The sequence below is a fragment of the Silene latifolia genome, chromosome 5 (genome assembly GCF_048544455.1).
Source record: "Silene latifolia isolate original U9 population chromosome 5, ASM4854445v1, whole genome shotgun sequence".
NCBI lineage: Eukaryota > Viridiplantae > Streptophyta > Magnoliopsida > Caryophyllales > Caryophyllaceae > Silene > Silene latifolia.
In genome coordinates this window covers 25855141-25924446 of record NC_133530.1, presented here as the reverse complement: position 1 = coordinate 25924446, position 69306 = coordinate 25855141, and the positions used below count along the sequence as shown (strand labels likewise).

The 69306-nt window shown below is 39.9% G+C and overlaps 1 protein-coding gene and 1 pseudogene across 1 annotated transcript in view; one reads left to right on the top strand and one right to left on the bottom strand.

Moving 5' to 3' along the window:
• Positions 1–18435: 18435 nt before the first annotated feature.
• Positions 18436–60695, bottom strand: LOC141655098 (uncharacterized; annotated as a pseudogene).
• Positions 60696–67763: 7068 nt separating this feature from the next.
• The window catches only part of LOC141655097 (protein ANTAGONIST OF LIKE HETEROCHROMATIN PROTEIN 1-like), a 3201-nt gene continuing 1658 nt past the window's right edge, over positions 67764–69306 (top strand). The window contains exon 1 of the mRNA XM_074462196.1: positions 67764–68187. Within this exon, the coding sequence (XP_074318297.1) occupies positions 67764–68187 (424 nt within the window). The remainder of the gene's footprint in view (positions 68188–69306) is intronic.

Sequence of the window (69306 nt, the reverse complement as noted above, 5' to 3'; positions counted from 1 at the left end):
AAATTCCAACCATTTCCGCCAAAATTTGATCCAAAAGCTCGCATTTTCCATGACTAATCGAGGTATGTGTATTATTCTTGCATTAATCTTCTATAATGGACGAATTTGGACCAACAAAATTAGGGTTTCCAACCCTAAAATGTCGAAAATTTGGGGCTTTTCCCCCAAATGATTTTGCCTTACAAAATTGACCTTATAAATGGCTAATTGGTAGTATAAGTATCATAACCATGTATTTGTTTCGAATTTTCGTTGAGTTTTGAGCATTTGAGTGAAATTGTGACGGTCTCACAGCTAAACCGTATATTGCTTCGAAAATAGCCTTAGGATTGCCCATTTGTGACGAAACTTGATATTTGGAATCCTTATATGATGGGTACACTTCCTACCATCTCAGAATTATGATTTGTGACGGCTTTTTCAGGACACTTTTCTAGGGCATAATCGTCGTTATAACGAAATGCTGTCGAAATTCGGACTTGAACCCATGACTAGGCTTCAACTTAGGCTTGACTTGACCCAAATTACCACATGAGTAATCGGGTTTGTGGGAAAATTGCCAAAGATGGCAAGAAAAGAGCGATTTCGGGGCTCATAAAACTCGAAAATCCCCTAATCAAGGCTCGTCGTCGTTTGACGCGGCCTAAATTTACTTTAATGTTGCAGGTGACGAGGCTTCTACTTCTGGGAGAGCTCCCATGGACATAGACACCGCTCTTGACCCTTCTCGGAGGCTCGAGGAGGCGTTAGAGGAGGCTTTCACTGCCGCGATGACGGCTGCTGAGGATGAAGTCCTTGTGGAGGAGGTTCCCGAGGAGGAGGAGAAGGCCCCGAGACGGGCCAACGTCGGGCGAGGTGGTCGCCAGCTGAGGGGAGCACCTGCGTGGGCTAAGACCTGGGATAGTAGACACCTTCTTTGGGTTGCAGAGGGTCACCTGTCCTATAAGACGGTGAAGAGCTTGGTAACTTGAATTCATCACCTTTCACTCATCTTCTTTCATTTTCATTTGTTCATTCCTTCTCCAGTTTCATTCAAACTAAAGATAGCTTTTGTTTCAAATCAAAATAGGAGGCCGGGAACATCAGATCGTTCTCGGGCTACACGACGGCGATGGGGTGCTACGAGAGGCTGTTGGCTGAGGAGCGAGCCATGATCGAGCGGGGAGCGTTCGACGCCCTGGTGCAGGCTTGGAGGGATATCACGAAGAGGAAGCTGCGGGCTAACCTTAGCCTGGTCCGAGCTTTCTTGGACCAATTCTGGGACACGACCTCCACCTTTCATATGCCTTTTGGTGAAGTGGGAGCCACGTTGGAGGATTACGGCATGATTTATGGTCTGCCGTGTGGGACTGAGGTAGTGGAGTGGCCGGAGACTGCCATGAGGGTTGACTCAGCCGAGGCTAGGATGTTGATCGGCTGGAACTTGGCGTCGAAGGCTACTGCGGTGCCTGGTTTGGTGCCTGGTTCTTACGTCCGAGACTACTTTGCGGGGAAGACCCCGACGTCGGTGGTGATCGAGGGGAGGGAGATGGCTCCTCCTCCCTGTACTGCTGAGCAGAGAGTCCGTTTGTGGCTCTGGTGGTTCTTGTCTTCGATCTACCTTGGAGACAAGGGAGAAAGGCTGTCGACGAAGCTTCTTCCCTTCCTTTCTGACCTGAGTGCCCTAAGACGTTGGGACTGGGTCACTGCTAGTTTCGCGGTCCTCATCCGCTTCATGAGGGCCATGGTTCATCCGGAGTTGATGGAGAAGGGGACTTCTCCTCGTGCTGTCGGCCCTGGACTACTGTTGGAGGTATGAACCTTCATTTAGACTAAAATCATTTCCTTTTCTTATCGAATCTCGAAATATCATTATTGATTATCTTGCTTCACAAGCGTGGGTGTACTCCTACTTTCCGAGCCTCGCGCCCAAGAGGACGAAGCAGGTGAAGAAGGCCTATCCTGTCGTGAGGGATTGGGTGATGTGCCGCACGAGGAGCCGACGTTCCTTCCACGACGTTTGTCGATGGGAGGTGAATGCTCTTCAGTTGGACGGCGTGAGTACTTCACTTTTATGTTTGTTTCTTCATTTAATACTTATCTTTTAGAACCGGTCATGAGAATGACCCCTTGCTTGCTTTTCTCAGTGGGTGCCCAGGCCTTGGGTGGAGTACGCTGGTGCTCCTCCTTTCGTGGCTGAGGTCTTTCGACCTAGGAGCTCGAGCCTACTGCTGCTGAGGACGTCGATAGGTCCTGTGTGGTACTTGGGCGAGCGCTTGGCTCGTCAATGCTCTCGGGACGTCTTGACGGTTCTCATCGATCCTTCTAGGACGATGTTCAGGTAGCCTTCTGAGGCTGAGAGGGAGGCTGACTTGGCACGTGTTGGTGGTGATGCCCTCCTTCTTCCGGACGAGGACTACTCGGCGTTCCTCTAAGAGAGGTTGGCATACTGGCCGGTTGTGGTGAGCATTTACTCTCCTTTTGATTATTTTTGAAAAAAGAATGAATGATCATCGGTTAAATAGGAATCATTTGACTTTGTACGAGGTCGAGGCGGCGGGCATCGAGCCCCCAGAGTACCCCGAGACCCTCGAGTACACTGACGCGACTGGGAGGATGACGATCTCCAGGCTGCGTGACTTTGACGTGGCGGTGACGGATGCTGGCTTGGACGATTGGCAGCATCTAGTTCGAAGGGTAAACTTCTAACTTGTATAATTTTGTGTAAGAACACATTTGCTTGAGTTTATCCAATTATTTAGAATCTTTTATTTGAAATGCAGGTTGCGCCATCCCGGTTTGTGGCTTTATGGAGGGTAGCCAACCGGCTGCGAGCTACTGCCGTCGAGGCGCTCGTCGGCGGTCGAGGACGTCAGGTATGAACCTTCCGTTTACTTCATTTTGATTTTTCTAACTTTCCTTATCATCCGACTTGCTTGAAATGATTGACATGAGCCAATTGTTGCATTTGCAGGGAGAGGGTGACCTGGAGCGAGAGCTAGCCCGGTCTCGGGAGGAGTCAGCTCGTATGCTGAGGGAGCTCGAGGTTCGTGACGCCGATATTGCCGCTCTTGAGGCGAGAGTTGCGGAGCTAGGCGGCGACCAGTAGTAGCTTTTTCTTGTTTGTTTTTTTTTTTTTTGTCGGCTGTATGTATTTGGCACATTTGTACATTTTGGGACCCACATTTTGGACATTTGGATTTTGTTTGGGGCTCGAGCCCCCAGTTTGGTGTACATATCCCTCTTCTGGTTGTATATATGACGGCCTGAGTGCCTTTGCTGCTGGGTTGTGTTGTTTGTACCTGCAGGTTAGCTTTGAACAGGTTTGGTAGGTGACGGTTTACGCCGTCATGCTTCCGAAATTTACACAGGAATTCACATAGGATATACATTTGTACACAAGGCCTAAATTAGCGCAAAACAAATGACTTCGAAAATGCAAAAAATGCAAAAATTTTGTCGGGAAATGACCGGACGGTAGGGAGGGTTACCCCCTAAAAAAAGAAAAAATAGAAACATATAAGTTTGAAATGGAAAGTGGGACGGGAGTGAAATGATTCCCCAAAAAAGAAAATTAAAAAAGGAAACATATAAGTTTGAAAAATGAATAAATTAAATTAACTTGGTGGAATGATTCCCCCAAAAGAAAAATAAAAAAGAAATGTGTAAGCGTGTTAAAATGACGAAAATGTCTATATTGCTTCGAAATACGTGCCCGTGAAATTAGGAAACACGAAATATGGTAATTTGACGTATTTACCAAAATAATATCCCGTATGAATAAGAAATTATTCATGGAGGAATTTAGGAAAGATCCAACGCAGAAAATCACAGAAACACAACTGAGGAAGAGGCGCAACAAGAGCTGCGTCCCCAGTGTATCCGTCCTGACAGATTTTAGGAAACAACTTTTAGTATAAATAGAGACGTCGAGGGAGGTTTTATTCACACAATTCTTCCTTTTTTTCTTCGTCTTATTACATAAAGCTTTCAAAATAAGTATACATCATGAATACTCTCGAAATTCGTCTAAAGGAGTGGACAAATGAGTTCTCCAATGTGGAGAAACACGACATGGGTGCTTATAATCTTGGATCGTTATTGAGTTTGAAGTTTATCAAGGTAGTCAAACCATTCCTAGATGCTTGTCTTGATTATTGGGACCGAATTACCATGTATTTGCCTTCCCAGGAGGTGACGTTTGCCCATTTCCCGAAGAAATTGCTGCGATCGGTGGGTGGGACCCGGAACACTTGCCTGCTATTCCTTCTACTTCCCAAGGGTACAAGAATAAGTTCAGAGATTTACTTGGGTTGACAAGAGCTGAGGTTGATCGTCTAGTGACCTCAAAAGGAGTGCGAATGTTGGACTTTATCGACCGATTCATTAACAAAGCCGACCCTACCATTTCTTATTTTGCCAGGCGAAGGGCATTTGGGTTTTGATTGCTACATGTATATATCCTTCAAGGGCATGTTGATGAGGATTTGAGAGGCGATCCTCGTTACCTGAGCCTAATTGAGCAAATGGAGCTGCGCAGGAGCCCAGCTTGTCTATGTTTAGGAGAGATCCTATTGGGTTTCGATAACAGGAAAGTCAATCGTGACCTACCTTATTTGGGAAGTCCCATAATCTTGCAGGTAAGAGAAAACATCTTCTTTTTCTTTTTTTTTTCTTTTTTTTTTCGTTCTTCTTTTTTTGATTTTTTTTTATACTAATACCCGCTTTTTGGTAGGTCTGGCTTATGGAGCGTCTTTGATTGATCGAGCCCCCAGTTAATGTTCCTTATTATCATGCTCGCTCAATTGCTATGAGGACTAGGCTATACATGGTGGATTTCACTCGAGTCTGCAATTATTGGGAAAGCAAACTGATGAGTGATGATGGCCTCTTGATTAGATGGATCGTACCATGGTGGCATCTCAAATCTGTCACTAGAGTATCATCCTTGGATCCTACCCGATCTGTGCGCATTCCTGGCTTGGAGTTCATGATATGTATCTTCCCGGAGAGGTTGATGAGGCAGGTTGGACTGAAGCAGACGATCCCGAAGCTTGACACTGTCCCGTAGACTGCCGTGGCGCTTACTACCGAGAGTCGAAGAGAATGGGCCATTAAATGGGCTCAAAGAAATGTGTGGTTCTTGAACTCTTCAGTTAGTGCCTTATGGGTGTCGGATTCCTATATGCGGTAGAGGAAAGCTACTACTCCGGAGGAGCGTGAGAGATTGAGGAAGCGCGAGCCTGTTGACTATAAGGTTCGCGAGGTGGAAAAGGAGAAAGAGAAGCATCTGACCGAAGGAGAGGAAGAAGCCGGGTTTCGAGTTGTTCATCCTTCGAAGAAACCGAAGACCTCTCCTGCCGTGGACAAGGTGATTGACAAGAATGGCAAGGCTAGACCACGAGAGAGACCGTTGGTGATTAGTTCTGAAGTGGCGCAAGAGCGTCCGGCTCGAGGTCGGGACAAGAAATATGACAAAAATGACAAGGGCAAAGGGAAAATGGAGGAATAGCCCAAGTCTTTATTATTATTTATTATTATTAGTATTGTGATAAGAAGGTGGGGTTTTTAGAATCCTAGCCTATATTTTTTTTTGCATTATTTTATTATGTAATGTACTATTATTATTATGAAATAAAAAGGTTAATTGGTTATGAAACCGTTGTGATTTTCTATTTATTATTCTTGTCGAATTTCAAATGCAATTGCAAATGTCCTTCTATTTACATTTAAAATTAAGGGGTTGTATCCTGTGAAGGATTTCCTACGTATTCATTTAAAAAATGAAATTAAACCCTTGCGCGTAGTTCAAGTAAAGGTAAAATAATAATTGTTCTAAGCAAGAGCTTGTAATGAACTTAGAGAATAAGCATGAGCTTGTACTTACTCTTAAAATGCAATTTAGTTTATTTGATGATATGAGGATGACAAATTGTCAAAATGCAAGAGCAAAGTGACATCAGCTTTATTGTAGCTTGGCCAGGAGCCGTTTACTTCGTGCCACAAGAGCGACACGTGGGGTTACGCGAGTCGCGTTTTTGTTCCTATTCTAAGCATAGTAACGTTTCAGTTGGTCAAGGTTTGTCGGGTTGGTAAATTCATTCCCATCTAGGTCAGTGATTCTAACCGCACCCCCTGGAAGTATGGACTTGATTAGAAATGGCCCGGCCCAATTAGGTTTGAATTTTCCTTGTGGATCGACAGGTAAAAGAGCTCTAATCGACTTGAGTACTAAGTCTCCTTCTTTGATGTTTCTTGGCCTAACCCTTTTGTTGAAGGCTCGTTTGATGCGTGCTTGATATGTTAGTACATTATGTAATGCATGTAGCCTACGTTCATCCAGGAGGATGAGTTCTTCATACCTATCCCTCTTCCAATCGGCTTCTGGGATTTGACTTTCGAGTAAAATACGCAAGGATGGTATTTCTAACTCGACTGGTTGTACAGCTTCTATGCCGTAGGTCAAATAGAAAGGAGTGGCCCAAGTGGGCGTCCTAACAGATGTACGGTATCCCCATAAAGCAAAGGGTATTTTGCTTGGCCAATCTCGATAGTTGTCGATCATTTTCTTGAGAATTGTGACAACGTTCTTGTTTGACGCCTCTACCGCGCCATTAGTTTGTGGTCTATAGGGTGAGGAGTGGTGATGCTTGATGTTGTACTTGGCTAGCAATTTCTCAGTTTCAGCTTGGAAATGTGACCCATTGTCACTGATGATCTCATGTGGGCAACCGTATCGACAGATGATGTTGTTCTGTATGAATTTTGCTACATTCTTGGCTGTGAGACTAGTGTAGGAAGCCGCTTCTACCCATTTGGTGAAATAATCAATTGCCACTAAGATGAAACAGTGACCTCCTGTTCCGGCTGGAGTGATCTTTCTGATGATGTCAATTCCCCAGGCAGAAAATGACCAAGGAGATGTCATTGTATAGAGTAGTGAAGGTGGGACATGTTGCACATTCCCGAAGATTTGACAATTGTGGCAATGTCTTACATATTTGATGCAATCGGATTCCATTGTGGTCCAATAATACCCCAAACGTGTGATTTTCTTTGCCATCTTGGGTCCACTCATGTGGGGACCGCATTCTCCATCATGGACTTCTTCCGTCACTTTTCGCGCCTGTGAATGATCAAGGCAACGTAAGATTACACCAAGAGGTGTTCTTTTGTATAATTCCCCTTGCATGAGAACATACTGGGAAGCTAGTAGGCGTATAGTGCGTTGTCCCCTTTTGTCCATATCCGGTGGGTAGGTACCGTTGAGCTTGAAGTTTAGGATTGCTTCGAACCAAGGTTCCTCTGTGATTTCCTCTTCATCGGTGATTTGGTGTACATAAGTTGGCTCTGATCGTCGTTCGATGCATAAAGGCATTTCTACCATGCTATCTGGCATGTTAATCAAAGATGCAAGTTTTGCAAGAGCATCTGCAAATTGATTTTTCTCTCGAGGTAGGTGTCTGTAGGTTACGTGATCAAAGAATTGGGCAACTTGGTCTATTCTGGCTTGATAAGGTGCTAAGCTTTCGCTTCAGATTTTCCAAGATCCCGTAATTTGGTTGATGATCAGAGATGAGTCCCCATGCACTCGAAGATTCTTGATTCCTAAACCTACTGCCGTTTGTAATCCAATGAGACAAGCTTCGTATTCTGCAGCATTATTTGTCACCTCGAAGTCGAGTTTGATAGAGATTGGTGTATGCTCGCCTTCAGGATAAATGAGCAACACTACTATTTCAAATCCTCTTAAGTTCGATGCTCCACAAAATAGAGGTCCCAGGAGTCTACATCGGTTTGGAGTATATCCTCGTCTAGAAATGACCAAGTATCTATTGTTTGTGCGTCATTGATGGGATTTTCTGCAAAGAACTCGGCAACGGCGCGACCTTTTATAACCTTCAGAGGCACATATTTGAGATCGAACTCTGAGAGCATCAAAGTCCATCTTGCTAGGCGTCCGTTGAGAACGGGTTTCTCAAAGAGGTATTTGACAGGATCCATTTTGGAGTATATTTTAACGGAGTAGCTAAGCATATTATGGCGTAGCTTCTTCGTTGCCCACACAAGAGCGAGGCATGTCTTCTCGAGTTTTGAATATTTGCATTCGTACTCCAAGAACTTCTTACTAAGGTAGTAGATAGCTCTTTCTTCCTTTCCTATGGTTTGAGCTAGCATGGGGCTCATGGCTGTTTCAGTTACCATGAGATATAAACCAAGAGGTTGATCTCGCTTAGGTGGCATGAGCACTGGTGGTTTGGCTAGTATTTCATTGATTCAGTCAACTGCCTTCTGACAGTCATCATCGCACATGGTATGATCCGTTTTCTTGAGCTTCTTGAAGATGGGTTCGCCAATCATGGTGAGTTTCGATATGAATCGACTTATGTATTGCACCTTTCCTAGGAATCCTCTGACTTCTTTCTCCGTTTGAGGTTGTGGCATTTCAATTAGAGCTTTGATCTTGGAAGGGTCTATTTCTATACCTTGTTGGCTAACGACGTATCCCGGGAGTTTGCCAGATGTTACTCCGAATGCGCATTTCTGAGGATTAAGCCTCATGTTGTACTTTCGTAGCCTTGAGAATTTGCGAAGGTTCGCAATGTGCCCCTATCTATCCTTGGACTTGACAATCATGTCGTCTACGTATACCTCAACTTCTTTATGCATCATGTCATGTAGGAGTGTAGTCGCGGTGCGTTGGTATGTAGCTCCGGCATTGATTAACCCAAACGGCATGAAAGTGTAGCAATAGGTTCCCTATTGAGTGACGAAGGCCGTCTTATGCATATCTGCTATGGCCATCTTGATTTGGTTATAACCTGCATACCCATCCATGAAGGATAGTAACGCGTGATCTGCGGTATTGTCCACCAATATGTCGATATGTGGTAGAGGAAAGTCATCTTTAGGACTTGCTTTGTTTAAGTCTCTAAAATCAACTCAAACACGGATTCTCCCATCCTTTTTGGGTATGGGTACTATGTTAGCTACCCAGTCTGAGTACTCGGAAACTTTGATGAACCCAGCTTTGAATTGCTTATCGACTTCTTCTTTAATCTTAAGAGCCCATTCTGTCCTCAATCGACGAAGCTTCTGTTTCACGGGTTTGAAACCTGGCTTAATTGGGATTCTATGTTCGGCGATATCCCTGTCGATCCCTGGCATATCTTTGTAGGACAAAGCGAAAACGTCTTTGAACTCGTGTAGGAGGTCTATGATGGCCCTTTCGGTAGAGCTCAAGTTAGTCCCTATCCTAAGTTCTTGGGGTTCTAGTTCGGTTCCTACATTGATGGGTTCAGTGTTCTCTATTACTGGTCCCCCTTCCCCTTCTTGTAGTATTTCCTTGCCTATGTAGGCAGGTATCTCAATTGAGTCTGGGTCTTGGTCATCCTCAGTATCATCGTAAACAGAATTGCATTCAAGATAACACAAAGAGTAAGCAGAACCTGATTTATTCATATTAAAGTTTGAGAAAATTTGAAACAAAGAAGCCATATGATCTGTGGTCAGTGGCGGTAAAGGGACAGTTGTTGGGACATTTCCCGAACTACTGTTACTACTTGATGCTAAGCTAGGAGAAACAAAGGGAATGGGGATGACGATAAGAGGAGACTCCCTAGGAACTTCTATAGACTCCGACTCTAACTCCGACTCTGACTCGAATTCATCGTCTTCTGGTTCTCCTTTGAACATCTTTCCTTCTCCAGTGGTGAGCTTGAAAAGTCTTCCTTGATTGTTTGTCCATTTGATTGATTTTCTCCATCCTTTCTGCTAGTTCGCGTTGGTTTATGTGATTAACGCGGTAGGGTTAAAGTGATCGTCTTGAAGTATCATGGTAACGATCTCATCCTGCGCGGCTCTAACAAATCGATCTTCTCCTAATAGTAGACTAACAGCTTGTTCGTCTAAGCAAGGTGCTTGACGAGTCTTGACGGTAAGAACTGTCTCTGGAGGAATGAAGTAGCAATCGTGAAAGATCTCGATTCCCGCTAACTTCCTTTCGTGATAGTGCCACGGTTCGGGAAATCCGTGAAAGAGTTCTTGACTTCCTTCCCTAACGAAGTATTCATTTAGGGTAGGGAGATAGGGTCGCATTTGGATTCCTACATTCTTACGGCTTTGATGCGTGTCATAAATATGTTGTTTTACACTCCATTTTACACGCATTTAAGAGCTCAATCAAGTGGTTTATGCTACAACTTTCCCTATTTCCGTCTACTTTCGTGTTTTTGTATTATATTGCAGAAATATGAAGAATCCAGCGAAAAGCGAGCCGAATCCGTCCCTAAGTACCTTGCATTGCATTTGACGTGAAGTATTTACTCAAGAAACGAACTTGGTGCGCATTTCGAGGCCTGAAAGACAACTGTATGAAGAATTTAGAAGCGACTACCAGCTACAGTGGTCGATCGACTGATGCCTATGGTCGATCGACCAGAGCACGACTTACAGAAGCTACTATTCAGCGCATTTCAGTCGATCGACCGGTCTCAGTGGTCGGTCGACCAAACCGTTAATTCTGACGTGAATTAATAGAAAGAGAATTCCGAAGCCCATTGTAATTAGGTTTTAGGAATAAGTGTTACGTTATATTCCTATATAACGTAACCTGATGTTTTCAGATTATCATCAAGTCTTTTATCATAAAATTAATTAGGGTTCTTTAGTTGAATTTTCCGTCAATAAGTTTCTTTTTGCATTCGGTTTTGATCCTTTCTCTGCAATTCCTCTTTACGGTATTCTCTGTTCCAATATTCAATTTTATTGCTTTCATCCGTAGTTTAGAATTGCTAGGTTAGATTTCCCAAAGCCGAATTATCGTTTCATGTTAATTGTTTATTGAATTAATTTAAGTATGAATTCGATTACTTTATTAGTTAAGTTTATTGCTGATATTATCAATATCATGAGTATCTAAACCGCATGTGCTAAGATGTAAGGGAGTTGTAGTGTAGGCAGCGTAAAATTAGTAGACCTGAAATCGCGCCATGGTCGATCGACTGGCCTACTTGGTCGATCGACCGACTCACGTGGGATTACCTACGTTTTAATTAATTTAATTGCTATATTTGACGAATCGAGTGCACGCGACTAGTTGAATGCTTAGGAATTGACCGACCTAATTAAGACGACTAAATTAATAAGATCGAGAGATAAGTTAATTTAGACCTTTAAATCACTTTTCAGGACGAAAGTTAGTATTAGTAATATTAGGGACCCGTAGCTTAGGCCGAAAGGTTGTTACCTGTTAAGAATGGACCGAGAGGACTTCTTATTTTCCCGTCTCACGTGATTGACTCAGACCTACCTAGGATACCGCCGCCGAAACTACAGTGAACCGACCATCTTAGCATTCTTTTAATATTTGATTTTATACACTTCCATTCATTGCTCATTTATTTGCTTAGTTTATGACACGGCTATCGCAACCCTATCAAAGATAAAACCTAACGGTCTCAACTAAAATGTAGTAGAGGAAGTCGAGTATCGAATCCACAGGGAGGTAATGTAATTATCAGCTGTCTAATTCTAGTCCTAAAGTAACGATTGGGGTGGTTTATTGAATTGATTTCTAAACTACGAGATTTAGAGGAAAGAGAATTAAAAGTAAGAGCAATAAGAGTAGGAAAAACGGTTTAAACTATCAAGAAGAGAGGGACATGTCGAGATTTCGGTTCACTACGGTAGTCCAGTGACTCAGCTGTAAATGATTCAGACGAACTAATGTGAGACGGATGTTGAAAGGTCCTTTCGATCCACTTTCTATCCTAAAATACCACTAACTTAACTTTCATCCTCATTAGGGCAGTCTACTGTTCATAACAGGCCTATTTAGTCCAATCTTTCGATCCAGGATTAATTTTAGCCAGATTAAAGGGTGACATAAAAGCGTGCACTCAACTAAGTCGAATAAATACAATTAAATTGCTATGGTGACAGGGTCTCACAATTAATTCATCTAATTCATTCACTAAATCGTCACATTTCTACCGCAGATCCCCTAATCCCAACATGAAAGGGGTTTAGCTACTCATATCGCTAATTAAACTAACAGCAATTAAATTCCCAGCGGAAAACATAATGAAATAACAATTAAAAAGCATTAAAGAGAAATTAGGGCAAGGAAATAATGAGACAAACAAGAAATTAAAGCAACAAAAGGTTAATTATTATTAAAGAGAGAGAATAAATTACAATCAATGCGAATCCGGCGTAAAGAACAATCGAATCCGAGCAATAATAATCCCAAAGCAAGGTTAAAGTAGAGAAGAATAAAAGTACGCAGTAAAAGGTTTGTGTAAACTGATTAAGATAAAAGCTAGCTAATAAAAGAATCAATATCTAATACCTAGTTAACGTAGGTTTTAAATAGGAAAATAAACAAGTTTTGCGAAACAAAACAAAACACAGGCTAAATAAAGCCCATAGCCATCAAAACCACTCGATCGAGTGGTTTGAGACCACTCGATCGACCAAATCCTCAGCAAAACTGCTCGATCGACCAGAAATTTCACTCGATCGAGCAGTTGGTCTTTCTACAAGTTAAGGATCGAGTACAAAAGTACTCGATCGACCATCTTGGGATGTAGAAACCACTCGATCGAGTGGAAAAACTGCTCGATCGAGTGCCTCATCTTCATTTCAGCTCAAGTCCGCCACCGAATGCCTCGTAATGCGTGCCACGACGCTTCTAAACGCAGTATCTCACTCTGGGCCAATCCCGTCTCCTCTAAATGCACGCAAAAAGGACGAAAAAGGGTACGATTCCACTACTTTCGCGTTCATTTCTACAAAATAGACAAAACGAACCAAAGTAGCCAATTCGGGGCAAAATACCATAAAAACAGTATAAATATGCAAAGAAATACGTGCTGAAATAGGCTAAAAAGACTATACATTAGGCACGTATCAGTTTACTTTTAAATTTCTTTGCCATTAGTTATAGAACAATTCAATTCAAACCCCCTTACAACTGTTACCTTGGACTAAAATTAGACAACTAATAATTGCATCGCCTCTCTGTGGTTCGACCCTTACTGCCGTTATCTATAGTAGTAGTTTGGATTATAAATTTATCTTTGGTACTCTACGACGGTATCAGCTTGAACTTGAGCGAGCATCTCGAGAACTTCCTCTTTAGTGGGTTTGTATCCTAGTCCAAGTGGTATTCTTTGTGAGTTGCCTTCTTTGTAAGGTGCGAAGGTGTTTCTTCGGATAGGATTCAAAGGCATTCCCGGGAAGTATCCCTGGGATTTGAGTATGTGGTTGACCACCAAGTTGGAGTAGGGATTGAAGTATAAGGGTGCCAACTCACTTTCTATGACACTTATGCTTTGAAAGCCCCCAAGTTCATATACTGGATCCGCAAGGGCTTGGTTATTTGACTTCTTTTCGATTATCGCCTTAATGGGTGACGAAGTGATCGTCACCACTTTGCCATTTAGTGGGATTTTGATCTTTTGGTGAAGGGTGGATGTTACCTCTTTGGAAGCGTGAATCCAAGGTCTTCACAGAAGTATGTTGAAGGATGCCTCGATGTCCACTATTTGGAAGTTAACCTTTCGTTCAATTGGCCCTGTGGCTATGGTTAGCTTAACGAGTCCTACTACCTTTCGTCGTGTACCATCATATGCGTGAACACCTTGATTGGTAGGGGTCCAGTCCGACTCTTTCATGCCTAATTTGTATGCCGTTTTCAAGGGTATGACGTTGACCGCGGAGCCATTATCTACCAAGGTCATTGGCACATTCTTCTTTAAGCAAATGATAGTGATATAAAGAGCCAAGTTATGACTAGCACCAAATGGTGGCAAATCTTCATCTGAGAAAGTAATAGGATTGCTTAGCTTCGGTGATTCTTGGAAGACCAAGTTGACTACATTGTCGGGTGTAGAGTTATGTGCCACATTTAGCTTGGCCAAGGCTTGCAGTAAAGCTTTGCGATGTGGGAATGAGCTTGCTACTAGTTGCCAGACTGAAAGATCAGCCTTTGTCTTCTGTAATTGCATTAGTAAATGGTCAGTAGAGTCGTCTTCATTATAATTTGGTGCAATAACGTTGGTAGGACCATTTTGAGTAGTACTTTGATATGGACGTCCCGAACGAGTTAAGTGGTCTATATCTTGGTCTTCCCCATGTTGGACTATTTCCTTGACTAGAGAGTGTTCAATGAGATACTCGTCCTCATCATCATCGGCCCATACTCCATTGACAGCAGCAAGTTCCCTCATTCTTGTGATCTCATCCCCTAATTGTGTAATTTGGTCGACTAGTTTATCAACCACGGCGACTACTTCTTGCATAGTAGCATTTTGGGTGAAAATTTGTGGCGCACGTTCTCTTGGTGTTCCATTGGGATCATGTAGAGTTGTCACCACACTCTCTAACTCCGAGACTTGCCTATCCACACTCCTGGTCCATGCGATGAAATCGGCAATGGTAGGGGAAATGGTAGAGTAGAACCCTTCATTCTCGATCGCGTGGATCTCATCTTCGACTGGAGAAATGAGGTGTGAATAATATAAGGTAGATTCCTCACTTGTAATCACTAGAATTCCAAGAGGATTATGAGTGTTGTTGGGTTTACCTCCCGGCGGTATTGGTCGGCGACCATCCTCAATCATGTCTTGAAGCACATTTTTCAATTTGTAGCCTTTTTCTGTGTCATGTCCCTTACCCCTATGATATTCGCAGTATGAATACTCGTCCCAGAACTTGAATTTCTTTTCTGGTTCGGGTGCAGGGCCTATGGGTTGAAGCTTGCCTTGTTTCATCAATCTTTTTAGAGCATTGGAATATGTGTCCCCAAGATTTGTGAATTTCCTTGGTGGGGTATTCTTCTTGGATGGCTCGAGAAGGTTAACTTCATCGGTATTGCTAGTAGAGCCGTAAGAATGGCTTATTGAGCCTTGATATCCTCGACCTATCGTTTTGGACAAGAGCCCTTTACGGATGTCATCTTCGATCCTTGTTGCTAGTACGGTCAAGTCCTTGAAAGTTTTGATGTTTTGGTACCTCAAATGACTTGCATAGATGGGCTTTAGATTATCCACGAATTTCTCCACAAGGGTAGCTTCATCTGGAGATTCAACAAGTTGGGTACGAGTCTTCCTCCACCTACTTAGGAAGTCGGTGAAACCTTCTTTGTCATTTTGGGTAAGAACCTCTAAGGTGCGCATGTTAACTTGGATTTCAGCATTATCCGCATATTGTTTGGCAAACTCGATTGTGGCATCATCCCAGGTAGCGATCTTCTTATGTTCTAGAGAATAGAACAATTGTCTTAGGATGGTGTCAAGAGATGAAGGAAAGATCCTTAGGAACATCTCGGGTTTAATGCCTTTGATAGACATGTAGTCCTTGAAAGCACGGATATGGTTCAAAGGGTTTTCATGTCCCTTGAATTTAGGGATATCCGTCATGTTGAAGTTGGTTGGCAACTTGGAACTCACGGCCTCATATTTACGGTTGTTCTCCCTATAAATATCATCCCCTTTCAGGTACATCAATTGTTCCTCCAAATATTGAAGTCGTTTCTCAGCCGCAGTCATACCTATGGGCGTGTTTTTTCCCCGAAGTTGTTCACAAATTCATCAGCCACTTCACTTTCTCGAGGAGGCAACCTCTTTTCCACGACATAAATTCGGCCCTCGATTGTGTCGAGTCGGTCATACACTTGATTTTTGAGTGACTTGGAGACAAGCTAGCGCGGTTAGGATTTGATCATTACCATTCCGGGGTTGGTCGGTGCTCACGTCGCTTGTTTCAGGCATCTTGGAAACTGGATAAGAGATTGACGACGAATCAAAACACGATCGACCATTCTAGCACACTTACTGAAAAAAAAACGTTTTTGACTTGTGAAGTGGATGTGTGCCACTTGTGTCGAGTGAGATTTGAAGAAATGACAAGATTTGAAAATGTGGGCCCTAGTCAACTGTAGTGTAGTTGTAGGAGTGGACTCGAAGTGAGGTTTTGAAATGGGCTTGGGCCCGAAATTTAACTCGACAATTGGACAGAGTTTTGACTCGGTTTTGCGCTAACATTGGCCCATTTTCGAAAATTTACATCTTAAAAGAGGATTTAGATTTCACAAAAATCGTCATGGTTTCGTTTTGAAGTGGTGATCACATAAGGTATAAGCATTATAACGGGATGCTGAGTGCATTTAAAAGGGTTTTGGTTTAAAGGGTGGGTTGCCATACCGAACAATCAAACCCGAAGTCTATGGAGAGGCTCGTACCAAACAAGAGTAAGGCCGATTCCTAGTCCATTTCCTCAAGTAGTGAAAGTCCTTGATACAAACAAGAGTAAGTACCATGGTATGGATGACGTCAATCGCTATCCATCCTTAGGCCCAAATAAGAATTAGGACTGTTTAAACGGGACGATTGGTCAAATGGGTTGGATTGGGCCTAGGAAGGCCGAATAAACGATCTAGGAAGACCGAGTTATAAAAAACCGACAATTGTCTTGTACAAACTATTCCCTAACCTTGTTCAAGTTTCACCTTTGGCTACACGTAAGTGTATTATCCTCAGCGGAGTCGCCAAACTGTGGACGCGGGCCACGGGGGGCGCTTGGGAACAAGCGTTTGCATTTGTGGAGTCGCCACCAATTTATTGTGGAAAATTGGAAACCGTTCGAATACCTCGTGTCATGTCATGACACAAAGTAGTGACATGAACTCCTAGAATTCGTTACCCTTAGCATTCTATGTCTAGAATGACTCTCGTGGATGCCAATGAACACAGATGTTCACAGAGATCTGGAGTAAGGGGTGAGGGTACGTATTAGGAAGCTCTTTTGATCGAACACCTAATCCCGCCCGCCTCGATAGCGGCCTCTACTAATGATTAGGGAAATTATCTATACTCGATATATTGTCGATTTATATGCATGCAATGCAACACCCAACGTTTTAATCCTAGCATGTGAATTAAGACTAAGTCGGTGAACAATTAATTTAGCATACAATTAATGTCGAAGTAGGAATTTAAGTTGATTACATGTGAAGGCATACAAATGATACAATAAAAGAAATACAATAATAATAATGAAAATTACAATTAATAGATTTATGTCGAAAATACTTTTTAAACGGATGATTTTAAGAAAAAAATGAATAAACAAATAAACGAACAGATTATTAGTGATAATACGATTATTATTTAATTAATACGTAACTAATAAACTAGGTCAAGGCAAAACAAGAGTTCAGAGACAGAAATCAACCAGGAAGAGGCGCAGCAGAGCTGCGCCCTCTGGAAGAGGCGCAGCAGTTGCTGCGTCTGTTCCTTGGCTCAGTTCTGGCTGTGGAGCCGGAATAGAAAATCGTTAATGTTAATTGGTGAATTTAATGATTGATTATGAACAATTGTCTCGGATGAAAGTGATTAACATATTATTTACATATAATTAAAGGTCATAAAAGCGATAAACACGGATGAAACTAATTAGAACGAATTAATTACAAGATACAAGATTGATTAATGATATGAATAAACTAATTAGTTTAAACAAGTTAAATTAATGATGAATATGATAATAAACAGGTGGAAATATATCAAAGATCGAATTCCAGAAACTCGACGTGAATGAATCGAATCTCTACAACCCGGATTGACTTTAATGACGAAAACCCGCAAATATTGGTTACAAGGGATTTAAGTCGGGATTTCACTACTACAAAACTTGTGATGGACATCGGATTTTTCTCTATATGGACATCGGATACACAACCGATGTAGAGTTTGGTCATGTCCATTGTGGATTAATGGACATTGGATTTTAAACCGATGTCCATTAAAATTTGCACATTGGATTTTTAGAAAAACCGATGTCTATTTGATCAATGGACATCGGAATTTTAGGAAAGCCGATGTCTATTTGATCAATGGACATCGAATTTTTAGGAAAATCGATGTCTATTTGATCAATGGACATCAGTTTTTTGCAAAAATCCGATGTCTATAATTATTATTTTTTATAAAACAAATATTTTGCTGTTGCCCATATTAGTCGTACACATGATAACAACGCAAAATGATTCCATAATCAACAAAAAGTATTTGTATAAAATCAATCGGTTATCAAAAGTCAATTACAACAAAAATTCATCTACTGTGTCAAATTTACTTAGACGACTAACCTATACAAAAATATCTTTTTTACCCATGGAAGATCTTCGACTATCCTGCCATTTCCCTCGAAGCTCGAAAGTAATTGCTGCAATACATCATACACAATATAGATGAAAGACTACAAGGCTGAAATGCAACAAACCAGTGTTGGTGACGATAAGAATATTATTGATAACAAGCGAGTTCGAATTTGAATCACATACACTCATCAGGTCCAACACTTTCTCATACATCTCTTCCGATGATAGAAGCTTCTGGCTACACAAGAACGTCTCCTCAAAAAAGGTTTTCAAATCTTCAGTATACGAATTCAACATTAGTCACACCAACTGAAGATCAAGTTACAAAATTGTGAATCAATGATTCACAAAACTGCATAATAGGTAGGTACACATAAACATCAATTGCATTGTTCAATCCTACCGTGAAAACACTTGATTCTTCTTATTAGCTTCTACAAAGTATCCTATTGTTCATCCAAGTCATCATCGTTTTTGTAAGACACAAGAGTGTCAACCTTGTGAATCTGCAACATAAAGCAGCAACAAATGCAGCGTTATCAGTCAGAACTAAAGCAAGTAATATTGGCATAAAAAGCTTCGAAACTACTGTAGTACTACTAGTCTATCCTTTACCTTGGTATCAAAATATTGCAATTTCACCATTTTTGGATTGGCAATCAACTTAGGATCACTCTCAATCCAAGTAAAGGGCGCCTCGACATCCTTGTCAGTATAGGCTAAAACAGCAAATACACCTGTACAAATCCAACATTATCAGTCAAATATCAGTTTTTCTTCCAATCTAAATCAACTGCAAACAACCAAATAAATTTGAGATTGATTGATAACATGGTTCATCGAGGCAAGGCAACTAAGTGATGCTGGAAGCAATCTGCCTCATAATTGCTTGTATTTCCCTCATTATTTCCTTGTCACTCTTTTCTTTTGAAACCCTAGAAAAATAATCAAGTCCCATTTTTTAATTGAAAAATAATAATCAATCAACAAACATAGTTAATTTTAATTAACTGATTGTGAAAAGGATTTAATTTTTACCCTTTTTCAACCACTTCGAAATCGGTCTCAATGCTGAAATTCCATCTTTCAAGAACTTCATTAGTGGCTTTATTCATTATCACTAATACAACCCTTTGTAGTTTCCCATATTCAAGCCATTCTACAGTCGAAACCGAACCCCACAAATTAAGAAAATCAAACCATTATGAATATAACAAGCATTAAATTTAGAACAAGAAAAAAAGAAGAAAAATTAACCCATACCTTCCGACCCTTCCTCGATAGCCAAACAAGGACAAAACTCACACAAACTGATTATCACTATCATAACAATACACATGGAACATATAAGAATCCAATTAACCAAATGCTCTCAAAATAACATAGCCTATGCTAAATCAGATAGCACAAAACACAACTATATACAGCAAAAGCGAAACGAGAACGAAGGGAAAACGCACCGAGTAGTGAATCAATTATCAAATAAAACTCTAATTAAACGCAACAACATTAAAATACTCGGAAATTACAAACTTGTTAACAAAAGAAAATTATAAAAATGAAATTGAAAAAGGAGAAAACCTGGAGAGGAGGGAACTGAGCGGAAGGGGCGGCTTGTTCGCAAAGCTTAGAAGAAGAGTGAAGAAGGTTAGTGAAAATGAGACGGCTACGGTGCAGGCGTGGTGGTAGGCCAGTGGTGCAGCCGTGGTCGGAGGCACCACAAAAGGAAAAGAGAAAAAGAGCACCAAAGAAAAAGAGGAAATGAGAAGGAGAAGGGCGTGGTCGGAGGCAGGCCTCTTGCGGCAGGCTAGTGGTGCGAGGCCGGTGGTGGTGGTGGTGGTGACGGGCGATGTGGTGCACGATTTTAGGTTTTGAGTGTGATTGAAATTGATTTGGGGGAAATAAAGGAGTATGCGATATTTTTTCAGAATAAAGAAGCATGTGACGGTCTATCCGTCACAAGTCCGTCATAAATCCCTATATGTGACGGATAGTCCATCAGAAACCCGAGTTTTCATATTCCTTTATGTGACTGATTGTCCGTCACAAAAGGAATTATGTGAGGGTTTTAGGGGTTAGGGTTTGAGAGTGAGAGTGAGAGTGAGGGAGAGGGATTTGGGGAAGAATGTATGTAGTCGAAATTATAAGTGATGGCGGTGAGGAAAATATTTTTGCGCATATAATTTTAACTTTAGATGCACATCGGTTAAATACAATGCCCCATGTCCATGACTTTTATATAGACATGGGTTTTATTAAATATCACATGTCCTTTAAAATCAGAAATAATGGACATGTGTTTCTTAACGCAACCGATGTACATATAATTATATGCACATCAGTTTTTTGCAAACAACCGATGTGCATGTTATGTACATCGGTTTTTCAGATAATCCGATGTCCATCGACTGATGTCCATAACGAGTTTTGTAGTAGTGTATTTAATGGCGAATCAAATACTAATGATGATGAATAATATGTTAAACTATCATGTGAATGAAATAAGAACAAACGAAGACGAAGGAAAACAAAAAAAGATGAAACCAACAGGGGACGAAAGAAGAAGAAGAGAAGCAGGAACGGCGACAACCTCAGGAAGAGGCGCAGCAGTTGCTGCGTCCCTTCTCGACTTCTGTATCCTGTTGATCCGTAAAAAGGGTTTAAACAAAGGGTTTTAAAAATCGGTTTTAAGACGTATTTTCGACATAAATCTTACATGATGATTACAATAATAAAGAACAATAAATAAAATAGGTTTTACATCCTCAGACTTACATGTTTGACGAAACGAGATTGAACTAAGTTAACGTTTAGTGATGCTCGACTCGAATGTATGACGAAAGTGCCCTCTAGGAGGAAAACGAATAAGATTGATTAAAGTTGATTAATTGCAGAGTTGGTCAAATTGGTCGGTCAAGCAAAACGAGGCTGGTACTCAGAAAGATCCGAGCTTACGTGGTCGAAAGTTCAAGCACGTAGGCGCCAAAAAGTAAGAACGTGGTCTAGAATGCAAAGGGAGAAGAGAAGGGCGGACACTCACGTGAGAAATATGAGGAGCAAAGGCTCCTATTTATACTAATCACACAGAGGAAATAGGGTTTTCGGAGAAACTTTGGAAGTGAATCTCGAAAAGATATGAAAAGATACGAAAAATACGCAGAAAAGGACTTGGGAAGAGGCGCAGCAAGCACCGCGTCTCTTGGAAGAGGCGCAGCACCTGCTGCGTCTTTTCCCAAGTGGTTTCCTCCTGCAGAAGAAAGATTTCCGTGTTTGGTTTATGGAATAACGGATTAATCTTCTTTTCCTTAATATCTTGTATGAATATTACGGGAAATTCTTTACCAAAGATTAAAAGATTGTAAAATATGGAATAGAAATATCCGGAACATTCCAGAACATTCTGACTCGGCATTTTAACGGTTATCAGAAAATGAAGACGGTTTTAGGCCCGGACTCCAAATGTACTCTAATTACTGCCAAAACGACCGTATCGGCGTGTAGATGACAATTAAGAGGTAGACACGAGTGTTTGAGCAATCACTTGACGATAAACTTACAAACTATCACAAATCGTTCCGCGTACCAAACATGCGGCCCAATCATCACCGGGTGGTTGGCGGGAGGTGCAGAAATGAGGTATCTACAATAATAGATTGCATTTAAAGCTTTGTCTTTCCATTGGCCTAGCGCCGCTCCTAGTGCATAGTCATTGGCATCACATATTATCTCAAACGACAAGTCCCAGTCGGGAGGCTGTATGATCGGCGTAGAGACCAAAGCCTGCTTTAACCTGTTAAAAGTAGAAAGACACTCATCAGTAAATACACAAGGGGCATCCTTAAGTAGCAGTTGTGTAAGTGGTTTAGCAATTTTTGAGAAATCCTTGATAAACCGGCGATAAAAGCCGGGGTGACCAAGAAAACTCCTCACTCCCTTAACATTAACAGGAGGGGGTAATTGCTGAATCACTTCCACTTTTACTTTATCAACTTCTATTCCCCTATCAGAAACTAAGTGCCCTAAGACAACTCCCTTATTGACCATGAAATGGCACTTCTCCCAGTTAAGCACGAGATTAACCTCGATGAAGCGCTGCAACATTTTATCAAGGTTAGACAGACAGTTAGAAAAATTAATGTGGGGTAATATCCGTATAAAACCTTTAAATTTTAGGACTATAACGTAAGTTTAACATGCGATTTATGGTCATAAACGAAAAACAAGAGAGAAACGATAAAGAACAAGAATCAACCTCGGGTCCTTTGTAAATACGGCCTAAGAACAAAAATCAATATAGATTTCCTCCTAATCGTTGCACCCAAGACCGTCTGAGACTATGCCCCCTTTGCTAGAAAGTACTCTCTAATTGCCTTGCAATATTGAGAGAGTTTTTGTGAGTTTTCGATGTGAGATCTAGGTTTTAGAGAAAATGCCTCCAAAAACCTAATTTTTGTGCAAATGAATATGCTTAGGTCAAAAGGAGAGAAAGACTCTCCTTTTGTTCTCCTTTGGTTCGGTCGTGAGCTTCAAGAGGAGGGAGTGGGCTTTCCACTCTCTCCTTATTTTAACTCGTGGCCCGACTTGAATCGCTAACATGTATATGACGGGTTTTAATTATAAATCGTCATCGGTTATCGGTTATTAAAATATCAACTAGTAACATGACTCAGTCGATATATTAATACTTGTCCGACAATGACAATATTGTATAATTAATTAATTCAATATACATTAATTAAATATAATCGTTTATATTCAATTTACGAATTAACTGCTTAATTCGCCTTAGCCATTATTATTTAATCCGTATTAAATAAATATATCAACATCGCGTTTGACTAATTATTAGTCAATAATAACTCCGACTAACTGTTTAGTCAAATTAGGCATCAACATGACTGTATTTTCATACCGTCACATCTCTCAAACGTATCCTATAGGTGTGACTTTTAGGGACCAGTTGATCACCGCCATCAGTATGACAATAACGTCAAACTTATCTAGCAAGCCAACCGTTATTGATAAACGTGGACCAACTGATAAAAATACAAAAGTATACCCTTTGATCCTTTTAGAGATTTATATGTCATTGCACTCACTGTAAAGGACACCAGCCCCAACAAGCTCCCACTTGTCCGTACAAGTGTATGTGCAATAACGTTATCCGCACTAACTGGAGGACACCGGCTCTAACAAACTCCCACTTGTCCGTACAAGTGTATGTACGATAACCGATTCTCATATCCATTTAAAATTTCTCCCACTCAATGTAAAACAATTTGCAGATCCGTATCCGCAAAGGTCGTATTTTATAATCGATCTGTATCTAGAGTGGTTTCCCCGACTAGAGAGTAACTTAACTGATAAAACGAATTCGTATTCGAGCATGGCCATGCATTTCAGTTACAACTCCTCGAGTGGCCCTGAGAAATATCGAGTACCTGATAAAGGCTGAATATTTCCTTCAACTCGACTCCTGCCGATCTAAGCACAGCATGAAATGACCCAGAAAAAATCTACTTGGCTCCCTGTTACGGATGACCGTGAGAAAGAAACCAAAGTCACCCAAAATCTGCCTTAGTCTCAAGAGACAGTCGATAGTCAAAAAAATCGACTCTTAGGATCACCATGGAGGTCCTATCCACGACCTGGCACCGAATGTTATAAAACATTTAGGACTCCATGTCGATGTCACTATTGTGTCCTACGAGATATCCGTGTAACTCGCCTCTGTGATTGGTCAGTCAACCTTTTGACTTATGGCTCGTTGAACCCACCATCAACCAACGTCACAAAATAATTGCCAGAGTTATCAGCTCACGTGGGCAATTAAGGACCAAAAAAAATATAATGTTTGTTCAGTTCACTTTGTGGTGTTCAAAATTGTCGTACAAATCCACATGAAAAACAAAATATATAAATATCAAAACGATGATGTCGTATAGAGTACAAAAGAGAATGAATCTAATCCATAAAAGAGTACTACAACTCAGGAACACGTTTAATTCCCATGGAATTAACATGCCCTTCATGCTTATCTTGTCGTAGTGGTTTAGTGAGAGGATCTGCTATATTATCATCTGTAGCAATCTTTTCTATCACTACCTCCTTTTGCTCCACGTAATCTCGGATTAGATGAGCTTTCCGTTGTACATGTCTAGACTTGTTGCTAGACTTAGGCTCCTTAGCTTGGAAGATGGCACCTCTATTGTCGTAATAGATGGTGATCGGGTCATTCGAACTAGGCACTACAGATAGTCCTTGTAAGCATTGACGCATCCATATCGCTTCCTTTGCAGCTTCAGGACGCTTTGCATAGTACTCGAACTCGATCGTAGAATCTCTGTAACACTTTGTTTGGAACTCTTCCGGTGATCAGTGCCATTAAGAGTAAAAACGAATCCAGACTTAGATTTCGAGTCATCTCGATCCGTTTAGAAGCTAGCATCTGCGTAACCGGTTGCGCATAGCTTTTGTTCGCCTCCATAAGTCAATGCCCAATATTTAGTCCTCCGTAGGTACTTAAGAATGTTCTTGACAGCCATCCAATGTGATTCACCTGGATGCTGTTGGAATCGACTTGTCATACTCAATGCATATGCCACGTCCGGACGTGTGCATATCATGGCATACATGATTGATCCTATTGTCGAGGCATAAGGAATCCGTGTCATGCGCTCTTTCTCTTCCGGTGTCTATGGTGCCTGAGACTTGCTCAAATGCACCCCTGGAGCCATAGGAAGAAACCCCTTTTTGGAGTTAGTCATCTTGAATCTCTCTAGGATCTTGTCTATGTAAGACTCGATCGAGAGATAATATCCGACGTGATCTATCTCGATAGATACGGATGCCCAAAATTCTTTGTGCCTCACCCAGATCTATCATCTGGAAATGGTTCTTCAACCATACTTTTACCGAAGTTAAGAGAGGTATGTCATTTCCAATCAGGAGTATGTCATCGACATACAATATTAGGAAGCCAATCTTGCTCCCACTCGACCTGATGTATAGACATGGTTCCTCGACCGATCTAGTAAAACCAATTTCTTTTATCACCTGGTCGAAACGATGATTCCAACTCCGAGAAGCTTGCTTAAGTCCATAAATGGAACGCTTAAGCTTGCATACTTTCTTAGGATGTTCGGGATCGATGAAACCTTCGGGTTGTACCATGTACAACTCTTCCTCCAAAAAACCGTTTAAGAAGGCGGTTTTCACATCCATCTGCCAAATTTCATAGTCATGAAAAGCGGCAATCGCTAAGATAATCCGAATGGAACGCAGCATGACTACGGGTGCAAAAATTTCATCGTAGTGCAAACCTGGCACTTGGGTGAAACCTTTAGCAACTAGTCGTGCTTTATAGATATCTTGTTGACCTTCCATAGAATGCTTTATCTTGTAAAGCCATTTGCATTGAAGGGGACGAACCTTAGTAGGTAAGTCAACAAGATCCCATACGTTGTTCTCATACATGGAGTCCATCTCGGATTGCATGGCCTCAAGCCATAGCTTTGAGTCGGAACTAGTCATGGCACCTTTATAGGTTACGGGTTCACTACTCGTTAAGAGTAGAATGTCATCTATGTCATGTTCCTCGACCATACCAATGTATCTGTCCGGAGGAATAGAGACTCTTCCCGACCTCCTAGGTTCCTCAGGAATATTAACCGCAGCCGGGATTGAAGGAACTGGTTCCTCCAATGGTTGCTCGGTATTTGGTTCCGGGAATCTCCGATGACTCGAAGGTTCTATTACTCTTTGCATTCTCGAGAAATTCCTTCTCTAAGAATGTCGCACTAGCCGCAACAAATACACGTTGTTCGGTTGGCGAATAAAAGTAATGACCAAGCGTTCCTTTAGGATAACCTATAAAGTATGTCTTGACCGATCGCGGGCCGAGCTTATCCTCGTGTCTCCACTTGACATAAGCCTCGCAGCCCCAAACCCGTATAAAGGACAAGTTAGGGACCGTTCCCTTCCATAGTTCATATGGAGTCTTGTTGTCATGACTTTAGACGGACTTGTTAAGAATTAGAGCGGTGATGAAGAGCATAACCCCACAATGAGTCAGGCAACACGGTGTGACTCATCATGGATCGAACCATATCAAGTAGTGTTCGATTTCTTCGTTCGGACACACCATTCAACTGAGGTGTTCCAGGTGGAGTTAACTGCAAGGCAATCCCACAGTCCTTAAGGTGTTGATCAAACTCATGAGAAAGATACTCGCCACCACGGTCTGATCGCAGTGTTTTAATCTTTCTACCCAGTAGGTTATGTACCCGACTCTGGTATTCCTTGAATTTCTCAAAGGATTCACTTTTGTGCTTCATTAAGTAGACATAGCCATATCTACTTAAATCGTCCGTGAAAGTGATGAAATACCTATAGCCTTCTCGTGCGGTGATTGACATAGGTCCACACACATCCGTATGTATGAGTCCTAATAGGTCAGCAACGCGCATTCCAACACCTTTGAAGGAAATTCGAGTCATCTTACCAATGAGACATGATTCACACGTGCCAAATGATTGAAAATCAAAGGCCGAGATAGCTCCATTCTTTATGAGCTGTTTTACGAGTTTCTCATTAATGTGTCCCATACGGCAGTGCCATAGATACGTTTGATCATTGTCACCAACCTTTAACTTCTTATTCATTACGTGTAATATTTCGGTGGTCTGATCTAAAACATAAATTCCGTTCATGGAGACTGCCTTGCCATAAATCATATCGTGTAATGAGAAAATGCAACTATTATTCTCTATTACAAATGAAAAACCAAGTTTGTCAAGTGCAGAAACTGAAATAATGTTTTTAGAAAGACTGGGTACATAATAGCAGTTATATAAAAATAACTCAAATCCGCTAGGAAGCTGGATCACGTATGTTCCCCTCGAGACGGCAGCCACTCGTGCTCCATTCCCGACACGCAGGTCCACCTCACCCTTTATGAGGGGTTCGATGTTTCGGAGGCCCTGCACATGATTACACAGATGAGAACCACAACCAGTATCTAGTACCCAAGTTCCGTAACTTGCGTGGTTAATCTCAATCATATGAATAAAAGAAGAAGAAGAAGAAGAAGACATACCAACAGGATTAACGCGACATGCCTTTATGTCCTCATGGTATACAGGACATGTACGCCTCCAAAGCCCAGTCTTGTGGCAATGATGGCATTCCATGTTACCAGTCTTGCTCTTTGTCGCGCCTGATGAGGTGCTTGACTCACCAGGCCCACTCTTACCTGATCCCGACTTCTTAAACTTCGGTTTACCTACCGCTAGGTCTGCCTGAGCTTTGCCCTTACCCTTGCCCTTGTTTGACACAACGAGAACATCCTGTTTCAAGCTCCCACTAAAATTCATATCCTTCTCGGTCTGTACGAGTAGGGAGTGTAGTTCATGAGGACTTTTCTTCAAATCATTCATATAGTAATTCGCTCTAAAGAGCGCAAAACCATCATGGAGTGAATGAAGCATGCGGTCAATCACGATGTTCTCGCTGATTTTACAATCAAGCGCCTCCAGTTTCTCGACATTCTCAATCATGCTAAGAATGTGTGGGCTAACCGGTGGCCCTTCTGGAGTTTCACCTCAAAGAAGCGAGTGGTATGCTCATAGGTCACGATTCTCGGTGCTTTCGAGAATTCCCTAGTGAGCGTGGTGAAAATCTTGTTTGCACCTTGGGCTATGAAGCGTTTCTGCAAATTGGATTCCATTGCAAAAATGAGTACGTTTTTAATCGCACCCGCTTCCATGACGAAATCGTTATACTTGGCGATCTCGTTAGCTCACCGTGGGGCCTAGGTTTGACGGGATGGGCTCTGTCGGATATTTGAGCTTCCCGTCAGGCGGCAGCATTCCGTAAAGCCGCCTCCCGGTCGCGAAGTTTGATCCATCATTCTTGATCGAGTAGATCGATTCATCCGATTCATGAAGATCCGAAGCCAGGACTCACGGTCCAATGTGGCACTTGGCATTGGGTCGTCAGCACGGCCAGCCATTTTGTTATTAGCAGTTTAAGTGATCGTGATCTAAACTGAAAAAGAAAGGAAAAACGAAACGAAATAAGCAACTCATCGAGGTGATTTAAGTCTATTTAAAATTCATTTTAACGTGTAGACTCATTGCACTTGCATAATTGATCTCCCTCAAGAATAATACAAGTGATCCCAAGACTCAATTTCCGTAAATTGATAAGCCAACTGTTTAGCTAGTTCTACCGTTAGAACTCTTGGTCGATAGATTTCCGTAAATCCTATCTATAGTCCACCATAATCACAGGATCGTACGAGTGACCATAGTGTTGAGATAAAATAGGTCAATCAGTTCCAACTTACCCGACGTAGAAGGGGTCATATTATGCCTACCGACGAAGAAGGGATTCATTGGAGTTTGACCTATAAAGACTATTCTCAATTTTTGGTTATACGAGGAAGATCCCATCAACTTAGTTTTAATTCATTTTAAGTGAACGAAAAACTAGCATTACGTGAATGAATTAACTTAGGTGATGGCTTAAGTAAAAACATGTGATATCTGTATATCAAAGAAAACTAACGCGTGACCTCTATATGAGTCAGTTTTCATGCAATTATTAGGTGGTTTGGTTTTAGGCGGAAAATGATGCAAACTATCGTTACGATAAAATAAATAAAAGAATGCAAAACGTAAATAAAAGTCCTAGTGTGGCCTATCCTAGTAAAAAGAACATAATACAACTTTGGAATCCACCATTGGACCCGAGAAGCTTGTCTTGATGTTCCATCTTTGTCCATGCAACGGGAGTGAGCATCCGATCTCCATCTTTGGTCTTCTCAAAATTACAATTAAAATTTACAAAATATAAACCTATTTACATTCTAAATAAAAACTGTAATTACAAGGAAAAACCAAAACGGAGATACAAGATCTCAAAATACAACCAAGACCGTGTTCCATCATTATGGTAACACGTTCTACTAAGGCCACACTAAGTTACAACCGTTTGTTAAATTAAATACGTAATAAAACATTCAAGGCATTCAAATATAACGATAAATAAAAATGCATCAACTAAAATAAAATTTATTCGTGACATAATTCCGTAATTATGTTAAATTTATGCAAACCACCTTTTAACGATTAAAATTATGTGACAAAACCGCTTCTATCAACTTAATTTTAATTCATTACAATCCGTTACTTTAAATCGCTTTAAAATAACTAAATGGTACGTGAGTGATCCGTTTCACTATTAAGCGAGTGCAAAAATCCGTATTGTTTACACAATAGGGCCGAAAAAAAAACACAAATTCCCTTTTTTTTCAGCACGGCCAGAAAAACACGATTTTTTTTTTTTATTTTCCAGCGGTTTTGCTGAGAAGAAAAGAGAGCAAAAAAAAAATTATACAGTGGCTCAATTTTCAGCGCGGCATCCAAGAACAACAATTGAACAAAAAACACCAATTGCAATTTGAACATAATCCGTATTAAAACAAAATTACAATTGACAAATCATTAACATATTGCTATGATTATCGTTTAAAATAACAATATGCAAAGAACAAGTCGAAAAACAAAATCAGACGATTGAGACTGATCAGCAGTAAGCCGTGCGGCACGGCTTCCAATGCAAAAAAAAAAAAAAAAAAAAAATCCAGCCGTGTAAAAAAAATCCAGCCGCACGTTTTTTTTTTTTTTTTTTTATATGCAAAAAGTTTATCGAATCAATTCGTTTAATGAAAATCAACATGAAAAAAATTACGTGGCCTCGCTCTGATACCACTTGTGGGGTAATATCCGTATAAAACCCTTAAATTTTAGGACTATAACGTAAGTTTAACATGCGATTTATGGTCATAAACGAAAAACAAGAGAGAAACGATAAAGAACAAGAATCAACCTCGGGTCCTTTGTAAATACGGCCTAAGAACAGAAATCAATATAGATTTCCTCCTAATCGTTGCACCCAAGACCGTCTGAGACTATGCCCCTTGTGCTAGAAAGTACTCTCTAATTGCCTTGCAATATTGAGAGAGTTTTTGTGAGGTTTTCGATGTGAGATCTAGGTTTCAGAGAAAATGCCTCCAAAAACCTAATTTTTGTGCAAATGAATATGCTTAGGTCAAAAGGAGAGAAAGACTCTCCTTTTGTTCTCCTTTGGTTCGGTCGTGAGCTTCAAGAGGAGGGAGTGGGCTTTCCACTTTCTCCTTATTTTAACTCGTGGTCCGACTTGAATCGCTAACATGTATATGACGGGTTTTAATTATAAATCGTCATCGGTTATCGGTTATTAAAATATCAACTAGTAACATGACTCAGTCGATATATTAATCCTTGTCCGACAATGACAATATTGTATAATTAATTAATTAAATATACATTAATTAAATATAATCGTTTATATTCAATTTACGAAATAACTGCTTAATTCGCCTTAGCCATTATTATTTAATCCGTATTAAATAAATATCTCAACATCGCGTTTGACTAATTATTAGTCAATAATAACTCCGACTAACTGTTTAGTCAAATTAGGCATCAACATGACTGTATTTTCATACCGTCACATCTCTCAAACGTATCCTATATGTGTGACTTTTAGGGACCAGTTGATCACCGCCATCAGTATGACAATAACGTCAAACTTATCTAGCAAGCCAACCGTTATTGATAAACGTGGACCAACTGATTAAAATACAAAAGTATACCCTTTGATCCTTTTAGAGATTTATATGTCATTGCACTAACTGTAAAGGACACCAGCCCCAACAATTACTTCCATAAACACTGAAATCCTCCATGAAAACTTCCATAATAGACTCAATATACTATGAAAATATCCCCATCATACACCTTTGAAAGGTAGCAGGGGCATTACATAAACCAAAAGGCATCCTGCGATAAGCAAACACGCCCTGAGGACAAGTAAAAGTAGTCTTAGCTTGATCATCTGGGTGAATAGGATCTGAAAGAACCCTGAATACCGGTCTAGATAGCAGAAAAAATTATGAGAAGCTAACCTTTCTACCATCTGATCAATAAAAGGAAGGGGAAAGTGATCTTTCTTGGTGGCGGCATTGGTTTGTCGTAGTCTATACACATCCATCTTCCTAGGTCACTACTCTAGTAGGTATTAATTCATTTTTGTCATTCCTAACCACGGTAGTCCCTCTTTTCTTAGGGACCACCTGCACTGGACTCACCCATTTAGAATGACCAATAGAATAGATAATACCTGCGTCGAGCAGCTTTATTACCTCGGCCATCACAACATCTTGCATCTTTTGGTTCAGCCGGCGCTGACCCTGTCTGCAAGGTTTCTGATCTTCCTCCAGCTCTATCCTGTGCATACAAATATCGGGACTAATCCCCTTGATATCGTCCAAGGAATAACCCAAAGCTTTCTGTTTTTTCTTAAGCATGACTAACAAAGCGATCGGTGATCATTATCAAGCTTAGTACTAACAATGACTGGATATTGCTCAGTATCGTCTAAGAAAACATATTTTAGATGAGAGGGAAAAGGCTTACACTCAGGTACCTTTACCTCAATGGAGCAAAGGGTATTGATCATCTGTTCCACTTGCTATCCCTCAGCGTCGGTGAGTTCACGCTCATATATATCATCCTTAAGCAAATCCAACACAGTGTCATCGTGATTTGGGTTATCTGCACACTCATCCAAAAGCATAAGAGCCTCAAGTTGGTCCTTTAGAAAAGAACCCGACCAGAAGTCATAAATAGACTCGTCAATAATATCAACAGAATAACATGTGTCCTCTATCATTGGCCGAGCTAAAGTGTTTGGCAGACTGAAAGTGATCGCGTCATCCCCTACTGCAAGAGTCAAACGCCTTGTTTGACATCAATAATGGCCCCAGTTGTACAAAGAAACGGTCTTCCTAATATAATTGGGGTCCGGGTGTCCTCAACTATGTCTAAAACAATAAAATCTACTGGTATAAATAACTTGCCTATTTTCACAGGCACGTCCTCTAAGACACCCAATGGTCTCCTAACAGATCTATCAGCCATCTGTAGGGTAATGTTAGTCAATTTAAGATGACCCATATTCAATTTCTTGCAGATAGATAGGGGCATGACACTGACACTGGCTCCTAAATCACAAAGAGCCTTATCAATTACCTCATTGCCTATAATACAGGTAATAGAGAAACTACCCGGGTCCTTCATTTTAGGTGGAGCCTTATTTAAAAGTAAATTACTAGACTCTTCCAAAAATGAAACGGTCTCAAATTCACTTAGCTCTCTCTTACGCGTCACAATATCCTTCATGAATTAAGCGTAAGTAGGTACCTGGTTAATAAGTTCGGTAAAAGGGACAGTTATCTAGAGGTTCTTGACAACGTCCACAAACTTACCGTACTGTCGCTCAACCTTTGCGTCCTTCAGACGGTATGGAAAAGGTACTCTGGTAGCAATGAGTGGACCCGCGACTTTCTCTTTACCTTTATCAACTCGTGACGTCTTCACAGCAGGGGAAGATGACATGGTAGCGGAATTAGACGTCAAAATAGGATCTCCGCTGGCGCTGGCACTCGATCGACCACTTTTTTCACTCGATCGAGTGGTTTTATCTTGGAAATTACTCGATCGAGCTGTTTGAACCACTCGATCGAGCTCTTGGATTTCTGGCTCACTCGATCGAGTATAATTTTTAATCGATCGAGTGACTTCATCTACTAAACTGTTCGATCGAGAAGAATTAATTGGTCGATCGAGTTCTTCAAATTCAGCACTACTCGATCGAGTAGTATTTGTACTCGATCGACCATCTTGATGGAAAATTTCACTCGATCGAGTAGTATTTTCACTCGATCGAGTGCTGGGACAATATACAGCAGGGATATCGTCTGTATACTCGTCCAGTTCGTCTACCGGGGCATTATCAGCTGTCACAACCCCGTCTTTTGGCATTTTTGGCCCCTCATAAGCAAGGCCACTTCGGAGATTGATGGCGTTAACTGGGTCGCTTATCGGTGGATGATTAGCTTGGTCTTTCGCGAGTGTTAACTGCACGACTTGTTCTCTTAACTCCACTATGTCAGTTTCGTTCTTATTGAATTTCTCCCCAAACTGTCGTGTTAAGTTCAACATCAAGGACTTCAGTTCGGCAATTTCCTCGTTTGTAGAAGGGGGATCTGGCTGCGGCACTGGCGTAGAAGGAGTAGAAACATTTGTCACTTTCTTCATATAATTGAGAAAAAGGAACTCCTTGCTTGTATATATGATAAGCAAGGACGCACTCTATTCTCGCCATACAATCAACGGGATCGTGCCCCTCCATGCCGCATCTACCGCATATCTCCACATGTTCAGTAATTGCACAAACTTGTGCATGCTCACCCATAACCTCCGTAATCTCCATATTACCTAGACTTTTGCTAGGACTCTCCACTTCAGCTGCTACCAACTCGTTAACCTGCCCACTTCCTCGGGGATTTCCATATTCGGCAACATGGATGGCTATCTCCTCAATAAGACGCCACCCTTGATCATCCTCCACATTTTTCGTGAATCTCCCCTTAGCTACACTATCAAGGATAGCTCTCTGGTTTCGATATAACCCGTTGTAAAATTGGGTACATAGGAACCAACGCTTGAAACCGTGATTTGGCACAGAACGGACGAGCCTCTTGAACCTAGTCCAAGCCCCATCCAAGTCTTCAGTGGGCAATTGCTCAAAAGAAGTAATCTGAGCTCTCAACGCATTAGTGCGCTGTGGTGGGAAATACCGCCTGTAAAAGGCCAAAGTAAGAGAACTCCAATTGGTTACACCGGCTGCTTCCCTATCTAAATACCTCAACCATTCCCGGGCATCATCAGCTAAAGAAAAGGGAAAGAGAACTCCCTTCACTTTATCCTGTGTCACCCCAGCAGCAAGAGGAATGGTAGAGCAATATTCTGTAAATAGCTCTATATGCCTGCACGGATCTTATTCAGGTACCCCCCTGAAGAGATTTCTCTCGACCAGCTGTATGTAGGATGGGTGGATTCCAAAAGTTCCCGACTTAGTAGTGGGTAGTAATAAACCTTTTGGAAGCGAATCCACATTAGGCTCTGAATGGCTGGCTATATTCGGCGTTCTGGCAGATAGAATTTACAGACTAGAACAGGTATGACAATGTTCTCTTTCTAGAACTGATATCCTGCAAACTAATCAAAAACTTTGCAAAAATGAGATCAGTCTCAAGGAATAAATCCCTTGAGACGAAAGACAAACTTAAATAAAGCAACAAAATTGCGCCACCTCCCCGGCAACGGGTGTGACACCCCCATACTCCAAGTGCCTTACCAGGACCACTCAGGTATAAAGATGTCACCATCTTGGTTTCCCGAGGTAATGATAACCATAATACAATAACAAAACAACATTTAAATAGTATAAGTTTAGTGAATAAATACAATCCAAAACCAACTGCCCAAAATACGGGTTACATGTTCTCAAAACAACTGTCTAATCAACTAAATGAAATGTCTGACAAACTACTCAAGCCACATCGTAAGACTCTATCATCTGAAGGTGACACATCCAGCTATCCCATGTATCTCGACTTATACCTGCTCAACAACTGCTCACCATCCCCGAATGGATCACCACAGTTTTTAAAACAATAAACGGGGTCAGTACTAATCACACAATTTATATAACTCAACAATACAACAAACAACACAGCTAAATCGTCACAGATATACTCCGAACTCCATCATCAACTCCACAATACTGACTACACACTAAAGTGTGTAGCCCTGCCAGAGTACCTATCGCAACAAGTCACTCCTCGCCGCCAGTGGGGGATTGCAGCCGTTCTCACCTAAGCCCCGCTCATCTCCGTCGAGCGATAAACCCAAATCCATTAATGTGCACATCCCTTCTGTGGCAGGTTCCACAGAAGGCGAATAATGGGCGTGAAGCCACTCCCGCAAGTGACTCCACTCAGCCAGGGACGCACCCCGAAGAACACAGACAGATACAATCAATCACAACTACTATCAACAATCAAAGCCAACAACCGTCACAATACTCGTATGATAATATTCAACAATCACAACCAACAATCAACACATCATGTGACTAACACCGAGTAGGGAAACCCTACCTGGAATGCAATACAATCAGACGGTCTCAACAGCTGTTATCAAAAGGCCTCCTCTACGAATCCTCCTACTAACATATGATCATACAATTACTAACAATCATAAAAGGCAACAAAACCCCCAAACCCCCAAATGAGGGTTTAAACAACCTTAACAAAATACCATAAAATCAGTACGTAGATCTTACCCTCGACGCAAGGATCACAAGAATGTAAAGAATGATGAATTCCGACCTCCCAAGCTCCGGGATTTGTCAATAATGTGAAGGATGCGAAGTACGTAGGTTGCAATCTCTTTTCAAAGTAATTAGGTTTGTAAAAGTGTATTATGGAAGTGACGGAAAGGTTTAAATACTAATTCGCATTATTAACAAAACCCGACAAAACATTACCCGTAAATCGGGCTACTCGATTGAGTAACTGACGTATTCGATCGAGTGCTGCCTACTCGATTGAGGACCAAGGCTACTCGATCGAGTACCCTACAGGTCAGAAACTGTTTTAAACTGCAAAACACCCTTACTCGACAGAGTAAGGCCCACTCGATAGAGTACCCAGAGACTCATAAAACCGTAGTATTACAACGACGCCAAAATTTGACAAGGCTGTCGTATACCTATCAAAAATAACCAACTGGCTGTAACTAATATAGCTAGGGAAGTCGGGTCGATCTCCACAGGGAGATGGAAAAATGTCAACTTTTTCTAAGTTCGTCACGGTAACCAAATTGGGGGGTTTTAATTGAGTTGTTCTAAACTAATGAGAATGAGAAAGAGAAAAAGGCAAGAGAATAAAGATTAAACAGACAAGGAAAAAGCAGCTAAGACAGTCGGCTCACCATGATCATTCAGTCAAGCAATCTAAGTCTCAGGTCAATGCGAGTATGGTCAAAGGGGCAGTGAATATCTCCTTCCGATCTCAATTCGCCCTAAAGCACAAATAGTTTAGCTTCCGCCCTCACTACAGTGCCCTAATGTTCGCTACGAGTCTCACACTTTCCAACCTTCCGGTCCAGATCAAGGTTTACTATGAATTAAATGCCTAATTGCGTCGACTCAAATAGACAGATACATTTAAGTGCAGCGATTAACAACAAGGACTACACAAGCATTAACCTAATAATTCAATTATTCTTCTTTCATAATCATGAATTCCCTAGTCTTAGCAAAAGAGAATTAGCTACACATTACTATCGAATCAACAACAATAATATATAGATAACGAGAATTGAACATGATAATAATGCTAATATAGATTGAATAGAGTAATAATGAAATTAATAAGAGAAAGATAGAAACAAAATAATAATTACGATTAAGAAAATAAAAGGGAATAATAATACTGATTACAATTTCCGAATCCAAGTTCTAGAGTAGAAAAGAGTAAAGGAAAGAGAAGCAGTGAAAAGATGATGTAGAAGTGTATGAGGAAGAGTTACGCAGTCTACTCTTTTTAGTAGCATACGAAAATCTCCCCCTTAAACCTAATCCAAAGCCTAATTACAAAAGCCCATACGAAAATAGGCGGAAAAACTCAATTACAGGGCAAACCACTCGATCGAGTGGAATAAAACCGCTCGATCGAGAAACTAAGCGACAAACCCTTCGATCGAGTGGAAATAAACCGATCGATCGAGTAACTCCTTGTATTGCCTACTCGATCAAGTAATTATGTTACTCGATCATGTAATCTTCATGATATAAAGCATTCGATCGACTGGAAAAGTAGTCGATCGAGCTATTTTGGCACTTTTAGGCACTATGACACATTCCGAAACCAGCTCACGCGACTTCAAAGTGATAGATTCCAAGCTCTGATTCCTTGTTCTCCATAAATGTATGTAAATGGGACGGGTTTAGGCTTGACTTATCTCCTTTTCGGTCCATACCTGCAATTTACACAAAACAAATCAAAGTAGACTAATCAGGGGTATTTATAGCTAGATGCCACGTAAAATAGTACAGAAATGCGTGTAAAATGAGGTGAAAACCTTATATAAAATACACGCATCAGAAAGCACTAATGATTCTACTAAAAGTTCACGTTAATGAACAAGTAAGAATTCTATTGAGCACTATTATCTTATAACGATAACAATAAAAACAAGTATACGAGTTTAAAACACACGACCTTTCAAAAATAACAAAACGGTTTTCTGCTTTGAAACACACGATTTGCTTTGTAAAAATAAGATCATTTTTTTATGCTTAAGGTCTCTAATTTAAATTTTGTAAAGAGCAAAGTATTTATAGGAAGGAAAGACCAAGGCAATTCGGTTTATAGAAACCCTAATGGTCGAATGATAAAAGATATGTTAACAAATCATATCTTTTATTATTGGGATATTCTCTCGTGTACCCCTGAACTTTTTCGTTTTCTATTGTGTACCCCTCGTTTTTCATAAAAAATCTTTGACCGACAATATTTCTCTGTTACGAGTTCAGGAAATGGTAATTTTTTTTTTCAAAACAATTATCTCGTCAAGGCCTTCAATTTGAAAAAAAAATTCACCGCTTTTTGAACTCGTAGCCGGTAGTTATTGTTGGTCAAACATTTTTTAATGAATAAACTTTGACCGACCATAATTCCCGACTATGAGTTGAAACGTCGGTGAATTTTTTTTCACACGGAAGATCTCTTAAAGACCGTCAATTTGAAAAAAAAGTTTATCGTATTCTGAACTTGTAACCAAGAGTTATTGACGGTGAAAGTTTTTTTGCATGAAAAGAGAGGTATATCATAGAAAATGAAAAAGTTGAGGGGTACACGAGAGAATATCCCTTTATTATTTCTTTCCTAAAAGCCTAAAAGATAATAAAGAATATTCCAAAAGATAGAATATAATCTATTCAAATATTATCTTTACTATAAATTCTAAGATATGATAAGATTTCTTATAACAAGAATATCTTTTATCATAAACAAATATATTAAGTACGATATACATGATATGTAAAGATATTATTATAGAATAAAATCTTTACCAAATACACCTTAGGTTACACGAGATGTCACGGCTCATATGCCTCGTGACTCGTGCAAACCCTAGATCAATATATGGGTTAGAATTTAGGTTTTAAAAGAGGCTTTGTTGAAACCCTAATTAGTAGCACGGTCCAACTAATAAGTTGATCCAAAACAACTACTAGTCAATCGTTCAACACAAAACCGAACTCCGCACTAAACCAGGCTTTATTAAATAAATACTTTTATCAAAAGATTTAAAATAAACTTTAAAACAATTTTCAAAACAATTTTGAAACATTATATGTCGTGTATAATAAACTCAACATCTCAATGTTATAGTAGGAGAGCTAAAGCATTGAGCTCTTTTACTAGTAATGTTATAGCTGCAAAGTTATAACTTTACCAATTCAAGAAACTTATTCTTGATTACCATTACGAAATAATCACCTATACTATTCTAATCTTCAAGGAGATCTTCGAGTATAGGCTACGTCATCATCCAAGCTTCATTAATCTTTAGACGGACTTCGTCTTCACATAAATCTTGAATGAATCTTCACATCGTTTGATCTTGAATATAGGCTTGACTATTGTATACTTCCATGACAATTTCCTTTGTTGCTTGTATTAAATAAGTTTAATCTAAAATACTTAGACAAACGATTACGCGCAATAAGTATATAAACTATAAAGCACCTTGACATCATCAAAACATAGACATATAAGCTATATGGTTCAACAAATTCCCCCTTTTTGATGATGGCAAGCCTCCTAATTTTGTGACTAAGTAAAGAGTTCCCCCTTAATATAATACCGTTATCTTGATAATAAGGATTAACGCAAGATCAAAACGATTTATTATAAAACCGAAACTTTAAGGACTTTAAGAGAGAATTGGTTTTGACAAGGAGCAAGCTTAGGTAGATGCTTACCATAGACGTTCTTTCCCTCACTTGACATCATCGAAAAGTTAAGAACAAAAGTAAAATGACTAGAATAATATAAGACGAGGCAAGAGATAAAACGTCATAAAGAGCAAATTTAGCACGCATAACTAAAAGCATTTAGAAGACTAATTATCATACAAACTTAAGAAAACATGTTTAAAGCCAATGGGCCGAATGAAACACATGTTTAAAGAGACACTTGGGCCATAATACACAAGTGTATGCCAAAATGGGCCGAATGATAAGTTTGCAAAACACACCATGAGAAAATGAAAAGGGAAGCTTAAAATAGAAAGGGCTAGATATGGTAAGGCGAGGATAGATCAAATGTTGCGGGTTTTATATGGGTTCACGTAGTCGGGTCGAGTACGATGCTCCAAGGCATCAAGACGATCAAATGAGCTCCGCACAAGTTGGGACACACTTTGAAGACTTCGTTCGAAGTTGAGCACCTTCAAGGACAAAGCTTTCGTGGCCTCCAATGTAAGCGATTGATCACTTGCCATAGCTTTTCCGTGCATAACCAACGCTCCACCTTGACTCGTGAGAAATATGAGACGATCTCCATGTGGGAACACTTCCCCACGGATTGCCTTCAATTCCCGTTCAAAACTCATTAACTTCTTATCCACCTCACTCATCCACGCATAAACCCGAGAAGCGTCCAAACCCGGTTCCATAGACCGTGTAGGTCCAACTTGAGATAAAACCGCAGCCAAATTGGTTGAATGCTCCTCAAACTTCTCCATTAAGCTAGTCATAAAACCTTCCAATTTTGCCTCCACAACCCCCAAACCCGAATCACCCGGACTTTTCTCAACATCCTTGACAAGAATTAACTCAGGTCCATCAACGGCAAGACCCATAAGCTTGATCAAACGATCACACATGCAATCCCGTGCACTTACACCGTAACTATCCCGACCCACCACTTGTTTAATTTCTAAAAACCGAGACACCCACATCCCATATGGAAGGTCGATTGTTGTACTTAATTTTTCTTTGGTAACCGCGAGACTCGTTTGGATGATACGATGCAACACAAGACTTGCTAAATTTAATTTTTGTCCCTCCAACCACGAGTAAATAATGATAGCCTCATAACTCAAAACTTTATCTCTTCCTCCCCTTCTCGGCACACCGTGTTCCAAAGAAAGTTCAAGAGGAACTTAATTTTTGCCGAGAGAGGACGAACAACAATGTTCCCACCGTCCGTCCCAACCTCCTCAAAGTACTTTTTAACCAACAACTCCTTTTCACTAACCACGTTTGACCATTCAAGACTCGGATTAATTTCAATTCCGTTATCGGGAACCGAAAAAGCAGAGCAAAAATCCGAAACAGAGACCGTCACATCAACACCATTAACCAACGCATGCAAGACCCCTTTCTTGACCGACACACTAGCAAAGAATTGAACAACTTCAACCGGATAAATAGGACCCGAAAATTGACTAATGTGACTCCACCCTTGAAAATCAAGAAAATCGATAAAGAACTTAAGAGCGGGAACATTAACCAACCAAGATTTGGGATAATACCTTCCTCCATGGATAGAATACCTCAAGACACGAGAAACAAGGATGCTTTCGTCATGAGTCAACCGGACTCGATTTAACCCTTCTTTTGTGGCAGTTTTCAAAACATCCCGGAGCAAGGTTCGTGCAACACTGTTCCTTACAACAACCTCAGGTTCCTCAATATCGTCCCTTTCATCAACATCTACCTTATTTTTCCCTTTAAAAAGGCGGAGTCTTTTTCCCTCGGACATTGAGTCGTCCCGACCACGAAACAGGGGCGTAGTTGGGTTTGGTTGAGGTGAAGGGAAACTAGTGGAGTTAAGGTCATGTGATGGTAGTGGTGATGATGGTTTGTTGAAGTGACGGTTTTGTTCATGGCGGGTTGATGATCGAGTTTTTGCATGGCTTGAATTCATTGTGATGGAGATGGTTGAGTAAAGGAGGTGATGGTGATGATGGTAAATATTTTGAAAAGAGAAAAAGTTGTGCAAGTGGGGGTGTGGTTATGTTTACACGGCAAGGAGGGGGTAGATATAGGAGTCTAGATCTAGGTCTTCACAATTTAATCAATTTTGGTAAGTGATAAGAGTTAAGATATGAATAGGATATTAGGTGATCAAATAAAATGGTAAAAGATAAAATTTGGAAAGTTGAATTGTGTATAGGAAATATGAGGCGTGTAACATGGAAAGCAATATAGGAGAGTTTGTACGTGATTTGGAAAAAAATAAAAAATATGGTGTATCTTGTCTATTTTGATGAGGGATTAAGTTTGTATAAACAATTAAATTCTAAATATCAAATAGAGATTTATGATAAATATATTCCCATAAGCGAAATTATTCATGCAACGTAATATACGGACACAGTCATACAATCTTAACTTAAACTAGTCAGTCATAAAGAAATTAAACGTGTACAGAAGCTTAGGTACCACCGATTAAACCAATTTTCAACCGTAAAGTCTCAAATTGTTCTCTAGCTAACGATTTTGTCAAAATGTCTGCCCATTGTTTTTTCGTACTACAAAATTCAAGTTTTATATTCCCCTTCTCAACATGGTCTCGAGTAAAATGATGTCTAATATCAATGTGTTTAGTATGTGAATGTTGTGCGGGATTTTTAGAAATAATTATTGCACTAGTATTATCACATAAAATAGGAATACATCCTACGTCAACACCATAATCACGTAATTGTTGCTTAAGCCATAATAATTGAGTACATACCAGTCCTGCAGCAGAATATATTAAAGCCGATTGATTGAGAGAGCAACCGAATTTTGTTTCTTCGAACCCCACGTAATGATACACGGTCCGACAAATGTGGCGACACCCGACGTGCTTTTTCTGTCTAGTGAACATCCTGCGTAGTCGGCATCTGAATAACCGACTAGGTCGAAGTTACACTCCATCGGATACCATAAATACAGTTTGGCCGTTCCAATTAAATATCGTAAAATTCGTTTTACGGCCATCATATGCGATTCTTTGCGAGATGATTGATATATCGCACAAACGCATACGCTAAACATAATGTCGGGTCTACTTGCGGTCAAATATAACAGTGACCCAATTATTCCACAGTAGTAGTTTCATCAACTGATTTACCGTCTTTATCTAATGTTAATTTCTTATCTGCAACCATTGGTGTAGGCATAGCATGAGAGTTTTCCATTCCGAATTTCCGGATCAGTTCCTTGATATATTTCTGTTGATGGATTTTAATGCCTTCATCAGTTTGTTGTATTTGCAGACCTAGGAAGAATTTCAATACTCCCATCATACTCATCTCGAACTCGGAAGTCATCAACTCAGAGAAATACTTGCATAGGCTTCGGTTGGTCGATCCAAAGATAATGTCATCGACATAGATTTGAACAACTAAAAGGTCAGAACCCTCAGATTTTAGAAATAGAGTTTTATCAACGGATCCTCCATTGAATCCACTGTCAAGTAGAAACTTAGATAATCCGTCGTACCATGCCCTAGGTGCTTGCTTTAATCCATATAGGGCTTTATCTAACTTGAAGACATGATCTTCAAATTTGCTATTCTTAAATCCGGGGGGTTGTTCAACGAAGACTTCTTCCTGTAGATACCCATTTAGAAATGCTGTTTTGACGTCCATTTGGAAGAGCTTCATTCCTTTATGTGCAGCGAATGCTATCAGAAGTCTAATAGCTTCAAGACGAGCAACAGGTGCGAAAGTCTCGTCATAATCTATTACTTCTTGTTGATTATAACCTTGGACCACTGATACGTGCCTAATGTATAGTCTTTTTGGCCTATTTCAGCACGTATTTCTATGCATTTCTCTACTATTTTTATAGTATTTTGCCCCGAATTGGCTACTTTGGTGTATTTTGTCCTTTTTATAGGAATGATCGCGAAAGTGGTGGAACCATGCTCCTTTTCGTCCTTTTTCCATGCATTTAGAGGAGACGGGATTGTCCCAGAGTGAGATGTTGCACTTGGAAGTGTTGTTGCACGCACTACGAGGCATTTGGGTGAAGACGTAAGCTGAATTGAAGACCCAAGTGGTCTATCGAGCTGATTGGTGGTCTATCGAGCTGATTGGTGGTCTATCGAGCAGTTTATAGGACGATCGAGTGGTCCCTAAGCTCCCCAAGGCTCGATCGAGCTATTCCTTACTCGATTGAGTAAGATGCACATGATCCAGGCCTCGATCGAGCGACCTGTTGGTCGATCGAGGGCCTTCTGTTGAGACATTGGTCGATCGAGTGGTTTTGCCTACTCGATCGAGAGGATTTCGACTTCGTGGGCTTAATCAGTCCATGTTTTATTTCCGCATAAACACTTAGGGGTTTTGGCTATTTAACCTATGTTTTACTAGGTTATTAGTCATTCATTCTTACTATTCCTTTTTACTATCTCTTTTACTATCATTCACATTAGAACTACTGCTACTTTCCTACGTTACTTTTTCTTCTACTGTTGCTTGCATTTTGGGATTAATTCACTCGGATTCGGTTGTTCTTTACGCCGGAATCGCTTAGATTGTAATCTCCTTTCTTCTCTTAATAATAATTAACCTTTTGTTGCATTATTTTCTCGTTATTGTTATCATTCTTTCTGCCCTAATTTCTATTATTGCATTTTATTGTTATTTCGTCATGTCTTCTGCTGGAATCTTGTTTGCTGCTAGTTTCATTAATAATATGAGTAGCTAAACCCTTTTATGTTGGGATTAGGGGATCTGCGGTAGAATAATGACGACGTAGTGAATGAATTAGACGAATTGACATAAGAGACTCTGTCACTATAGCAATATAACTGTAATTCTCGACCTAGTTGAGTGCACGCTTCTATGTCACCCATTAATCTGGCTACAATTAATCCTGGATCGAAAGATTGGACTAAATAGGCCTGCTATAAACAGTAGACTACCCTAATGAGGACGAAAGTTAAGTTAGTGGTATTTTAGGGTGGGAAGTGGACCGAAAGGACCTTCTAATATCCGTCTCACGTTAGTTCGCCCGAGTCATTTCTTCGCTAAGTTGTTGAACTACCGTAGTGAACCGAATTCCCGACATGTCCCCCTCTTATTGATAGTTTTAATTCATTTACCTGCTTTACTGCTCTCTTCTTTATTTCTCTTCCTTTTACTCCGTAGTTTAGAACCAAAAATTTAATCAACACCAATTGTTACCATAGGATTAGAAATAGATAGCTGTAGTTGCATTACCTCCCTGAGGATTCGATACTGTTGCCTCTACTACATTTTTAGTTGAGACCGTTAGGTTTTTATTTTTGACAGTCGCGACAGACGTGTCAAATTTTGGCGCCGTTGCCGGGGAGGCAATTGTTCAATTCACTAGCTGTTTTATTTTTAATTCTTCTTTTAGTTTAAGGAACATCGTTCCTTAGACTATTCTTATATCTTGTCTGTAGTTTCTTCTTATGCGCAGGTCGCAAGGTGGGCCACTACTACCTTTTGATCCCGAGATTGAGAGATCTCTACGCGTAAAAAGGAGACTATTTCAAGAACAACAGGCAGAGGAAGAGCCTAGTTCTCGTGGTAACTTTTACGAGAACGAGCTTTTCGAAGACAATCCACCATCTTCTCCAGTTTCCAATTCATCAGTTGAATCTATCACTTTCCCAGATTTTCCCGAAATGGCCGAGGAAGCAACCATTTCTAGTCACTCCGAGCCCACGGCTGACAATCTCTATAAAGGGTTTGAACTACCGGGAGATGCTAGGAAGTTCGAGCCCAAGCCTGCATACATTAATATGGTCGAGAAAAATCAGTTCGGGGGAGCTGCAGAATCAAGACGCACTCAAAGATATGGATACATTCATTGATTATCGCTGCTCCATACCTCCTCCAGTGGGCATGACGGTGATCGATCAAAGAAACTATGTTCATCTTCTCACTCCGCGATCTTTGCAAGGGAGTGGTATAGGGATTTGGACCGAGCCGCTCACGGCATAACAGATTGGAATTCGCTAGCATTAGCGTTTTATAAGAAGTACTTCTCTGCTTCGAGAACCATAGCCATCAGAGCTCAGATAACCAGTTTCAAACAAGGGCCCGACGAGAACTTCCACGAGGCATGGCTTCGTTTTAAGAAACTAGTGCGTACCATACCACATCACGGTTTCGAAAAATGGAGTTTGTGCAACCATTTTTACAATGGTTTATATGATGATCAGAGGGCTATCTTAGATGCAGCAGCCAACGGTCGATTTTCTGACAACTTGGGGCCGACGAAGGGATGGAAAATCATAGATGATTTAGCCACTCATAGGGCTGAATACGGGAATTCAAGGGGAAACCAAAGGAGAGCTGCTGAATCCTCTTCAGTAGCCGCATTAGAAGCCCTTACCGCGAGGTTCGACAAGTATGAACTAGGGGGAGCTCTCAAGCCAGGGATGTACCAGGTTAATGCCATGACAGACGGTCCTTTCGTCTGTACGAGATGTGGGGTAGATGGACATGTCGCTGATTATTGTCCTAGTCCTTATGAGCAATGTCTTTGCCTTTCAACACTACAGGCAAAACAACACTCATTACGAGCCGAATATCCACCCCAATTTGAGGTGGAGTAATCAGAACAACGTACTCAATCCCACCGCTCCTCCAAATCAGCAGCAGCAGCCCTATATTCCTCCACACCAGAAGCAACAAGGCTATCAGAAGCCTCCGTCTTTCAACCCTCCTAACCAAGGTGCTTCGTCATCTAGTGGGGTGAGTGAGATAGGTGAGTTAAAGTCCATGATGCAGTCCATTGCAAAGCAATTACAACAGAAGGACACGGCATTCAAGGCACTTGAGACTCAAGTTGCTCTGTTGGCTGAAAATCAATCTTCGAGGAAGCCCGGTCATTTGCCAACTCAAAATGACAAGAACCCAAATGAGACAGGGCATCGATAGAGTTGAGAAGCGGTCTCTCTTATGAGAGAGACCGAGAAATGAAGAAATCGAGACACTGAAATAGTCAGAATCGATGATGAACGATTGCTGTTAAGAAAAAGGGGCTCACGACGAAGCAGTTACTCGATCGACTGAAATCAGGTGTTCGATCGAGTAGAAATGGTGAGGAAGCTGGTTGATCGAGTAGTCTTCCTGCTCGATCGAGTGAACTGGAAGCTGAAGATGGTCGATCGAGTGGGAATGTTGCTCGATCGACTGAACTTGCTGAAGAAGGTGTTCGATCGAGTGACCACATTGATCGATCGAGTGATATTGATGACGGGAAGCTTATTCGAGAGCCTGCTAGTGCTCGTTTAAGCGATGAATTACCAGAAAGGCCTCGTTCGAGAGGTAAGAAGCGTCCGAAGGATACCGAACTTGCTCCGGAAGACACTTTGGAGGCAAGAAACAAGGGACTCGAAATTCCAATTACTGTTCCCTTCCCGAGGCGGCTGCAGAATACCAAGATTAATCAACAGTTTAGCAAATTTGTTGAGCTTTTGAAGAGTTTGGAAGTTTCCGTGCCGTTTTGAATTGCTGACTAAGGTACCCTCTTATTTACGATTTATGAAAGAGATTTTAGCGCGTAAGAGGACCATTAATGATAATGAGACCGTAGCCTTGACTGAGATGGGGTCAGCCCTATCTTAAAATAAGCTACCTCTTAAGCAATCAGACCCGGGTAGTTTTTCGATCCCTTGTCACATAGGAATGCAATTGATTGATAATGCGCTATGCGATTTAGGCGCTAGCGTAAGTGTTTTACCTTTGTCTCTAGCTAAGAGACTTGGTGTGACAAAACTGAGTTGCACCAACATGACTGTCCAGATGGCCGACCGTAGTTTATCACGGCCACTAGGTGTAGCGGAAGACGTACCTGTTCGGATCGGGAAGTTCTTTATTCCCGTCGATTTTGTCGTCCTAGATATCCCCGAAGATGTGCACACCCCTATCATTTTAGGGAGACCATTTTTGTCCACTGCCCGTGCAGTAATAGACGTTGGGGGGAAGACTTTGACATTTCAGGTAGGGGATGAGGAACTGATTTTTCATCAGTCCAAGTTCCGGAGGGCTCCCATGCAAGCTCAGCCTTGCAATGCCCTCTCTTCTGTTGACCCTATTATTGACACTCCACATGAAAATTTGGAGAATATTGCTGTTATTGCTAACCCTCCGCCTCTTACTGAGAGCAAAAAGGAGAAAAAATCGTCTGTTTTCCTTACTGCAGGTACAGATGAAGGCAAGAAAGGAGTTGTCAAAGGACGTGGTACAACCATTATCAATCGAACTGGAGCAAAGGATGCCAAGGAAGATGACAGAGGGGCGAGAACGAAGACAGTTCGCACCTACATAGATGGGAACTACATTCCTCCTACTGTCGCAAATAGTAATTCAAGCTCATGGAAATCAAAGAGGATGGTCAGCGTCGCTGAAGTGACGTCCTCCAGTCAGAAGCCCACCAAGGGGCTACTGAAAGCTGATGGGAATTAAACGGGGAAATGCCCCGTGTAACAAATTGTAATAGATATTCGTTTGAATTCCTTTTGAATTTCTTTATTACGTTTTTATTAGGACAATTAGTTTAGACAATTTTTAGCGTAGACTAAGACTATAGACTGTGTTTTCTGCGTTTTTGGTATTTTGGGATATGTTTGGATATGTTTCATGCAGGTTTGGGGAAGATGCACGCATTTCGAGGAAGTAAAGACGGAAATTCAAAGAAGTCTACACGAGGAAGTCCTCGATCGAGTACCTTTTGTACTCGATCGAGTAGAAGTTGGTTCGATCGAGCTTGCTAGCTATTCGATCGAGAAAGGCCACAAAGGAAATGGTCGATCGAGAGGTTCCTTATTCGATCGAGCAAGGGGAACAGCGAAAGTCCTCGATCGAGTGACTTAAAATCACTCAATCGAGTGAAATGAACAGTGGACGGGAGTTTTTCTATACTTAACTCCTTATTTCAGTTTTTCATTTCTAATTGTTTTATCCCTAATTTCCGTCTAACCTCCCCTCTCTAATGTGCGATTGATTTTCTCCCCAAATCCCCATTTCTTGCCCAATTTTATCAAATCCGCCACCAACATTCTATCACTAGCACTTAATTCTTCAATAGCCCCTTGTTTTCCCCTTATTTTGTGTTCGTTTTCGCGGGTTTCAAAGGGAATTAGGGTTTCGCGGGTTTTTGATTATAATCCACTTTGTTGCTTGATTATTTGAAGTTTAATTGCTTCTATAGAATCCTCATCATCAAGTAAGTGTTTTCTTTCACACTCTTTGCATATTTTCTTCATTTAATTCGAAATTATTTGAGGTGATTGATTTAGGGTTCGAAAATTCCTTGTCTAGTCGAATTTATTCGATCAAATTGTGTTTATTTGCCCTTGATTAGCTTGTTGATGATATTTTTCGCAATTCCTCCCGGTTTCTACATATTAAATTCGAATTTCGCGCGATTTCCGCGACTAGGGTCCCTGTAAGTCGAATGTGTCGACTGTCAGTCGGTTTTATGTTGCCTTGCTTGCTTAACTTCAGTCCATGCCTACTTAACGCTGTTGTTAACTGCCGTTACCGTCCCCTATCGCATTTATATGCTGTGAATTGTTAGGAATCTCGCGCTGTGAGTGGTTATTCTTGACTGCCCAGAGTCATACATGCCCCCATTTCGGTTTTCATCAGTATTAGCCCTTTTGCGATCCTTTGCTTTATCATATTATCACCACTCACTTGCTGCTTTTCGAAATTTTTGAGGAATTGTTTGGTTTTGATTGCTGTACGTCGATTGTTTCGACCAATAGGGCCATCCTTTTTGCTGTCACATGTTGGTTAGCGGTTGTTTTAGCCACGGTTAGCAGCATCTTCTCTTATTCGTGCCCTTTGATAATTTGCAGGATGGACGCGAGTTCTTTACCTTCTACTAGTACGTCCTCCAGCTCGTCCGTGAGCGAGTCAGTGGTCCCTGCTGTTGCCACTAGCTCCGCCCTGGTCACCACTGCAGCACCAGTTCTACTTGTCTCAGCTGCAGGGACAGCTTACTCCGCGGCTAGCTCAGTCGGGAGCTCGGTTCAGGCTACACCAGCCACTACTCCTACCGGGCCTTTCTCCTTGCGGGACTGTGGACGCACGCCCGTTTCAGCGAGCTGGTATCCGCCACCGAGGCCACACCGGCGAAGCTAGCCGATTAGCCATCACTTCCGGCCCGTGCGAGGCCGTTGTTACGGGAGAGGGCGCTCTCGCACCTGTACCGAAGATGCCCACGGTACGTTTCACTTCAGAGGCTCACCAGAAACGGTTAGTCGCTTTACTTCGTTGCCCTCTCTCCCCCACCCGTTTCCTTGCGCGGACTGACCTCGAGACCTTAGGCATTTATGAGGAGGTCTGTAGTTTGTTGAACGGGACGGGTATGTCGGGTCTGATTACCATGCAGGAGGCTACTATTCGTACCCTTACTTACGAGTTCTTTAGCTCCTATTCCTTTGACATCGAGTCTTATGATGCTGACCACTCCAGTTCTTGCATTCACTTCCGACTCCGCAATGAGTCACATCACTGGACTTTGGCCAAGTTTGGCCAAGTTTTAGGCCTAGTTAGTGACGGTCCCACCGCCCCACCTCGAGACCTCCTGCAGCCACTCTGGGCTGCTCTTTCTCACACTCCCTTCCACTCACGGAAGGGAGCTCACATTCACTTACCTGCGCCCCGTTACTACTTGCGTCTGCTAGGAGAGACCATTTTTGGGCGCCCTGAGTCCAATAACGTGACCAACACTGAGCTAGCGATTCTCGCGGGGTACCTCAACATTGACTACGGTACCCCGTTTGTTCTAAACATTGCCTATCTGGTAGCTCAGCATTGGAACGGGATTGGGACTCGGGTCAAGACCGCTATTGTCTGCGGCGGGCTAGTCACTAGGATTGCCCGTCAGCTTCACCCCACTGACACCAGGCTCACTGTGCCTGATGAGATGGCTTACCTTGACTTGGGAGTCATGACCGACTTCGCCTGGTTCCCAAAGGAGAAGGGGAGTGCGAGGACGTGGAAGATTTGTGGTTCCACGTCTGTTACCTTGCCGTGCTCTACCCTTCCGCCACTTTTACCGCTCTCTACTGCTGCTGAGGGAGCGAGGCCACCTCTACCTACCTACAACCTCACCTTCACCCCTCCTCCTTCTTCTAGGAAGAGGAAGCGGGAGGCCGGAGCATCTTCTAGCTCTCAGGCTCCGACTCAGGCCCAGGCTGGACCTACACCCACGCCTCAGCCTACACCCACTCAGACTCATACTCCACCCCCACTTGACCCTCCTTCTGGTTCGGTTTTTCCGGCCAATTTTGTCTGCCCTCCTGTCTTAGAGGCGCCCGAGGTCATGGACCAAGGGCGTCGTGATGCCGTGCTTTCGGATATGTGTAGGTACATTACTGAGATGAGACGGGATATGGCTTTAGCTGTATTTCCGCTCTACGAGTTCCACATCCGAGCCCGGCGACCGATTCCAGAGGGGTGGCCGCATCCTTCCTTCTACCGATACCCAGCGGACGGGTACCCTCCACTACCTTCTGACTCAGAGGAGGAGGTGGAGGAGACAGCGGTAGCACGAGAGGTGCGGTTACGGGCAGAGCAGGCGGCACACCGAGCTGCCAGAGAGGAGGAGAGTGACCCTCCGTTCGTACCCGGTCCGGAGGATCAGCCTGGAGATGACGACTGAGTCTCCCCCTTGTTTGTTGCTGGTTTGGGGAGACCGTTTTGTTGAGTCGGAGTACCTGAGAGACGGCGGTGCCGACGACGAGTAGCTACTGGTCTACTCACTTCCCCAGTTTTCTGGCTGGTTTGGGGAAGTTCGTGTTTTGTATGTTTTCTTACTCTCTTTATTTCGTCTCCTTTATTTTTCTTTTGTTGGTTGTATACCCCCATCCCCCATTTTTCTGCTGGTGTATGCTGGAGGACAACGAGGGCGTTGTCCGTTTTGGTTTGGGGAGGGTATCGCATCCTTTTGAGTCTGCATCTGCATTTGTTTTGCATTCACGTCTAATTTTCAGTTTGCATTTGTTGTTTATTTTCATAGAAAATCAAAAAAATTAGAAATTTCAAAAAATTCAAAAAATTCACGTTTATTTGAGCATATAGGTTGAGTCGGAACGGTAGATTCCCGTGATGAAATTGCACTATAGCTTGTCATATTACTTGAGCCTTGCACTTGTATTGATAGTTTCTAGCCTTGTCATACGCATAATCTACGAATTTCTGTTCAAATAATAGCTAACTGTTTAGACTTGACCTAATAAACTGGCAAACTACTTAAAAATTCTGAGTTTTAGAGCCATAACTGGTGACATTCATGACCAGTTCATTAGGAATTTTGAGAGTAGTACTCCTTGCATAGCATGTTTGTCTCATTTGCACATTTATGACATTCAATTTCTCGTCAAATGCACATATTCGGGTTTGTGGTTGGTGTCACATGCAGGGAGGGTCTTGCAATTTCCCCTCTCTTTACATCTTTCACCCATTTAGCTCCACATTGACCAAAACTTGCCTTTTTGACCCATTAGCTACATTCCAAACTAAGCCTGCCTAGTCAAGCTAGTTAGTCTGTCCTTTTGTGGTATGTTTTCCATTGCAGTTTGGTCTGTAATTCCTGTTTGGAGTTGGTATTGGTGTTGAGGAAGGAGGAAGAAAGAAAGAAAAAGAAGTATTGAAAAGAGAAAAAAAAAAAAAAAGAAACGTGAAAAGAAAAGAAAAAAAAAATGAAAAATATGAAAAAAAAAATAGAAAAAGAGCTGATAAGCAAAAGAAAGAAATAGAGATTGTGTAAGATGTTGTCCCCTTTTGTCAGAGTTGAGAAAATGTTTGAAGATGTACAATCGACAAGAGGGTTGGTTGTTTCAGTTAGCTGTTTCAGACGATGTGTTTAAAAAAGGGAACTTTGTGACCGTCTAGCTCCTCCACTCTTATTCTATATTTTTTGAGGAGATTGTGCTTTCAGTCTAGTGAGTTTTGTGCCAAGTGAAGGGCACCTGTGTTAGTCTTTCAGTCAGTTTGAGATCCGGATGGTTTATTATGGTCCTGTTAGGAACTAGCTTGACGCTTTTACCTCCACATTTCCATAACTTGTTTTGCCTTTTCTCACCTGAACCTAACTATTCCCATATTATTTGCAAATCCTCGGCTGTGACGGACATTATTTGGTTGGAGTGTGTGCATTAGTACTTGAATTGTCTTTCATTTTTGTTGCATGCATGCTATGTAGGTCGCAGTTAGGTGAGTGACTGTCTTTTCTTCTCTCTTTTACATATAACATTTGCCCTTTGCTTCATGAGAGAAGAGTGACCACGTGAGAGTCCAGTTTTGTTGGTCTTGCAAGGTCGATAGGTCAGCTTTATTTATGAACGACTTATAATTCGTTTGCGTATTGATTTGCTTAGCTGTTGTTGATTTTTGTTGCATTAAATCGGTTTAAGTAGACAAGTTAAGCTAGCTCTGAGTTATCATTTCCGTTCCATTAGTTTTGTTTTGAGTTTACTCGAGGGCGAGTAAAGGTTTGGTTTGGGGAGATTTGATACGTGCCTAATGTATAGTCTTTTTGGTCTATTTCAGCACGTATTTCTATGCATTTCTCTACTATTTTTATAGTATTTTGCCCCGAATTGGCTACTTTGGTGTATTTTGTCCTTTTTATAGGAATGATCGCGAAAGTGGTGGAACCATGCTCCTTTTCGTCCTTTTTGCATGCATTTAGAGGAGACGGGATTGTCCCAGAGCGAGATGTTGCACTTGGAAGTGTTGTTGCACGCACTACGAGGCATTTGGGTGAAGACGTAAGCTGAATTGAAGACCCAAGTGGTCTATCGAGCTGATTGGTGGTCTATCGAGCAGTTTATAGGACGATCGAGTGGTCCCTAAGCTCCCCAAGGCTCGATCGAGCTATTCCTTACTCGATCGAGTAAGATGCACATGATCCAGGCCTCGATCGAGCGACCTGTTGGTCGATCGAGGGCCTTCTGTTGAGACATTGGTCGATCGAGTGGTTTTGCCTACTCGATCGAGAGGATTTCGACTTCGTGGGCTTAATCAGTCCATGTTTTATTTCCGCATAAACACTTAGGGGTTTTGGCTATTTAACCTATGTTTTACTAGGTTATTAGTCATTCATTCTTACTATTCCTTTTTACTATCTCTTTTACTATCATTCACATTAGAACTACTGCTACTTTCCTACGTTACTTTTTTCTTCTACTGTTGCTTGCATTTTGGGATTAATTCACTCGGATTCGGTTGTTCTTTACGCCGGAATCGCTTAGATTGTAATCTCCTTTCTTCTCTTAATAATAATTAACCTTTTGTTGCATTATTTTCTCGTTATTGTTATCATTCTTTCTGCCCTAATTTATATTATTGCATTTTATTGTTATTTCGTCATGTCTTCTGCTGGAATCTTGTTTGCTGCTAGTTTCATTAATAATATGAGTAGCTAAACCCTTTCATGTTGGGATTAGGGGATCTGCGGTAGAATAATGACGACGTAGTGAATGAATTAGACGAATTGACATAAGAGACTCTGTCACTATAGCAATATAACTGTAATTCTCGACCTAGTTGAGTGCACGCTTCTATGTCACCCATTAATCTGGCTACAATTAATCCTGGATCGAAAGATTGGACTAAATAGGCCTGCTATAAACAGTAGACTACCCTAATGAGGACGAAAGTTAAGTTAGTGGTATTTTAGGGTGGGAAGTGGACCGAAAGGACCTTCTAATATCCGTCTCACGTTAGTTCGTCTGAGTCATTTACTGCTAAGTTGTTGAACTACCGTAGTGAACCGAATTCCCGACATGTCCCCCTCTTATTGATAGTTTTAATTCATTTACCTGCTTTACTGCTCTCTTCTTTATTTCTCTTCCTTTTACTCCGTAGTTTAGAACCAAAAATTTAATCAACACCAATTGTTACCATAGGATTAGAAATAGATAGCTGTAGTTGCATTACCTCCCTGAGGATTCGATACTCGACTGCCTCTACTACATTTTTAGTTGAGACCGTTAGGTTTTATTTTTGACAGGTACGCGACAGACGTGTCAACCACCAATATTGCTTTATTTCTGGTAATGACTCCGGCATCATCTAGTTTGTTCCTAAAGACCCACCTTGTTCCAATAACAGATCGATCCTTTGGTCTAGGAACTAAATGCCAAACCTTGTTTCTTTCGAACTGTTGTAGCTCTTCTTGCATAGCGATAATCCAATCTGATTCAGCAAGAGCTTCAATTATATTTGTTGGTTCGATCATGGATAGAAAAGAGTAGAAAGAGCAGAAGTTATTCAAGGATCGTCTTGTTTGAACACCCTTCTTAATATTCCCTAGAATATTATCCATGGGGTGTGAGCTCTTGTATTTCCATTTTGTTGAAGTACTTGGTTCCTCATCGTTATTTGAGCTTGACCCAACTTCATTTGGATCAGAATTGGAGGAAGTTCCCCCTGAATCCAATCCGGGTGTTGTATTAGAACCGATTATAACCTCGGACTCTACACCTTGATTTGGATTCAATGTTATAGTAACATCATCTATAACATTGGTTTGGGAATCCTTATTTTGAGTCAATGTTATAGTATCATCAACTATAACTTTGGTTTTCTCCTTTTTATCTTTTTAGGAACGACCAAGTTCATCACTCGTCCCTTCAATCTGATTATCCTCCAATTCTAGTTCCGGGGGATCGTCTCTTGAGAGACGGATTTCGGGTTCATCCAAGTCTTCTTCCTCATATTGTAAAGGCTTATCAAACACGTTATCCTCATCAAAAATAACGTGGACGCTTTCTTCAATACAAAGAGTTCTCTTTTGAGGACTTTGTAAGCCTTGCTATGATCTGAATATCCTATGAAAATCGCCTCATCACTCCTAGGGTTGAATTTACTTAATCAGTTTTTACCGTTGTTGCGAACAAAACATTTACTCCCAAAGCAACGAATATGGGAGATATTAGGTTTTCGACCTCTAAGGAGTTCATAGGGGGTTTTCTTAAGAATAGGTCGAATCATAGCACGATTATGGATATAGCAAGAAGTACTAATGGCTTCAGCCCAAAAGTTACGAGGTAAACCACTACACAAAAGCATTGCACGCACCATATCTTCCAAAGTTCTATTCATACGTTCAACGACACCGTTTTGTTGAGGAGTTCTTGGTGAAGAAAAGTAATGCCCTACACCATTAACTCAACAATATTCTATGAAAGCTTGATTGTCAAACTCGGTGCCATGATCCGTACGAATAGATACAAAATTAGTCTTATATTTGTTTTGAACACGTTTCATAAGACAATCAAATTCATCAAATGTTTCGTCTCTTGAATGAAGAAAGATAGGCCATACACTAGGTTGCGCGGAAACGGACACGACATGGACACGGGATACGGCACTTCTAAAATTTTAGGACACGGACACGGCAAAAAAAAAATCAATATACATATTAAAATAAAGGAAATTTAAATAACATTATAACGAACATCTAAAATTTGGTCATCGAAAAATGAATAAGTCGTAAAATAACAAAACTAATATTAATACCTTACACGTAAAAATGCAAAGAAGTATACGATCACACATCCATTATTTTTTATACTCCCTCCAAGTAATATGTATCTTCCCTTCCTCTAATATATGTGGGATAAAACTTGGAGGGAGTACAAAATATCAAACCAAGAAATAAACCCATCATCAGGCCTTACTTATCAAGAAACTAAGAAATAAACTCATTATTTTCTACAAAAATATAAAACTAAGAAACAATCACCTCTTACTTAGCAGCAAGCCAACAACGCACCATTACTTTCTATTTATTATCTACGCAATCATGTTTAACGATTAAATAAATAGATAGTGAAGGATCAAATTAATGTAGTTTGCACAAACCCTAGATTCAATTTGGGGAAAATTGCAAAACAAACTTGTGAGAAGCCGAAAGCCAAGAGGGAGACGTCGACGACGAGGTGGAGGCCAGAGGTCGCCGGCGTCGGAGGTGCTGTTCACCGGAGTAGTCGAAGGCGAAGGGAACTGTACTACTGCGATACTCCAATTGAACAGATATTGTAAATCGTAGTTGAGAATTTGAAATGGTATGAATATTGCAATTAGCCGTGTCCACATATGACACGGGCCGTGTCCAAGGTGTCTTGGCCGTGTCCAAGACGTATTGAAATGAAATAAAACCAAGGACACGGTTCAAGGAGTGTCGGACACGTTTTGAGGCGTGTCCCTCGCGTGTCCGTGTCGGACACCGTGTCCGACACGCGAAGGCTAAAAAACAGGCGTGTCCGTGCAACCTAGGCCATACATACCTTGAGTAATCATCTACAAGAACAAAGACGTACATGGATCCTCCTCTGTTCCTTACCTTCATAGGTCCACATAAATCCATGTGAACTAATTCCAAGGCTTGATTTGTGTTTACTACTCTTTTCGGTTTGAACAATGATCTAACTTGTTTGCACCTTGCACATGTGTCACACATCTTTTCTTGTTCGAACTTAATCTTAGGTAACCCTTCAACCAACTCCCACTTCTTGAGTTTGTTCAAGGTTAGTGAGCTAATGTGACCAAAGCGTTTATGCCACAAACAAGGATCATCAAGTGTAACTTTCATGCATGAGAAATAGTTAGTAGGCACAGCATTTAAATCTACCATATAAACATTTCGTTTCCTATGGCCTTCTAGAATAACATTGCTAGTTCCTTCAATTATAATGCGACAACTATCAGTATGGAAAAGAACTTTGGTACCTTTGTCGCATAGTTGAGATATGCTTAGCAAGTTATGTTTTAGACCGTCCAGGAGATAAACATCACTGATCGCGTGAGACTTAGAGATTCCGATTTTGCCAACGCCGATCACTTTTCCTTTTTTGTTGTCCCCGAACGTCACTTTTCCTCCATTGAACGGCTTGAGTGAAAAAAATAGGTTCTTATCTCCGGTCATCTATCTTGAACATCCACTATCAAGATACCACTGATTGTTTTCTTTCACTACTTCCTCTTCATCGTCATCTTCGTCTGATTCTCCGAGAAAGCAATAGTTTGAATGTGAGTTTGTGCTTTCATCGTTGCTGTCGGAGATTAGGTCAAGACTAACACTACTGAGATAAAGGTTGGCTACTTCGTCATCTTCAGATCCCTCGTCATCTTCTGAATCAAGGTCTCCCCAACATAAAGCCATCATTACCTGTTTGATTTCTCTCTTTGTCTTCTCGCGTTTTGTCTTGTCCTTGATCTTCTCCCATGTTGGACAATCCTTGATCATGTGATCAGATTTTCCACACTTCAAGCAACCTCTGTTAGCGAAGGATGACTTTGATTCTGTAACCTTATTGTTGGATGATTTGTTGTTGTTGTACTAGGATGATTTTGTTTGTTTGTTTCGAAAGATCTTATTTTTGAAATGGCGTGCAAATAGAATAGTTTCATCCTCTAGTTCAGAGTCAACTTCTTCGCTCTTTAAGGCCATACTCTTATTTCGGCTTGGTTTAGCGTCATCTTTGTTAAGAGTAATTTTATGGGCCATGAGAGCACCGATGAGTTCTTGATAGGATAGGTTTTCAAGATCTCGTGATTCCTCCATTCCAGTGACTTTAGCTCGCCACTTCTTAGTCAGGCTCCTAAAAACCTTTCTAGCAATGTCCTCAGTACTGAATTTCCTACTTAGGTTTTTTAGTTCGTTTATGATGCTTGAAAACCTTGCCGACATACTATCTAAGGACTCATTAGGCTCCATAATGAATAGCTCATATTTTTGCATAAGCAAATCTATTCGGTGCTTCCTAACAATGGAAGTACCTTCATAAGCTAGTTCAAGCCCATCTCATATCTCCTTGGCCGTAGAACATGAAGAAAACCAATCAAACTCTGTAGAGTCATTCCGTTTTGTAGGAGACTTATTGCTTTGGAGTTCTTTTCGGCCTTCTTGTAGTCGGCCTCGACATAGTCCTCTTCTTTCTTTTCATAGGTAGTGCCTTCCTCGGATGCTACATGAATTTTGTGCGGTCCGTTTTGGATAATCCTCCAGCACTCCCAATCGTGACCTTTCACATAATGAGTCATCATGTTTTTCCACAATCCATAATTCTTCCCATCAAAGACAGGACACTTGAGATATTTGGAATCCATTTATCACGTGATAGGCAGCGGAATATAAAACGATAAGATAAATGAAAAACAAGATAGATCAGCCTCTTTGCGGTTAGGCAATCAAGAGCACGAGGCTCTAATACCAATTGAAGAGTCTATTGATCCAAAATACTCAAGAGGGGGGGGGGGGTGAATTGAGGATTTAAAACTTTTGAAATCTTTTTCGATTATGCGTATGTAATTGATTATTTAAAGTTTATTGATTAAACTTTAACTAATCAACTAATGAATGTAAAACGAAATAAACAAAGAACGAAAGAGAGGAGACACACGGTTTTTGAAGTGGTTTAGTTTCACAAGTCGAAACCTACGTCCACTATTCTCGATTAATAAATTTAGTACCTTTCTACGGATTACAAATTTACTAACCCAACTCGTACAACTAACTCTAGCTGTAACTCAATGAGTACCGTTAAATACTCGAGTGACTAACTTACGCTAATAAGAAAGCAATAATGATTCTACTAAAAGTTCACGTTAATGAACAAGTAAGAATTCTATTGAGCACTATTATCTTATAATGATAACAATAAAAACAAGTATATGAGTTTAAAACACACGACCTTTCAAAAATAACAAAACGGTTTTCTGCTTTGAAACACATGATTTGCTTTGTAAAAATAAGATCAATTTTTTTATGCTTAAGGTCTCTACTTTAAATGTTGTAAAGAGGAAAGTATTTATAGGAAGGAAAGACCAAGGCAATTCGGTTTATAAAAACCCTAATGGTCGAATGATAAAAGATATGTTAACAAATCATATCTTTTATTATTTCTTTCCTAAAAGCCTAAAAGATAATAATGAATATTCCGAAAGATAGAATATAATCTATTCAAATATTATCTTTACTATAAATTCTAAGATATGATAAGATTTCTTATAACAAGAATATCTTTTATCATAAACAAATATATTAAGTAAGATATACAAGATATGTAAAGATATTATTATAGAATAAAATCTTTACCAAATACACCTTAGGTTACACGAGATGTCACGGCTCATATGCCTCATGACTCGTGCAAACCCTAGCTCAATATATGGGTTAGAATTTAGGTTTTAAGAGAGGCTTTGTTGAAACCCTAATTAGTAGCACGGTCCAACTCATAAGTTGACCCAAAACAACTACTAGTCAATCGTTCAACACAAAACCGAACTCCGCACTAAACCGGGCTTTATTAAATAAATACTTTTATCAAAACATTTAAAATAAACTTTAAAACAGTTTTCAAAACAGTTTTGAAATATTATATGTCGTGTATAATAAACTCAGCATCTCGATGTTATAGTACGAGAGCTATAACATTGAGCTCTTTTACTAGTAATATTATAGCTGCAAAGCTATAACTTTACCAATTCAAGAAACTTATTCTTGATTACCATTACGAAATAATCACCTATACTATTCTAATCTTCAAGGAGATCTTCGAGTATAGTCTACGTCATCATCCAAGCTTCATTAATCTTTAGAAGGACTTCGTCTTCACATAAATCTTGAATGAATCTTCACATCGTTTGATCTTGAATATAGACTTGACTATTGTATACTTCCATCACAATTTTCTTTGTTGCTTGTATTAAATAAGTTGAATCTAAAATACTTAGACAAACGATTACGCGCAACAAGTATATAAACTATAAAGCACCTTGACATCATCAAAACATAAACATATAAGCTATATGGTTTAACAAACTTGTTGCACTAATCAACTTAGCTACAGACATCAGGTTTTGTTTAATATCTGGAATATATAAAACATCATGCAAAATTATCAATTTTGACAGGGTTATTTTACCTATCTTATGCACAACTTTTACAGTACCATTTGGGAGAGCTACATAAACAGGTTTGGCAAGAGTTTTCACATTAGTCATAAGAGACATAGTAGAAGTAATGTGATCTGATGCACATGTGTCAACTATCCAATCAAGACTACTGAAATCAAGTAAGCTAGCAGAGAAAGCATGGGAAGAAATTTTCATACCAGCAAAATGAACTGAAGACCTCAAATCAGAAGAATCAGAAGTAGGCTTATCATAAATAGCCTAAAACACTTGATGAAAAACATACTTGTAACAGACTGTATGATCCCTTGCACAAAATCAAGATTAACATAGGGAGAAACAATATTCTGAAACTAAGTAAGTTGATGAGTCTGACTTGCAGTAGAACATTCAAGGGGAGAAATATCTTCATACTCAGAATCCTGATCATAAGTGATCATACAAACATTAGAAACCTTTGAAAAAAAGTAGAATTAACTTTTTCTTTCCCTTCTTAGCTAGAAATGCTTTATACTTGTAGCATCTCTCCTGCTTTATACTTGTAGCATCTCTCTTGGATATGGCCCTTCACCTTGCAAAAAGTGCACGTCATCAACCTGTGTCATTCCTCAATTGTATGGCCATTTTTCTTACAATGGGCACAAGTCTTTAGTTCAAAATCATAATCATCTTCTTTTGGGCGTTTCCAAGTATTACCAGAATCAGAAAAATTATTGTTGTAATTCCTTTTCTTTGATGTGTAAGCTGCAGTTTCCACAATAACCTCAACAGCTTGATCATTGAGATGCTTCTGTCTTTCAATTTTCTGCAACATACCCAAAGCTTTGTTGATTGGAGGTAAGGGATCCAAAGACAACAAGTTGGTTTGTGCATGCTCATAACCTTAGTTCAGTCGCATCAACAACTGCAAGAGCTTAGCCTACGTTTCCCTCTCAACAAGTCGTTTAAACAGTTGACAAGAACACCGATTCATGGCTCCACAGGTGCAAGATGGAATAGTGTCCATGTGATCCAAACTCTCCCATACATTCTTGAGTTTGCCATAATACTCAACAAGGGACATATTTTCTTGAGAAATCTTCCCAAGATCCTTCTTCAACTCATAGACTTCAAGAATGTTAAGCTGACCATAACGCTCAACAATGTCAATCCACAAAGCTCTTGATGATGTAGCAAACTGCAGATTATCACAATGGAGAGGAACCACGGAGTTAAGAATCCATATCTTAACCAAAACATCACATCTGATCCATTGATTGTACTTGTGATCAGATGAAGCAGGACAGGTGCATTTCCTAGAAAAAAAACCACTCTTGTTCTTGGATAACAGAGCAGCAACAACTTCTCTTTACCATGGAAGAAAGATGGTGCCATCGAACAAGAATGAAGACAAAACCAAGCTTGGCCGATCAGTTTGAGATGGGAATAAAGAATCATCAAAGGGAGAATAGAGAGATGGAGTATCTGAATTTTCTGGCATTTTGTAAAAAAAAAAAATTGTAACAGAGATTAATCCTTTATTATAATGGCGGAAGCGTAAGATCGTAACCTAAGCGAAAGATATTCTATAAAACTAATTCACCATTGATGAATAAAAGAGAAAATATAGAGAAAAATGTAAGATGAATTATAGAGAGAAGAAGATTATCATTGTAAAGTGAATTATATTTCTCAAACTTATATTCAATACATTGTGAATCACATGTATATATACTAGTTACAATTGGTTGATTATAACAACCTTCTAACAACCTCTAACTAACTCCCTTTATTTCGGGTAGTTATAGTTAGTTACATATTCTAATTATCCTGGCTCATACACTTCCTTTCTTGCAATCGGTTTCGGCCTTTACTCGATCTTTTATTTCACCTAGAAAAGCATGAAATACTACAAGAATCTAGCAAAGCCGTGGGTAAAGTTCATAAATGTAAATTGATCATAGAGTAAAGGCATTTAACATAGAAATTATTCAAAATTGGGGTCAAGTTATGGGTTTTTGGTCAAAATAGTAGGGCGATAATGTAGTTATCATTGTTCTTTTCTATTTTGGGGTGTTTCAGTCAATTGTTGTCCTTTCTATTTTAAAAATGAACTTGATGAACAATTTGATCATTCACACTCAATTTGGTCCACTTGTCATTTAGTAATTGACCATCTTCTCTCTCCTCGATCTTTGTGCTAAAGCCAAAAAACAACAATTGACGAGGACGAAGGGAGTACTCCCGAATATATACTAGAATAAGGAATAAGGAAATAGGACGGAGACGTGAAGTTTCTAAAAGAAGCTGTCGTCGTACAACCTCCCGATTAATTCCTCGGTGAATATGGCAGGACTCGAAACACGTCATGTTTATGTCAATTTGGATACCTATAAGGGCTATAACTAACTATATTTGACCAAGGAAATGGTGAATAGGAGGTATAACAAAATTGTACAAATAATGATGGTGGAAACAAATGAAAGGACTGAAAACACCTTATATTCATGTCAATTTGGATCATCTTTATTACTTTCCCTTTTTATTATTCTATTTCATCCAAATTAAAGGTAACACTTTAATATAATGCTCCTCACAACCAAAGTTGGCCGGTGTGAGTGATAAGGGCTCTCATCTCTTAAACAAGTGGTCAGGGGTTCGATTCTCCTCACATATATTGGAGAAGTGTTATCTTTGGTTTGGATGAGAGGGAGTACTTTTTAACGGATTAGATATTAATCCGAAATGATCCAACGGTTACAACATTAAGTGATGGATGGTGATGTATAGAGAAATCAATATAAATATATATATATCTATCTATATTAATAAAAGAAATTTTTTTCGAGCGATTATAGAGAGTCCATCAATTCTGACCTACATAAATAAAATACAAATATCTTTTTGAATTTGGATATATATTAAACATGAAATTCCCTAATACTGTGGTTAAGAGTTTAATATATACAATAATTCTAATGTCCATTCAATATCGAGCAAAACATGAGCATTTGTTATTGACTTAACTTATGATATATATTTAGCTCAAACGTCTAAACTACTATATATACACATCGATATACTGTTTCTCATCAAAAAAAAAAAATCCATGTTCCTTTAATTGTTTACTTATATAATATGTATGTTTGCTAAATACTTTTCGTCTGTGTCGCAGGAAATTATCACGAAGACTTAAATAAATGTTCTATTTTTGGAGTTTCGACGGCCGAGAGGACCGAGATCGGGTTCTTTAGCCTTCAATATACAGTTTTTTCGGTGGTTTTATTTTAGTATGTATGCCTTTTTTTTTCCAATTTTGTATTTTTATGCTTTTTAAGGAAACAATGAAACGCAGTCATTTACTCTTTCGAACATCGGAATTGAATCAATGCGAGGTTAAGCGATATCAATAATAAGATTACTATAGTTTTTACTCCGTATTACCAATTTACCATGATGTTATTGACCGTAAGTCGATAATTATACCCTCTTCTTAAGAACTATTATTATATGGACTTGCTTATGATTTACTTTATGAGTATTATCACGTAATATTTGTTGTTGTATTGACAATATTGTATGGGTGAATCAGTTTACTGATGACAATAATGCTAATGACAATTTTTCCATTGAAGTTTTTGGTTTTTCATTCATTATATATAAGACGGTCATATATGTTTAAGCGTTATACGGATGAAATATTACCCATATAGGTAAATGGGATAAGAGTTTATCATTCACTATGGAATGTTCTTTTTATCTCATTCCTCTTTTAACCAGTTTTATTGTCTAAGACTGTTCATTCATTATAAAGTCCTTAATTATTTAAGGTACATATTAAGCGAAAAATGAAATTGTAATAGAAATATCATACTCCGTACATTCATACAAGAAGTATAATAGTATAATACCCGTAACAATTTTGTTGAACATATTTAGTAGAATACATGTATTTCAAATAACAGTGTCATACTCGCAACAAGAATACGATCTACTACTAACCATTTTTATATTAAACTCTAACTAATACACGGTTTTTTAGACGATTTGATCAGATGTTTTGGTGTCTTTGTTGAGAAGTTGTGTCGGTGTTACGAACACTAAAAGTATCTAAGTTACTCCCTCCACATCTTATTGTTCTACCCATTTGCCTTTTTAGAGGTCAACTTTTAGAAATTTTGACCATTAATAAAGTATAAAATATAATATTTCATAACATGATATTTACATGGTTAACTTTGTTATAAGAAACACTTTAAAAAAAATTATTTTTATCCCCAAAAAAGTACATATAAATGGTTAAAACGATGGTCAAAGGCTCCGTTTGGCAGCACTTCAGGTACCTGATTTGCCTGAAGTAGCTTTTTTGCAAAAAAAATCAGGTAGCTTATTTTTTTTAGTGTGTTTGACAACTACCTTATTTGACTAAAAAAAGTACCTTAAATGAAATGCTACCTCATGTAGCATTTCAGAAATCAGGTACTTGATTCATTTTTATCTAACTATTTTGCCCCCGAATTTTTAATGACCTCAATTTAAAAAACCTCATTAGACTTTCTCAAAAATAAACAGACAGCCGTTCAACAAGTTCTTCAAAACGCAAAAGTCGAGCGTCTGATTGCTCCGTCACCGACTCACCGTAAACGCTTCAACTTTCTTCTACGGATAGAGGTATCTTCGTTTGTTTCTTTTTCATTAATTTAGCTTGAATTGATTGAATTGGCTACATTAATTATCTAGTTATGAATAGAAACCCCAATGGAAATTATAGTTGGGTTATGTAGATGATGATGATGGCTTGATTATTAGGAGTTAAACATGTTAATTGCTTGGTCGATTCCTGTAAATTGGGCGTCTTTATATTTATAATTTATGATACATTGGGTATAATGCTTTCCTGCTAGTGCTAATTATGTGGGTTTTCGATTCATCGTAAATTATTTATGATGATGATGATGATGTTTATTAACTATTATTGGTTTGGTTAGACATAAAATTATGACTTGCAGGCACATTGGTTTAATATAGGACCATAATTTAACAGTAGGTTGTTCTTGTCGTTGGTTATTGATTTGTCTTAAATGTTCTTCATGCCAACACACTGAGAATGCATCACAAGAGGACCATGAATTCTTGTAAAAACCTTCAATGGAGATTGGAGATAGAAGAATGTGGGGTTATATGAAGAGGTGAACAATGGCAGAAGTAATTTTCTTCAATCTTAAAACGATACACTATTATCTTGTTTTGATCACAAATATTACATCATTTTGCTCTTAACTCCATATGTAGCCCTCAAATTTCCATACTTTCCTACAATTCAAACTATCTTAATCAAAATTTCCCATCTTTTTTCATCTTTTACATGTTTTGGGTACTTCAATTTCAATTTTTGTTACTCTTTAAGCAACCCACCAAAAAAAAAAATTCAATTTTTGTTCAATTATAATAATTTGGGTTTTGTTATTTCATAACGACAGTTTATCCTGAGGTAGTTTGAACCCGGTTACCTAGGTCATCAGTAGAAACTTAAAATCAAGGAACATTATTTACTTACGTTATCAGAATCGAATTCAACAACAATTTCCTTGATGTCCCTTCCATCCTGCATGCCATACTCCCGTAGAGCTTGTTCTAGCTCTTCTACAGTAATGTAGCTGAAACAAGCAATATGGTCGTTTGTAGTAAAACAGTCGTGCAAAACTCATTTCATAACCTTTGAAATTCATCATACCCGCTGTTATCTTTATCAAAGTACTGGAAAGCAGTGTACATATGCTCTTCCCTGTCCATTCTGTTCAAGTGCATTGTTGCTGTGATGAACTCCTCGTAGTCAATAAGCCCGTTACCATCTGCATCAGCCTGTTTGTCCATGGAACCAAAGATCAGGTTTTTGTTGGTCAGTTTATTCGGGTTGATCAGTTTTGGCAGGTCATTGATGAGTTTTTCAGAAGTTTTATCAGAAAATACTTACAGCTTCCATCAACTGCTTAACCTCCTACTCAGATAGTTTTGTCCCTTGCGTTTGCATTCCTTGCTTCAGCTCTTCCAGAGTTATAGTCCCACTGTTATCATACACTAATTAGCAAACGATATTAGTACCTAATAAACAGTTCGGGGCATGAGGTAGAGGGGATCAACAATGGTACTTAGTACCTGATAAAGATAAGGAGCGGCTTTCAAACATCCATGTGCACCTCCAGTTAGAAATTGTAGTTCTAGAGCTTAATTTCATAGGGGGAGTTGTTGATTTCATTATACTAATAAATTGGTTTTATGTTTAAGATGGAATCAGGTAATGACAAAAAGGATGGAAACTTTAGATGGACGGATAATGATGTGATGGTTTTATGTGAAGTTTGTATTAATTATATTCATAGAAATGGGCGTGTACAAGCCTTCAGGTGGCATGAGATTCACAAAGAGGTTGAGGAGAAAACTGGTCGAAAGTATCAATTTAAAAGTATGAAAAATAAATTTGACTCAATGAGAGCTGATTGGTACCTTTGGAAGTTTTTAAAGAACGAAGAGACTGGGCTTGGGTGGGATCCCGCTTCAGGAAGAATAAGTGCTTCAGATGAATGGTGGAAGAAAAAAATTGCGGTAAGTTTGTATTGAATATTATCTAACTATTCTTAAAGTTATTTACCATGATATCATAGTTATAATTGTATATATCATTTTTATAGGCTAAACCAGATGCCAAAAAGTTCAAAAACAAACCATTACATCCTACCATAGAAGATCTATATTTCCAAATTTTTGAAGGTAAACGTGCTACAGAAGAAGGCGTTGTGGCTCCAAGTATGGATCCTTCAAGTGTGAATGTAGTAAATGTAGAAGGTGATCTAAATGAACGGGATGGTGAAGATGATGCTTACTCTGAGTACACTCAACATTCATCCGTCTTAGAAAATTTAGAGGGTCAAGAACAATCTTTTTACATCAATTTTTTGAAGAAGGTCTCATCCAATACCCAAGCACCAACCTCAAACCAAGGTTTAGATAACAACAAGGGTTTAGATAACAACTTTGAGCAGAGTCAAAATACTAGTGCCACACAAGCCACCATGGGGGAAAGAAGAAGCACTTCATGTAGTTTCAAACTCCCTCAAAGTAGTATTAGAAACACTATAAAACCAACCCAAATGAAGCGTCGAAGAAGACAATCAGCTGGATCGGCGATGTTATCCAGTCAGATTGGGGATATGGTGAACACGTGCAATCGTGCATTATAAATTTTGAAATCTGATGTCAATGTTTCTGCTAGTGCTAGTGATGAAGGTAGTTCTAACAATACTCAAGTTGGGTCCAAAGATTCTAGTGTTAGTATGGCTATGGATGTTGTTAATCGGATGGTTAGCGAATGTTGGTTAGTCAAGGGTACTGAATCGTGGTGCTTTTTGATCCATTTACTAGAGGATAGTGTGAGAAGAGAGCTATTTTTGAAGATGGACGATGATAACGGTAGAATGGCTTGGTTAGACTTCATGCAGCGTAGAGACAAATAAATTCCTCAACCATTTGTTTTTTTAGAAAGCATTCGTGTTTAGAAGTGTTTGAACTATTACTTAAGTTTATTATATCATATTGAATTTTTATTTGTTGGATGAACAACTATTATGAATAAGCAAGATTGTTTTTAATTTTTTTGTGGGTTTATGTTTCTTTTTTTCTCAGTTACGTAGGTTATTATGGACAATGTGGAAAGGAAAAAAAAGCGTAAATTATTTTGGATTATGGCGACAAGTACTACTTCCGCCATATCAACTTATTTATATATATATATTTACAAGGAACCATGCATGACTTCAATTTTTACGGGAGAGATTTGGATGCAAGAGGTTTTGAATGGGCACCCTATTCGGTGCGTAAATGCTTTTAGGATGGAATCAAGTGTATTTAAGCAACTATGTCAAGACCTTCAATTAAACTATGAATCACGAGGGAGCAATAAAATGTCTGTTATTGAGAAAGTGGGCGTCTTTATATATATCATGGCCTTGGGTGTTTCTAATCGAGATGTGTGTGAACGATTTCAACGCTCTGGTGAGACTATTAGCAGATCGTTTCATGAAGTTTTAGAAGCAATCAGTGGTAGAAGTAGAGGTTATATGAGCCTACACTACTACAAATCCAGGCAACTACAACGCCCCATTAACAACGAGTATTCACGAAAATCACAATAGACGTTGTAGAATGTATGGCGCGAATTTTACTAAAATGAATTACAACGGGTATGGTTATAAAAACCGTTGTTATTAGTTTTAACAACGGGTTACACATACACAACCGTTGTTACTAATGTGGCGCAAAATTGACGCAAAGTTAGTGAAAAGTAATCACAACGGTTGCTTTTGGAACCCGTTGTTAAAACTTCTTTCACAACGGTTGTTGATTTACAACCGTTGTTAAAACTTATTTGACAACGGTTGTTGTTTAATAACCGTTGTCAATACCTTCCATACTATAAACCACACAAACACAAGTCTGCTGTAGCCACAAAACACAAACCTTAATACACAAACACAAACCCAGCAGCCAAACACAAACACAAAACACACACTTTCTCATCGTCGCTTTATCTTCTCGCCGTCACTGTTGATTTCATCGTCTCTTTACGTACGTTCTGTAATTATCAGGTTTGTTTCATCGTCATTATTTTATTTTTCTAATTATTTCATTTCCATGTATGTGTTTTTATCGACCATTAGGTTCCGTTCAGCATCTGCTATATCGTCATATAGCTGCAGCTGCTACTGCTCCGTCAAGTCATCTTCTTTGGCGTCCTTCAGTACGGATCGAGCATAGTAAGAGTCTTAAGGATGATATCATTCATTTTGTTGGAGTTTGGAGTTTGTTTTGAAAGATTAAGGAGGGTTAATTTATTTGGAGTTTGTTTTAGCAGTTAGGGTTTGGAGAATATATTGAGATAATGGAAATGCATGTTAGTTGAGATAATGCAATGTATTTATACTAAGCAATGTGTGGGTTGAGTTGTTTTTTAATTAATATATATGTTAGCAATCTGGATCTTGATGATGACTGATCTATGGAGTTCAAAAATGGAAGCAAATCAAACAAGCATAACTCAACACTTTCAAAATGATCATTTCATTTAATTTTAAACCAAATACATTACAGCAATTATCGAAATCAAAAGATGTATAATAAGCGGAACAACCCGGTTAAGCGTAAAAAGCGCTTCTCAACCTGCCACCAATCACGCCACTCTGG